Consider the following 72,089-nt stretch of genomic DNA (forward strand, 5'->3'; position numbering starts at 1 on the left):
CAGACCTGACATAGTGTTTGCAGTAGGATTATGTGCTAGATTTCAAACATGTGCAAAAGAATCTCATTTAACTGCAGTTAAAAGGATTTTTAGATATCTAGTAGGTACTACTGATCTTGGCCTTTGGTATAGAAAAGGTTCTAGTTTTGATCTTGTAGCATATTGTGATGCTGACTATGCTGGAGACAAAGTTGAGAGGAAGAGTACAAGTGGCTCCTGTCAATTCTTGGGAGAAGCTTTGATTGGATGGTCTTGCAGAAAGCAAAACACCATTGCACTCTCCACAACTGAAGCTGAGTATGTATCTGCAGCTAGTTGTTGCTCTCAAATGTTATGGGTAAGAAATCAATTGGAAGATTACTCATTAAGGTACACAAATGTTCCTATTTTTTGTGATAATACAAGTGCAATTAATCTGTCTAAAAATCCTATTCAGCATTCTAGGTCTAAGCATATTGAAATTAAGCATCATTTCATTAGAGACCATGTTCAGAAAAAGAATATTGCATTAAGCTTTGTTGATACAGAAAATCAACTAGCTGACATTTTCACAAAACCCCTTGTTGAGGATAGATTTAATTTTCTTAAAGAGAAATTACAAATCATTAAAAATCCCAATAAAGATTGATCATTAAATCACTAAGGGCCTAAAACTTACCCCCTTGATGTTATCTGATTTAAATCAGTAAGATCAATCTTAATCTGAACATTCATCAGAATGTTCAAGAGTTCAGAATGTTCATCAGAATGTTCATCTGATAGTTCAGGTCAGTATGTTCATAAGGTTCAGAATAGTCAGTCTTAGATTCTGGGTAAAAATCCTGTACGCAGGAAATCATGGGATTTAATCCAGTAATCTTCTCAAAATCTCCAGCATTTAATGTTTGATTAAGGGTTGTTGTGCTAAAGCTATGTCCATTAGAAAAAAGCTTAAAAATTATTTCAACCACTCTCCTTCCATCTTGTCAAATGGCTAGTTCTTTCTCTCTCCCACAACTTTTCAGTTTTCATCTTTCCCAATAAAACTGCCAACACTCCTTCATTTCCTCTTTCCACTCTTACATGTTGGTCTATAAATCATTAAACCAACTCCAAACCCTTCATCACATCTTCAAACATTTTTTTCTCTCAAAAATTCTCAACACTCTGTTTTTCAAACAAAAATGGCGAGAACCAAAACCACCTCACGCTCTCACTCCCAATCACCACCACACGCTGCTGATCAACGCTCTGATCATTCTCCACTCAACGAAACTGCTGTTCATACCATTCTTCCTGATGAGATCATTCCTCTATTTGACTCTCCTAAACCTAAATCTTCTAAAAAATCTGCCAAACCAAAACCTAAGGCTACTAGAAGATCAACAAGAATGAAAAGAGGATCTTCATCAACACCAACCACTTCTCACATGGACCTAGTCTCTGATGATGAGAAGAAAGAAAAGGAAACAGCTTCTGAGGAAGGAACACACTCTGAAAAGGACGAGTCTGACAAAACAGAGAAAGTTGAGGAAGAACTTTCTGATAAGGGAAAAGAAATTGCTCAAGAGGAAGCAAATTCTGAAGAAACTGGTGAAACTCTTCTTCAAATGGCTAAAACTGCTAAGAAGGTTTACCAAAGGAGGAAGAAAATTGCTGCTGATGCTCTGCCTCTAAAGAAAACTGCTTCTCCATCTCTGGAAAATGAAGAAGTTGGAAAAGAAGAGAATGTTGAGGAAGAAGCCCCTTCCTTGAGAAGAGGGAAAGGCAAGGACATTGCCATTCTTGCCTCTGCTTTGAAGGTTCAGAACTTGGAGAAAATGGCAGCTAGGCCATTAAGCAGAGCAAAGTTCTTTGATTTTGAAAGTCTCAAAACAAAGGGCTGGAACTTGGAAGTTTTCACAGATCCTCAAGGATGGTCAGGATTTGTCTCTACACAAGAACCAACCTTTGAGGACTTGGTGAAAGAGTTTTATGCATCTATGAGAGTCAAGGAAGAAAAAGGAGAAAAATTCCTAGAGTCCACAATCAAAGGAATAAAGTTCCAAGTCACTCAAGACTCTCTCTCAAACATTCTAAACATTCCCAATCAAGGTAAACAACTCTTTAACACTTGGTTTTCTTGCTCAGATGTGACACGTGAGCAACTCATCCTAGAGTATACCAAACCAAACCTTGATTTCACCTCCACAAACCTCAAAGATGCTCCCAAAATCCTTCATAATATGATTAGGCACACCATCTTACCTAGATGTGGAACCTTTGATGCAATCACAGACCTAGACCTTTGCATCCTTTATCATCTTATGAACAAGACTCCCCTAAATCTCTGCTATATCATGATTCAATACATGATTGACCAATGCTTCTCCTTCAAGCAAAAAGTTGCTGGTTTGCCATATGGGATGCATCTGACACCCATCTTCAAAGCTGTTGGTGTATCTCTGGATGGAGAAGAAAGTCTGGATACTTTCATGAAGTTCACAGCTAAAACCATAAGTCAACTACGTCTCACTTCCTCCAACATGCCCATTCCTCAAAAGACTGAATCAGTAAAAAGAACTGCTGATCAGAATCTTCAAGAAGTCAGGAAGAAACAAAGGTCTGACAAGCATACCAAGAAGGTCATTGGATCAAGTTCTCACAATAATGAGAAAGGAAAACCAACTCCAGCTCAAGAAGTATTTGCTCATATTGCTGAACATGCAAGAGAGCTGGTTGAAGCAAGCACTCAACAGTTTGAAGCCATGCTTGCTAGGAAAGCTGTTGAGAATGTTGGAGAATCTGCTGTTGAGAAGGTCAGCAGAAAGTTGAAGCACCTTCTGGAGATTTAAGAGTTGAAGAAAATACTGAGCAAGATGCTCAGAATGTTGATAATGATACACAGGAAGTTGCTACAATCCTGGCATCAAACACTCTTGGAAGTGAGAATCAACAAATGGAAGTTGATGATGAAGTTCAAGTGAATGTTGGAACACATTCTGACTTTGATCTCAACATTGAAGATACTACAAATGATCTCTATAATGAGATCTTTCAAGATGCTCAAGAAGAAGACATTCAGCCAAATGATCAGAATGTTCAAAACAATACTGATCAGAATGTTCAGGAAGCTGGAGATCAGAATGTTCCCACTGAGCAGCTGTCAGCAGATCCAAATCCACTGGATTCAGGATCTTTGCCCTTTATGGAAGTTCAGCATCTTGTTCAACCTAATCAGAATGTTCAGGTTAATCCGAATGTTCCCTCTGATCAGAACATGGAACATGCTCAGTTTGTGAACTTGTCAACATCAACTATGGGGTCTACTGCTGGGATTAGCCAATATTTGGTGTCCTCTCTACCAACACCAAACACCATTCCATCATCCACACCACCACCTCCTCAATCCAGAACCACTCAAAAGCTTCCAAACATGTCTGCCCTGTTTGACTCTTTGAACACTTTTGTGACAGCCAATAGAGAGAAATCTGAACCTTCTCATGCAGCTGAACCTGCTAAGCCTTCATAGGCTGAGAAGTTAGTTGTTAGGGCTCTCAGGGTTTCAACAAAAACCCACAAGATTGTCTGTGCACTTGCTGATTGGACTAAGAATGTTCATGCTCCTGGTCTGGCCATTGATCCACCAATCTTTGATGATCCATCTATCTTTGAGTCTGAACCATCCTCAGATTCTGGGGATTCAACTCCCTAAATCATTTCTGGTCCTACTCCCTATCCTTTTTGCAGATGACTAAAGGGGGAGAAGCTTTAGGATATTATGTCTTTAGTTTTCTAAGTATTAGGCCCTAAGTAGGCTAAGTGATCAATAGTTATTGAAGTCTTATAAAACTTCATTTTTGCATGATCATATGTACTTTGAATTTCTTTTTTGTTTTTGAACCATGTTCATCATATAATTGTACTTCATGAATGATAAGTAATGAATGAATATTGATGTTGGTTCAAATCTGCATATTTTTATTTATGCTATGGATTATAAAAATGAGGGGGAGCTTTTATAAACTTCTAAAAACTCATAATGGATTATAAAAATGAGGGGGAGCATTAAGATAAATTTTCTTTTAAGCTCTGAAATTCTTCATATATAATCAAAATCCATAATCCTAAATCATAAGTTTATCATCTTCAAAAAGGGGGAGATTGTTGAGGCAAAATCCCTAATTAATTTTAAAGATAATAAACTTTAAATGATTAAAGGATTAAATGGACTTTGATTAATTCCTTGGTATTTAACTTGTGCTCTTGAGTGTTTTACTAAGACAGGAACAGGTTTAAATCATACCAAATCAAAGGACATTTAAACTCATGAACTAAATCTGAGTTCAGAAAGTTAGTTCAGAAGGTTGTTCAGAATGTTGATCAGAAAGCTGAACGTTCTGATGGAAACCCAGAAGGGTGTTCATAAGCAAAGCCAGGTTCATCAAGAACGTGAAGAACATGCTAGTACATTTGACATAAATGAAAGGTCCAGAAAAGTACATTTGCATGGGCTTATCAACAAATAAAGGCATGAACAAGGAATCATGTGAAAAGGATCTTTAATGTTCATCCAAGACTATGAACATTAAAGTACTAGGAATATTCCAATGTGAATTTAATCCTAGATGTTGCATTCACTGCACTTCAGTTATGTCCTTACTATTAGGATTGATTACATTAAAAGCTAGTCTTACAAATCATCCTAAAGTAAGCACAAATGGAACATTCTGATGGTCAGAATGTTCATGTATGCGCATGCTTCAGCCAATGAACAGTGTAGTTGGTTAAAAGTTAGTAAACAAAACAAAAGAGATCTTGCATCAGAGATAACCTGACCTCTGAGCTGTAAACAAGCAGATTTCTTTGAAGCATGAGCCTGAAGTTGCAGATCCACTGCTCTCTCTCTCCTGCACAAAGTCCAAGACAGATTTGGTGTACTTTATCCCACCTTTTCCAGCAAAACTGGATGCATATGGAAAGGCTACTTTTTGGAGGATAAAACTCATACAAATCTCATACCACGTGCTGGGCAAGCCCAGATATTCATCCAACATTCATCCATGATGAACCCAGATGAAGAACATCATGAATTTCCAACATTCTGATGAAGAACACAGCAACATTCTGATGTTCATCCTGGGAACGCAACAACATTCTGATGGTCAGAATGTTCACCCAGATTTTCAAGTAAAAGCTTGTGGGGCCCAGGACACGTGGCATAACACCATTGGTCACCTTACAACGGCTATATGAGCCCAAAAACTCTATAAATAGAGATCAAAGGCTCAGCATTACTTGCACCATTGCAAAGCATACAAGAAAACAACTTAATTTGTTTGAAGCTCTTGCAATTCAATTGATCATCACTGAAGGCTTTCTTCTTACCTTCTTTATAGTGTACATCAATTCTCTTTCTCCCTCTTTGTTATCTTATTCACAGATAACTTCTTCCTTCCTCTCTTCTTCTGTTTGTCTGATTCACATTCAAACTTTCACACAAATTGTAACAAAGTCTCATCTAGCTTTAGGGGTTCTAAAGTGTTAGCTTGAGCAAGAATTGTAAAAGTCTAGGTGGGTAACTTAGCAACAAGGTGCAAGCCTGCTGAGGCTTAGAGAATACAGGTTGTAAGTGTTCAGGTGAACACAGTTTGTAAGGTGCAGGAGTTGAGAAGTTATCTCAAGCATCATAGTGGAAAACTCTCACAAGATTGTGAGGAGAGGACTAGCCCACATTGGGTGAACCTCTATAAATCTCTGTGTGTTCTTTCTTTCTTCCTTATACTCTTTAATTTCAGTATACACAACACACACCAACACATTTACTTCATTAATCAGTTTCTGTGGATGAACTTCAGAATGTTCTGAGTTCAGAAAGTTAACTCAACCATTCCAAGAATTTTCTTGAGAATTATTTTTCAGTTACAGGTTATTTTTAAAGGGTCACAATTCAAACCCCCCATTTCTTGTGACTATTTTATCTACTTCACAAAGGCCTCAACGTAATAGACATTATCCTCAACAATGATAAATCCAACAACGAGGTCTTTTCAAAATATGATACATAAAAGAATGAGAAGACATTCGCAACGATTTCCCCATCCTAATATGTATCAGAGCCCTAGACACTTGAGCCGACCAAACCTACAAGTCATCAGTACCTGCACATTACCCACGGTCGAGGCAACATATTGTTATACCCTAATTTTGGACCTAAAAATACTAACTCAATTCCTCTTTTCTTGTATTTTCATTTGATATGTCTCTGATCAATTACATCTTTCTCTGCATTTTATTTCAATGTTATTTGCAAAATTCACATAGAAGGGTATTTTAGTCATTTCCTGCACTCAACTCATTTTAATCCTTGAAAATTGTTTAAGTCTTTTCAATTGGTCATAATAAGTCCTTATTTCAATTCTATGTCAAAATCCAGTTCAAAAATTGCACTTGAAGTCATTTTGAGTCGGTTGTGCCCCTAGGGGCATTTTAGTCTTTTCACGTGTCAAAACCCTGTTCAAACTCCTAAAATTGTCTCTAAGTCTTTTAATTTGCTTGTATAAATGTTTGCTTTAATTCTCTGTTAAAAAAATCCATTTTAAAATTTGCATCTGAGTCATTTTTAGTCGTTTTAGCCCCAGGGGCATTTTGGTCACTTCACACGAAATTTCGGCAGAGAGAGGTTACTTTAAAGTACCTCATTTAGGCCATTGGTTCGTTTTAGTCCGTTTTGTCAATTTTAATCATTTCACTTTACGTTTATTTCCAAATTACGTTTTTTACCAATTTTATTATTAATTACTTTTAAGTCCTTTTTTGTCATTTTTTGCATTTCAGTCCTTTATTTTTAGTCATTTGCAGTTTAGTCCAAAAAGTTTGTTTAGTCCAGTGCCACGTGTCAATTTTTCATTTGTCCAAGAGTTAGTTACACCACATGGCAGTGGCTTATTGGTCCAGCAGTTACATGTGTCAGCTATATAAGCCACTTCATCAGTCAAAGTCAATTCAATTTTTTCACACTTTCCAAAAAAATCAACACAAACAGATTCCTTTCTCTCTCTCTCTCTCTCTCTCTCTCTCTGCGTTTTCAGATCAAAGCACAAAACTCTTGATGAACTTGATGAATGTTCATCAAGAACATCAAGAACAAACCCTAACAACTTTTCCAGAATCAAAATCATCCACACATAATCATCATCACCGAATCATAAAAAAATTAAAAAAAAAAGCAAGTTAAGCTCTCCGACGCGGTGGCGCCGCCGCCGAAAACCGGCCGGCCGCCGCGTCGGAACTTCTGTCTTCTTCTTCTCCGTCCACTACTACAAAAATGGGCTTATATAGCGCTTTTTTTTGGCTTTAGGTAGCGCTTTTGAAGCGCTATTGTAAATGACGCTGGTAAAGGTAATATAGCGCTTTTTTTCTGTATAAATCGCTAGCTATAGCAGGGTTTATATAGCGCTTTATGTCAAAAAGTGCTAGCAAAGGTTATCCTTAGATAGCGCTTTCAAAAATAAACGTCATCTAAGACAAGTTTAAAAACAGCGTTTTTGTTTTAAAAGCGCTATGTAACAATAGGTTTAGATAACGCTTTATAAAGGAAAAAAAGCGCTAGGAAAAGCATTTATTTTATTTTATTTTTGTCAAAAAAAATTCCTTTCCAGATAGCGTTTTTTTTTATTAATTTAAAGTAATATATATATATATATATATATATATATATATATATATATATATATATATATATATATATATATATATGAGGAATGCTAAGCACCATCGCTTAGACAGTCGCTCTTGGATACTTTCTCTCCTATTGGTCCTAATTATGACTATTAAAATGGTTTGTAACAGGCAACCGGCTAGATTGGTACCAATTTATTATTTTCATTTAATTTAAAATAAGAAGGCCCATTTAATTAGCTTTACGTTTCCAGACTTGGCTTTTCTCAAATCCCTTGTCTTCATCAAGCTCGTCAAAAACTCATGGCAAGAAAAGAATTGAGCCTTTGCACTACAACTCAATCCTTTGAACCATTGATGTGAAGAAAGCACCTGAATCATTGAAAAATTGTTATGGGGTTGATGTTGGGTAACACGTAACATGGATGAAGAAGTCAGATTCAAACAAATTTCATCTGGTTCACCGTGAGATTTTTTTGTTGCAGATGAGATAAAGATGAAGATATAGAGACAATAATTTTTTAGAAAACCAAAGAACCCATTTTTTTTAAATAGACAAAGAACACATTTTTCATTCATAAGAGAGTAATATGTGTTTGGCCTGCTGAGATATGGTAGTTTTTTTTGGCAGATTTGTACTTGATGGTCAGATCTGGTGCGGTAAAGAAGAACACGAGTGATGTTTTTTTTGGTTGAATTTTGAATAAAAAAATAGTGAGCCTAAACCAGCATAACAGGTTAACAGGTATTTGGTCTTAAAAAATTGATGACGTGGACCAATGATTAAGGGAGTGTATGAGAGAGAGTGTTAGAGAGAGTGCAGATAGCATCCCTCTATATATATATATATATATATATATATATATATATATATATATATATATATATATATATATATATATAGTCTGAAATTTAAAGGGAAATGTATATAATTTAGGCACATTATAATTGAGACTATTATTTATCGAATAAAACATAACCATATCATAAAAAATGTATGTATATATAGCATAAAAGTCAGAAATGTATAGCCTCTAATATGGTAACATGGATATCTCTAAGAGTTACAACTAATTAGTTGACATAAAGATCAATATCTTCTATGGTATCATGCAGTCTTCATCTATCTTCTTGGTCTTCTCAACATTTTTATCCAAAACAAGCACGCAAATCATCATTCATTTCCAAATTTCGTTCACTCTCCTCCACCTGAATATATACCAGAAAACGCCATTAAGCAATAACGCTTATTATATTAGAGATAAATTCAAAGTACTACTGATCATGAGTAGAAATTAAAGCAAGATTATAAATTAAAACAACTACGTACCACTTCTAGCAAATATATTTAGAAACATTAAACTCACCTTATTATAAAAAAAATCATATAACTTTCAGGCTGATCATGAACCGACACCATTCTTCTTAGATTTCTATTAGTTTATCTTTTGAGCATGTCACACACTTGAAACCATCAATGTACTGTATATATTATAACATTAAAAATAACCATGTTACTTAATAAACTTAATTATACATAGATATTATACTTTAATATAAAAAAACATACCAACTTTGGAATCTCATTTAGTTTTGAAATGAGAATATCTTTCATAAACCTCATCACAAAGTACCCACAATCTATACCATTTTCTTGGCAAGGACAATACAAAAAATAAAATAATAAGTAATTGTATAAGTTAGTTTATTTGGTATGCCATGTAGAAGTCACGATGGATGATTATGGAATTGATTAGTAGGTTATACAAAAGGCATATGCATAGTGTATATCAGATTATCACATCATTCAATTAGTTTATTAGAAAATAATTCTAGTCACACACAAAAAGTGTTATTGTTTATATATATAAAAAAAATTGAACCAAAAGAAAAATTATTCATCTTACTAGTTGTGTAGAGTTTAATTAAACCCAAAATCTTTAATAAACAATTGTCAAATTTCAGTAATTATTCATCAAACATAAATTTTGAATTTTCGATTGTCAAATTCATCCTAATCACTAACAGTGAAGTCTTAAATTTAGTTTGAACCTTGAAAACCTAAAATATCCAGATGAAAATATGAAAAAAATTAAAGAATATTTGAGTTAAATTGAGGTAAGGAAAGAATGAAGATGGTACCTGAGATGAAGAATTGAGTATTGAAAAAGCTGTAACCGGTCGACGGCAGCGACGATATGATGCACCGCAATTAAGAGTGAGATAGAGGTGGTTGTTCTGGAATGAATCGAAAGAGACGGTTATGGTTTTGGAATAGATCGAAGGAAGCGAGTGATGGTGATGAATGAATTGATAGATATAGGTGGTTGGTGATGAATGAATCAATAGAGGTGGTGGTTCTGGACTGAATTTCCTGCACACGATCTAATGAAAGTTTTGAGTAAAGTAGTTTTGGGTTATGTTATTAATTGCTTTAAAAAATACGTTTAATGAAAATTATGTTATAGTTTTTATTTTATCTTTAGGATGCATTAAAATAGGGATTTCCATTAAAATTGGGATTCTTTGTTACTTTTAAATATATAACAAAAAGAAGTTACGCTTTGTTGTTAGTGTATAAAGCGTTTTTTTTTTCAAATATAAATAAAAAAACAAAAAACGCAACGTGCAAAGTAGGATTTATGGAAAAGTAGGATTTAGTGGGACCAGGACATTTGATTTATTTTTTTAGTTTGGATTTGTTTTTTGGGAAAAAGTTTAGATTTGTTTTTTTTTTTTAAAAGTTTAGATTTAGTTTGTTATATATAATATACATAACAATGGTTTGTTATATATATGATAAAAGAATTAAAAAAGGTTTGTACCAAATTTTTTTTTAAAAAAAAAGGTGTGCTTTGTTACTGCAATCCATTTTTCATTTTTTTTTTGAAAGATGCAATCCATTTTTCATAAAAATTCAAAAAATATTTGAAATATGCTATGCAGGGGATCGAACAGGGGACCTGTTAGTTAATGTACATTAAATCAGTTAATAAAATGGCACTTTTTCTAACCTATAAGCGCTATCTTTCTCAAGCATACAATAGCGCTTTTTTTAACCTATAAGCGCTATTTAAGGTTGATTTATATATAGCGCTTTTCATAAAAAGTGCCATATACGATTAATCATGTTTTTTATTTAAATAACTATTATTTTTATTTAGCCTATACTGACGCTTTCAATACAAAGCGCTATATATACTTAAAATGATAGATAGCGCTTTTTCAAAAAAGCGCTAGCTAAGACCTCCGTGTTTTAATTTATAGCGCTTTAGTGTTAAAAGCGCTATTTATGAGGCGCTATATTTTCCCAATTTTGTAGTAGTGCGTCCAAGCAATTTTAGAGAGAAGGGAGAGTCAATTTGTTTAGAGAGAGAAAATAAACTCTCAAATGATTTTTTGTGAAGAGAAATGTTTATATACTCCTCCTGCTATCCCACGTGCGCACGTACACAATCTTTATCATGCTCCTTCGTCTGAGACGGTTTGATCTAGGGTTGTAATGGCCTGGATCGATCCAACGCCCCTGAGGCCCTTGGACGATCCAGATCCAACCATGTGTGTGGGCTTGGGTTCACAATCTGTTTGGCTGGCATTTTTATTGATTTTTTGCTATTTCCCACGCAAGATTTTGTTGATCACACCCCTGGCAGTTTTTAAATCTTTAGAAAATTCTCTAAAAAAAAATGTGAATATGTCTTGATACATTTGTGATAATTTTGTGTTGTTTTTACGTAATAAAAACTGGTAAAAAATAATGTGATATCTTTCTTGCTTATTTTGTGGTGTGTTGTGTTAAATCTTGTGGAAAATTGCATGATCTTGATTTTCATCTTGGTGCATGATATTGGATTGTGACATGTGAATTTGTGATAAGCATATCCCTGTTTTGTTGTATGCTTTACTTTTTGTGAATGTGTTGTGGTTGATTACTTGTTTTACAAGCCTTGTGAAAATAAAATGCCAAATACGTCTAAAAATGTATCATAACCCTTAACTTGAATATGTTCCTATAATTCTCACATTATGGCTGCAATAAAACCCTTTTGAAAATTGCTATGATGAGAGAAATATAGGTCATATGCATATTAAGATGTTATGATAAATTTTTAGTGTATTTTGACACCTTATTCTTGTCGGTTTTACCACTATTGTAGTATTTTTCTTGCCATATTATATTATGTGTTACTAACAATTTCATTTCATGATTCATTCATCCATAAGCATCCCATATTCACCCCTATTTTTCTTGCAATTTAGTTTGTACCAAGGTTTAGAATGTAAAGACTTAGGAGTTCTTGTAATATTTTACTTTATGCCTTTAAATTCCTTGCAAGACCATAGAATGTATCTAGGCCAATGATGTAAAGGACAATGGACTCTAATAATGTACACCGACACAAGCACCGACACATGCACACACACCACTTTAGGTATATAGTTGGAATATGCATGTTTAGATGTATGTTTAGGATTGTATGTTTAGATGAATGCTTAGGCTTTACACTTAGAAAAATCATTTTCCAAAAAAAAACTTGAACAAACTTCACTCAAACCATTTTCAAAATAAACCTTGGGATCAAAATCCCATTGTATTTTCCCTTTTCATTTTCTTAATCAAATTTCAATGAATTGTAATCATACTCGACTTTTTTCCAAAATAACTAATCAAACCTCACCTTTTCTTAAACTCTCATGCCTTTAAGGCCTCTCTCTTATTCTTCAAATTCCAATTTTCAAACTTAAAATCAACCAACAAAAACAAAAACATTTTTGGAAGAGAACTACGGTGGATTTGATCCCTTAAACGGGTACGTAGGCAAGGAACAAACTTCCTTCAATTCAAATAAAATAAAAATCCAAAAACATTCTTCTCCCTCCAATTCTTTACTTAGTAAACCTCTTAGGTTCAATAAACACTTTCAAAATAGCATTTAAAAACAAAGCGCGCGTAGAAAGTAAAGACGGTTATCAAGGGTTTTGCTTACTTTTTCCCTTCCCAAGAAAAAATAAGATATCACCGGTTAAAAAGGTTCAAACGTAATCAATGTTTGACACCCGAAAACCAAGATAAAACAGCTGGCGACTTCACTGGGGAGATTCGAGAGTTACGCCTAGTCTTTATTTCCACGCCTGCGCTTGTATTTTTACTTGCTTCTTTTACTTGCTTTCCTATGTGAATAAATGTTTAATTTCTTGCAAACGTGTGGGGTGTGAATATCAAAAGTCCTGCACCCGGGCTGAGTGAACTTAGGATTTAGGAGGGATATAATCGAAAATTCATTCCGGGGGTTGCCTCGTGTTTTGGATTATGCGATCAATCCCACATAGCTGAGGCATTTTGGGGGTGATGTTGTCGGCGCGTGTTGTCGCGTTTAGGCACTTTACTTCCAATTGTTCTATGACGCTATGAATAGTAGATAACCGAACCCATCCATGGCCATTTTCTAGGATGTAGTGCGGAGGCTAAACCGAGTGTTGTCTCGAGTTTTAGTCGTCACGCGATACTACACTCAAGTTAGACCTTCCACGGATAATCATGGAGCGAGTGTTTGTCTCGTGACACCGTGATATACGTCGGAGAGGTTGCAACTTGGGAACCTTTTTAGAACCCGGTTACTATTATCCTGAAGCCCTAGATTCACCGGACGCCGTGTCCACCCATGACTCCTCGACTTTGAACTTCAAACCCATCATGTTTTCTCCGAACTTGAACATAATCATGCATACATGCATACATGCATAAACTTTTTCCATGCATTGTTATCGAAGGGCTTAGACGAGTTGAATTTGTAAACATTGTAGGAATGAAGAAGAGTAAGTCCTACAAGTTCAAGGAAGTGGATTTGGCTAGTTTGAGAGATTTGGCACTCAAGGTTGAGGATCCGACTGGTTTCCGACATCGTTACGGGGCTTTACTTTCTATTCTCCAGACTAATGTGGATGAGAAGCTTGTGCACACTCTAGTGCAATTCTATGATCAGGAGTATCGGTGCTTTACTTTCCCCGACTTTCAGTTGGTGCCTACTCTAGAGGCTTATTCTCACTTGGTGGGTCTATCTATTGCTAAGGGGGTGCCCTTTGCGGGACTTGAGAATCCTCCTACTCCATTGGTTATTGCTAAGGATCTCTATCTCAAGACCACCGATGTCTCCAAGAATCTTGTCACTAAGGCACGCATCCGAGGGCTCACTTCAGAGTATCTACTTGAGAAGGCCAACCTCAATACCACTTGTCAGGACACTCTTGAGGCTATTCTTGCACTTCTCATCTATGGGCTTATTCTCTTTCCGAATCTTGATGACTTCGTGGGCATGAATGCTATTATGATCTTCCACTCCAAGAATCCGGTTCCTACTTTGCTAGCTGACACATACCATGCTATTCACGATCGTTCCGGCAAAGGTCGTGGATACATTCTTTGTTGTGTGCCTCTCCTCTATAGGTGGTTTATTTCGCACCTTCCGAAGTCTTTCCACGACAATCCGGAGAATTGGTCTATTTCACAGAGGATTATGGCTCTCACTCCTAATGAAGTGGTTTGGCTCACTCCCGCTTCTAGGGTTAAGGAAATCATCTTTGGTGGTGGGAAGTTTCTTAATGTACCTCTTCTCGGTACCCGGGGTGGAATCAACTATAACCCGGAGCTTGCTTTGCGACAATTTGGTTTCCCGATGAAGGAAAAACCCATCAATCTTGCTACAGCTCCTTACTTCTTTCACTACTCCAGTGCTCCCACAGGAATAAAAGAGGATTTCGTGGAAGCTTGGTCCAAGCTTCGGAAGAAAGAGGTGAAGCATATGGGTGTAAGGTCCGGTGTTGCTCATGAGGCCTATACACAGTGGGTGATAAACCAAGCTGAGGAGATTGGTATGCCTTACCCCTCTATGAGATATGTATCTGCATCTATTCCTACCATGCCTTTGCCTCTACTCCCACCTACCCAGGAGATGTATCAGGAGCATCTAGCTATGGAGAATCGGGAGAAGCATCAGTGGAGGGCTAGATACTATGAGGCTGGGAACTTGATCATGACTTTGGATGGGAAGGATGAGCAACAGACTCATGAGGTTTTGACACTGAAGAAAGAGCTAGCTAAGGCTAGGAGAGAGATTGAAGAGAAAGATAGGTTGCTTATGAGGGACTCTAAGAGGGCTAGGGGTGCCCGTGACTTCTATGCACGATACTGCAGCTATGAGTCCGAGTCTGAGGATAATGCTTCCACTTCCTATGCTTGAGGATTTCTTTTCCCTGTTGTTATTTCCAGTTGTTTATGTTGTTTTACATTCCAAAGTCTGCCCCTTGGCTTAGCTTTTCAAAGGGAATAGTCTTATATGTTGGTTGCTTGTTCCCCGTTTATGTTAATTGTTGTTTAGTAATGTTTACAAGTTTCTAGTTTGTCTAAAAACCCTTCGATAACACAAAAAAAGAATCTTTTTGCATATGCATTAGCACATTTCATGCATCATATGCATTCATTGGTCACAAAAAACTTCTCTCGTGCTCATTGCCTCCTGGTTTTGTCCGCCGCAGTCTGAAAAGTGGCTCGTGTTCGCAAAGTTTATCAACCAGATAGAATTCATCAAACAAGATTTCACAAGAGAAGGATGATGGCTAACTTTGAAGAAGAAAATGCTCAGCTCCGTGCCGAATTGGCTGCTATGAAAGAAGACTTGGCTAAGGCTCATGACGCTATGTCCGCTATGATGGCTGCACAAGAACAACCAGCCACATCTATCCCAGTTTCTACTGAAGCAATTCCATCTATCCCACTATCCACTGTGGCTACTGATGCTCGGTTTGTTATGCCCAATGGGCTCTTATGGGCTCTCAGCTTACTACTCTCCTAATACTGCTGCTGGTGTCTCTGGTTTTGCTGGTCAAGGACAGATCCCCGTATCCACCGCTATGCCTCAGGTGACTGTTGTTGTTACCGACCCTATTGTACACACTATGCAGCAGGTGATTGATGTCGATACTCCGCGTGGACAAGATCCCGCAATGGAAGCTATGAAAAGACAGTTAAGGGAATTGGCTGGAGAACTCCGTGAAGTCAAGGCTAGCCGGGGAAACAATGGTGTTCCTGCTAAAGCACGTGATCTATGCTTGGTATCCCGATTTGAGGTTCCTTAGAAATTCAAAGAGCCAGAATTTGACAAATACAATGGAACTTCTTGTCCACACAGCCATGTCATCCGGTACGTCCGAAAGATGGCAAACTACGCAGATAATGACGCACTAATAATCCACTGCTTCCAGAGTAGCTTGGCAGATGATGCAGCAGATTGGTACACTAGTTTGAGCAAAGACAACATCCATACTTTTGAGGATCTGGCTACTGCTTTTGAAAGTCATTATGAGTTCAATACCCGTCTGAAGCCAAATAGGGACTCTCTTAAGTCCTTGTCTCAAAAATCAGATGAAACATTCCGTGAGTATGCCCAGAGATGGAGAGGGGAAGCTGCCCGTGTTTCTCCTCGACTTGATGAGGAAGAATTAACACAGACATTCCTGAAGACTCTGAAGAAGGAATATAAGGAACGAATGATAGTCTCTGCTCCAAACAACTTCTCCGACATGGTTACTATGGGAACTCGTCTAGAGGAGGCTGTCAGAGAGGGTATCATTGTTCTTGAGAAGGGTGAATCCTCAGCTAGCGCACCAAAGAAGTACGGTAATGGCCACCATAAGAGGAAAGAATCTGAAGTAGGGATGGTATCTGGTAACCCATCTGCGGCTGCTACACAATTACCTCTGCCTTACTAATACATGCAATACTCGCAACATCCTTTCTTCCTGCCATTCTATCAGCAATATCCTCTGCCACCGGGTCAACTACCAGTGCCCGTCAATGCCATTGCTCAACAAGTACAACAACAGCCTCTTGCTCAGCAACAACAGGGTCCCCGACCCAGGCCTTCTTTCCCACCAATACCTATGCGGTATGCTGAGCTGCTCCCAACTTTACTTGCTAAGGGACACTGTGTCACTAGACCAGGCAAGCCTCCGCCTAATCCTTTGCCTCCCAGGTTCCGACATGATCTTACATGTGAATTCCATCAGGGCGCTCAAGGCCACGATATTGAAGGTTGCTATGCTCTGAAATATATTGTGAAAGATCTGATAGAAAAAGGAAGGTTGACCTTTGAGAATAGTGTTCCTCATGTTCTTGACAATCCACTTCCAAACCATGCTGCTGTTAACATGATCGAGGCTTTCGAAAGAATCCCCGGTCCTCAAGAGGATCCCATGTTGGATGTCCGCAACATTGTTACTCCCTTAGTACCGCGACATGTCAAGCTATGTCAGGCTTCTTTATTCAATCATGATCATGCTTCTTGTTCAGAATGTCTCCAAAATCCTATGGGCTGTTGTGTGGTGAAAGATGATATCCAGAGTCTGATGGATGACAAACACTTGATCGTCAGTGATGTATGTGTGATTGTTCCAGTGTTTCATGATTCCCCAACCAGAAGTGCATCCCAAACAAGGAATGTTGAACCTTTGGTGATCAGGTTACCTGGTCCGGTATCATATGCCTCTACAAAAGCTGTTCCTTACAAGTACAATGCAACCATGGTCGAGAATGGAGTGAAGGTGCCTCTGGTATCTCCAGCTACAGTTGATAATGTTGCTAGTGAAATTACAGCTCTGAGAAGTGGAAAAGTCCGTCCACCATTGTTCCAAAAGAAGGTGGTTACCGCTATTGCCACAATAACTCCACCAGTTGCTCCTCCTCTTGACAAGAGCCCCGGCCCAACAGGCCAATCTATTGACGAGTCTAATCTGGATGAAATTCTGAGGCTTATAAAAAAGAGTGACTACAAGATTGTTGACCAGTTGCTGCAAACCCCATCAAAGATATCCATCCTGTCACTGCTCATGAGCTCAGAAGCTCACAGGAAAGTGTTGATGAAGATATTGGAGCAAGCTTATGTTGATCATGAAGTCTCTGTGGATCAGTTTGATAGGATAGTGAGTAACATTACCGCTTGCAACAACTTGGGGTTTGGTGATGATGAGCTCCCCGAAGCAGGGAAACACCACAACTTGGCTCTGCATATCTCAGTGCACTGTAAGTCTGACATGATATCTAACGTGCTGGTGGACACGGGATCATCCTTGAATGTAATGCCTGAGTCTACACTGAGACAATTGAGCCATCATGGAATCTCTCTGAGGGGAAGCAGCTACTTGGTTAAGGCTTTTGACGGATCTCGCAAAGATGTCCTTGGGGAAGTAGACTTGCCAATCACCATTGGTCCCGAGACATTTCAGATTACTTTCCAAGTCATGGACATCAATGCTTCTTACAGCTGTCTCCTCGGAAGACCGTGGATTCACGACGCTGGGGTAGTCACTTCTACTTTGCATCAAAAGCTCAAGTTTATGAGGAATGGTAAGATTGTCACTGTGCATGGTGAAGAAGCATATCTGGTTAGCCAATTGTCATCTTTCTCTTGTGTTGAAGCAGGGTCCGCTGAAGGGACGTCATTTCAAGGATTGACCGTTGAAGGTGCAGAACCCCGAAGAGCCGGTGCTAGCATGGCTTCACTGAAAGACGCCCAGAAGGCTGTTCAAAAAGGGCAAGCTGCTGGCTGGGGCAAAGTGATTCAGATTCTGGAAAACAAGCGTAAAGAGGGCCTTGGATTCTCCCCAACTTCTGGTGTTTCAACAGGAACTTTCTACAGTGCCGGGTTCATCAATGCTATTGTTGAAGATGCTGCTGAGAGTAGTCATGTGCCTACATTTGTTGTACCAGGAGGCACTGTGAGAAATTGGGAGGCCATTGATGTTCCTTTAGTCATGCATGCTTCCATGTAATGTGTCTTGTTGCTCATGTTTTTCTTTCGTTTTCAAAATAACAATCCTTTCGCTCTGCCCAAGGCGAAAGTGATATCATTGTAAGGGCGTGTTTGTTTCGGCATTGCCGTTATCAATAAAAGTTGTCGTCTTTCTCACGACTCTTTGTTTTTTACTTTTTTTTTAGTGCCTTTTTCTTGGAAATAATGGTAATGCCAGAAAAAACCAAAACATCTGTATTTTCTTATCAATTTCAAAAATCTGCATAAAAAAAAAACTTTTTCTAAAAATCATCCCAATCATATTATGCAGATTGAACCACAATAAACCCGTTGAACACAATGACCCTATGGTTCCTCCAAATTTTGAATTCCCTGTATATGAAGCTGAAGATGAGGATGATGATGAAGAGATACCGTATGAGATCACTCGACTGCTTGAGCAAGAAAGAAGAGCCATTCAGCCTAACCAGGAAGAAATTGAGCTTATCAACCTGGGTACTGAAGAGAACAAGCGAGAGATCAAGATTGGTGCTGCACTTGAGCCAGAAGTGAAAAAGAAGATTATTCAGCTCCTCCATGATTATCCAGATGTCTTTGCATGGTCTTATGAAGATATGCCGGGTCTAGACCCCAAGATTGTGGAACATCGGATACCGACAAGACCTGAATGTCCTCCTGTCAAGCAGAAATTGAGAAGGACTCGTCCAGACATGGCTCTAAAGATCAAGGCTGAAGTACAAAAGCAGATTGATGCAGGTTTCCTCATGACAGCTGAATATCCTGAGTGGATTGCCAACATCGTACCAGTACCAAAGAAAGATGGGAAAGTTCGAATGTGTGTTGATTACAGAGATCTGAATAAAGCCAGTCCAAAAGATAACTTCCCATTGCCTCATATTGATGTGCTTGTTGACAGTACTGCTCAATCCAAAGTGTTCTCCTTTATGGATGGTTTCTCTGGTTATAATCAGATACGAATGTCACCTGAAGATAGAGAAAAGACGTCCTTCATCACTCCGTGGGGAACATTCTGTTATAAAGTGATGCCGTTTGGCTTGATAAATGCTGGTGCTACCTATCAAAGGGGTATGACCACTCTGTTTCATGATATGATTCACAAAGAGATTGAAGTATATGTTGATGACATGATTGTGAAGTCAAGTGATGAAGAGCAGCACGTTGTGTATTTGAAAAAAATGTTTGAAAGACTGAGAAAGTACAAGCTGCGGTTGAATCCTAACAAGTGCACCTTTGGTGTAAGATCTGGAAAGTTGCTAGGCTTCATTGTCAGTTAGAGAGGCATTGAAGTTGATCCTGACAAAGTCCGAGCCATCAGAGAGATGCCGGCCCCTCAAACTGAGAAGCAAGTCAGAGGTTTCCTCGGACGTCTGAATTATATTTCAAGATTCATATCTCACATGACTACTACCTGTGGAACAATTTTCAAATTGCTCAGAAAGAACCAGCCTGTTGTATGGAATGATGAATGTCAGGAAGCTTTTGATAGCATTAAAGAATACCTGTTGGAACCACCTATCCTTGTCCCACCAGTGGAAGGAAGGCCTTTGATTATGTATCTGTCAGTGTTAGATGATTCAATGGGTTGTGTTCTCGGTCAGCAAGACGAGACTGGTGAGAAAGAACATGCCATCTACTATCTGAGCAAGAAGTTCACCGACTGTGAGACTCGGTATACAATGCTTGAAAAGACTTGCTGTGCTTTAGCTTGGGCTGCCAAACGCCTGCGTCATTACATGGTGAATCATACAACTTGGTTGATATCCCGAATGGATCCAATCAAGTACATCTTTGAGAAGCCTGCTGTTACTGGAAAGATTGCACGTTGGCAAATGTTGTTGTCTGAATATGATATTGTGTACAAAGCTCAAAAAGCAATCAAAGGAAGTGTCCTTGCTGAGCATCTTGCTTTTCAACCTCTTGATGATTACCAGCCAATTAAGTTTGATTTCCCTGATGAAGAGATCATGTATCTGAAAGCAAAAGACTGTGAAGAACCACTGATCAATGAAGGTCCGGATCCCAATAGCAAGTGGGGATTGGTGTTTGATGGCGCTGTTAATGCTTATGGTAAAGGAATTGGGGCCATCATTGTAACACCGCAAGGGCACCACATTCCTTTCACCGCTCGAATAACTTTCGAATGCACAAACAACATAGCCGAATACGTAGCATGCATCTTGGGCATTGAAGAAGCCCTTGATCTGAGAATTAAGCACCTTGATATCTATGGAGATTCTGCACTTGTTATTAATCAGATAAGGGGTGAATGGGAGACTCATCATGAGAAGCTGATCCCATACCGTGACTATGCAAGACGTCTGTTGACATACTTTACCAAGGTCGAACTGCACCATATCCCGCGGGATGAAAATCAGATGGCTGATGCTCTCGCTACTTTATCCTCCATGTTTCGTGTGAACCATTGGAATGACGTGCCTGTAATCAAAGTACAGCGTCTTGATAGACCCGCTCATGTGTTTACCATTGAAAATATGCCAGATCAAGCGGATAAGGGTGTGAATAATGAAAAGCCTTGGTATTACAACATCAAACAATTCTTGCAGAATCATGAATATCCACCTGGTGCTTCCAACAGGGATAAAAAGACATTGAGACGATGGGCTAGTAAATTCCTTCTGGACGGAGAAATGCTATACAAGAGGAACTATGACATGGTCTTGTTGAGATGTGTTGATAAACAAGAAGCTGAGAAGTTGATGCATGATGTACATGATGGTACTTTTGGGACCCATGCTTCGGGCCACACCATGTCAAGGAAACTATTAAGAGCTGGCTATTACTGGATGACTATGGAGCGTGACTGCCACAAACATGCTAAGAGATGTCACAAGTGTCAAATTTATGCTGACAAGATTCATGTGCCTCCACATGCCCTCAATGTTATATCTTCCCCATGGCCTTTCTCTATGTGGGGCATTGACATGATCGGAAGAATTGAACCGAAGGCTTCCAATGGACATCGTTTCATTCTAGTGGCAATTGACTATTTCACCAAGTGGGTTGAAGCTGCTTCCTATGCTAATGTGACCAAGCAAGTGGTTGTCAAGTTTATCAAGAATAACATCATCTGTCGATACGGTGTTCCCAACAAGATCATTACTGACAATGGTTCTAATCTGAACAATAGCATGATGCAAGCTTTATGTGAAGAATTCAAAATTGAACATCACAACTCTTCTCCTTATAGACCTCAGATGAACGGTGCAGTTGAGGCCGCTAACAAGAACATCAAGAAGATTGTTCAGAAGATGGTCACTACTTACAAAGACTGGCTCAAAATGCTACCTTTTGCCTTGCATGGTTACCGTACTACAGTACGCATTTCAACCGGGGCAACTCCTTTCTCTCTTGTGTATGGTATGGAAGCAGTTCTCCCTCTGGAAGTGGAGATTCCATCTCTTTGAGTGATCATGGAAGCAAAGTTAACTGAGGCTGAATGGTGTCAAAGTCGGTATGATCAATTGAATCTGATTGAAGAGAAACGTATGGATGCTATGGCTCATGGACAGTTGTATCAAGTGCAAATGAAGAATGCTTTTGACAAGAAAGTCCGACCTCGAGAATTCAAGGAAGGTGAACTTGTATTGAAAAGAAGGATAAGCCAGCAACCCGACCCAAGGGGCAAGTGGACACCTAACTATGAAGGTCCTTATGTTGTCAAGAAGGCTTTCTCTGGTGGTGCTTTAATTCTTACACACATGGATGGTGTTGAACTCCCAAATCCTGTTAATGCCGATATAGTCAAGAAATACTTTGTCTAGAAAGAAAAGAACAGCGTGGTAGGTCGAAAACCCGAAAGGGCGGCCTAGGCAAAAATGCGCTTCCCGGTGGATCGAAAACCCGAAAGGGCGATCCAGGCAAAAGTAAGGGACAAAAAAAAAATGAATATGAAAGAGCTCGCTGAGATTGTACGCAACTCAGGCAAGAATGAGCGCCTCGATGAGCCGAAAACCCGAAAGGGCGGTTCATGCAAAAATGAGGTTGATAAAAGACAAGTAACTATATCTGGCAAATCACCATCACCCCTTGGGGTATCCGCAACTGTCAATGATCGTCTTCATCAGAGGCTTCTGTATTTGTGAATTCAAAATTTTTATGAAATGTAGCGGTCATCGTGTTCAATGTATCACCAACCAATAAAATTACCATTTTCCAAGCTTTGTAAATCCGTGAAGTCACGCCTTTGGCGGACTCTCACTCTTCTACATCAATTTGAGCCTGTGCTATTGTTTGAAACTCTATTTTTCTTTCTACTTTCAGTGCTATATACAAAATATATTCTTTCTATTTGATAACGTCAATGTCTGAAACAAACATTTTTGAAAATTGAAACGTCTTTTCCTGTCTATTTTGAAAACAAACCTGAGCAATAGGGTACATTTCAATGAAGCATGCATGAATAAATGAATGTCAATGTCTATTTCAATACATGTTACAAGCAGGTTACTCCCCAGGATGATCTGTGGTCAATGGCAAGAATGAAAAAACAGAATGAAAATGAAAAATTGAAAAATGAAAATGAAAAGCTCGCTAAGTTGAAAACCCGAAAGGGCGGCTTAGGCAAAAATGAGCACCCCGCTGATTGACAACCTATGAAGGCAATTCAGGCAAAAATGGGGCAATGAAAAGAATCTTATTCCCCGGTGAATCGAAAACCCGAAAGGGCGGTTCAGGCAAAAATAGGGATTGAAAAATGAAAGAATGAAATAATGAAAAACATTGACCACAGATGCGAACATCCAATGTTTACCCAGCACTGACACGCCTAACAACGGCAACCTGTATCCAAGGGCTCCAAGGGCCCCCCTCTACAAGTTTTATTGCCCACAGCCATGGTTTCGATGCGTCTTTCAACGACGATCTCTACAAAGAGGTTTTCCCCTGTGAATATGCTGCAGCACGAGCCACTACGTGCCCAATCTTCCAATGTTTTGTCTGCCTTTGTAAAACTTCTCTGTCAAATTACAAACCAATCATGCATTTCAAGCATTCATACATGCATAATCATGCATTTTATGTGCTCATACATTCAATAATCTTGTTATGCCATACATACATGGTGCATTTCCAATTTCAATTTCCAATCTAAATCAGTTTCCACTTCCAATTCCAATTTCAAATCAATTCCAATCTCAATTCCAATCCAAATTGCAACTGTCAAACTCAATTTCAATTTCAATCTCGATTCCAACTGTCAAATTCAAGTCAATTTCAACTGTCAAATTCGATGCAATCTCCAATCTTAATTTCAAATCATTTCAACTGTCAAATTCGATGCAATCTCCAATCTCAATTTCAAATCATTTCAACTGTCAAATTCGATGCAATCTCAACTCTCAAATTCCAATTTCAATTCAATTCAATCTCAATTCGAAGCAATCTCAATTTCAATTTCAACTTGATCTCCAATTTCAATCCAATCTCAATGTCAATGTCAATTTCAATTTTCAATTCAATTCCAATCCAATCTCAATACCAATTTCAACTCTCCAATCCAATGTCTATGTCTATGTCTCTGCTCAATCTCAAATCTCAATCTCTCTTTCAACGTCAATTTTCAATTCAATTCAAATCAATGTCAATTCACTCTCAATTTGCTCTTGGGCCAACAAAAATGGTCATGTCTATCTTCGAATCAAGTCAATGACAATTTACCCTCAATAGGTATCTTGTCAACTCAGACTCCCAACATGTCTTGCTATCGGTCAAGTGACTAGTTCGATCCAAAAGAACAACTTGTACCTGCATATATACCTATACTTCCGGACAAATGACAAGTTCGATCCAAAAGAACAGTTTGTACCCAGTTTATGCTTTGTTATCGGTCAAACGACAAGTTCGATCTAAAGAACAGTTTGCACCTGCCCACATGATGTGGTGATGATCCAACGGCAAGTTCGATCCAAAGAACAGTTTGTATCTACCCTTTTGTCTATATCTCCAGCCAAACAGCCAGTTCGATCCAAATAACAGTTTGCGTCTGCTTATCTGTCTGTATCTTCAATCAAGTGTCAAGTTCGATCCAAAGAACAACTTGTATCTGCCTATATGTCTATGTTTCCGGTCAAGTGCCAAGTTCGATCCCAAGAACAACTTGTACCTATCTCTTGTTTTGTATTCCTTGGTCAAGTGACTAGTTCGATCCAAAGAACAGCTTGTACCTTATTTTCTATCCCCTGGTTTGTCTACCTTGTCAATGTCCACCTGAATCCCCAGTGACATGACATGTTCCATAGACTCCAGTTGTTTGTCTTGCATTCATAATCAAAGTATTGCATGGCATTCATATTTTTGAAAATCTGAAAGCGTATTTTTATGTCCAAAAACAGTGCAAATGTTAATATTTAAGCATCTTCGTCCCGTCAACTCAAAGACTTTGTCTCTTGACTCTCCGGACAAAGAAACTTAAATAGGGGCAGCTGTTATACCCTAATTTTGGACCTAAAAATACTAACTCAATTCCTCTTTTCTTGTATTTTCATTTGATATGTCTCTGATCAATTACATCTTTCTCTGCATTTTATTTCGATGTTATTTGCAAAATTCACATAGAAGGGTATTTTAGTCATTTCCTGCACTCAACTCATTTTAATCCTTGAAAATTGTTTAAGTCTTTTCAATTGGTCAGAATAAGTCCTTATTTCAATTCTATGTCAAAATCCAGTTCAAAAATTGCACTTGAAGTCATTTTGAGTCGGTTGTGCCCCTAGGGGCATTTTAGTCTTTTCACGTGTCAAAACCCTGTTCAAACTCCTAAAATTGTCTCTAAGTCTTTTAATTTGCTTGTATAAATGTTTGCTTTAACTCTCTGTTAAAAAAATCCATTTTAAAATTTGCATCTGAGTCATTTTTAGTCGTTTTAGCCCCAGGGGCATTTTGGTCACTTCACACGAAATTTCGGCAGAGAGAGGTTACTTTAAAGTACCTCATTTAGGCCATTGGTTCGTTTTAGTCCGTTTTGTCAATTTTAATCGTTTCACTTTACGTTTATTTCCAAATTACGTTTTTTACCAATTTTATTATTAATTACTTTTAAGTCCTTTTTTGTCATTTTTTGCATTTCAGTCCTTTATTTTTAGTCATTTGCAGTTTAGTCCAAAAAGTTTGTTTAGTCCAGTGCCACGTGTCAGTTTTTCATTTGTCCAAGAGTTAGTTACGCCACATGGCAGTGGCTTATTGGTCCAGCAGTTACATGTGTCAGCTATATAAGCCACTTCATCAGTCAAAGTCAATTCAATTTTTTCACACTTTCCAAAAAAATCAACACAAACAGATTCCTTTCTCTCTCTCTCTGCGTTTTCAGATCAAAGCACAAAACTCTTGATGAACTTGATGAATGTTCATCAAGAACATCAAGAACAAACCCTAACAACTTTTCCAGAATCAAAATCATCCACACATAATCATCATCACCGAATCATCCATACATAATCATCATCACCAGAATCGAATCAAAGATTCCAGTATCCAATCCATAACAACACAAATTCGAAAGCAAGAGTCACGAATTCACAAACAACACGAGTTTGTCACAACCGAACCACAACCTCACGAATCCGAACCACAGTGAGCAAGAATCCGTGAAGGAGGTTCATCACAAGCCTCAACAATACCGCAATAAGAAGTCCAGATCGTGAAAAGAAGAGGAATCCGAGAACAAATCGAAGGAAAGGAAGGAGCAAAACGTGAATCCAGTAAAGATTAGCGTTCTGGAACCTTTCAATATTCAGAAACGAGGTAACAAACATCGTCTCACTCTACTTCTGCTTCTTTGAATGTCTTTTTTTCGAAACTTAGAATGTAGATCTAGGCTGTTTCGAGTTGGATTTGGTGGTTATATGTATGGATTCGTTTAGAGAAGAAGAAGAGGATTCGATTTCCATAAAAAATTTATAAAAAAAAGCAAGTTAAGCTCTCCGACGCGGTAGTGCCGCCGCCGGAAACCGGCCGGCCGCCGCGTCGGAACTTCTGTCTTCTTCTTCTCCGTCCAAGCAATTTTAGAGAGAAGGGAGAGTCAATTTGTTTAGAGAGAGAAAAGAAACTCTCAAATGATTTTTTTGTGAAGAGAAATGTTTATATACTCCTCCTGCTATCCCACGCGCGCACGTACACAATCTTTATCATGCTCCTTCGTCTGAGCCGGTTTGATCTAGGGTTGTAATGGCCTGGATCGATCCAACGCCTCTGAGGCCCTTGGACGATCCAGATCCAACCATGTGTGTGGGCTTGGGTTCACAATCTGTTTGGCTGGCATTTTTATTGATTTTTAGCTATTTCCCACGCAAGATTTTGTTGATCACACCCCTGGCAGTTTTTAAATCTTTAGAAAACTCTCTAAAAAAAATGTGAATATGTCTTGATACATTTGTGATAATTTTGTGTTGTTTTTACGTAATAAAAACTGGTAAAAAATAATGTGATATCTTTCTTGCTTATTTTGTGGTGTGTTGTGTTAAATCTTGTGGAAAATTGCATGATCTTGATTTTCATCTTGGTGCATGATATTGGATTGTGACATGTGAATTTGTGATAAGCATATCCCTGTTTTGTTGTATGCTTTACTTTTTGTGAATGTGTTGTGGTTGATTACTTGTTTTACAAGCCTTGTGAAAATAAAATGCCAAATACGTCTAAAAATGTATCATAACCCTTAACTTGAATATGTTCCTATAATTCTCACATTATGGCTGCAATAAAACCCTTTTGAAAATTGCTATCATGAGAGAAATATAGGTCATATGCATATTAAGATGTTATGATAAATTTTTAGTGTATTTTGACACCTTATTCTTGTCGGTTTTACCACTATTGTAGTATTTTTCTTGCCATATTATATTTTGTGTTACTAACAATTTCATTTCATGATTCATTCATCCATAAGCATCCCATATTCACCCCTATTTTTCTTGCAATTTAGTTTGTACCAAGGTTTAGAATGTAAAGACTTAGGAGTTCTTGTAATATTTTACTTTATGCCTTTAAATTCCTTGCAAGACCATAGAATGTATCTAGGCCAACGATGTAAAGGACAATTGACTCTAATAATGTACACCGACACAAGCACCGACACATGCACACACACCACTTTAGGTATATAGTTGGAATATGCATGTTTAGATGTATGTTTAGGATTGTATGTTTAGATGAATGCTTAGGCTTTACACTTAGAAAAATCATTTTCCAAAAAAAAACTTGAACAAACTTCACTCAAACCATTTTCAAAATAAACCTTGGGATCAAAATCCCATTGTATTTTCCCTTTTCATTTTCTTAATCAAACATACTCGACTTTTTTCCAAAATAACTAATCAAACCTCACCTTTTCTTAAACTCTCATGCCTTTAAGGCCTCTCTCTTATTCTTCAAATTCCAATTTTCAAACTTAAAATCAACCAACAAAAACAAAAACATTTTTGGAAGAGAACTACGGTGGATTTGATCCCTTAAACGGGTACGTAGGCAAGGAACAAACTTCCTTCAATTCAAATAAAATAAAAATCCAAAAACATTCTTCTCCCTCCAATTCTTTACTTAGTAAACCTCTTAGGTTCAATAAAAACTTTCAAAATAGCATTTAAAAACAAAGCGCGCGCGTAGAAAGTAAAGACGGTTCCTATAGGATACTATAGTCGTTATGGGTGCCTAACACCTTCCCGTAGCGAAAACAACTCCCGGACCTCGATTCTCAAGGGTTTTGCTTACTTTTTCCCTTCCCAAGAAAAAATAAGATATCACCGGTTAAAAAGGTTCAAACGTAATCAATGTTTGACACCCGAAAACCAAGATAAAACACATATACGCAGAAGGGGTGAGAAACTTATCCAATAATAATAATATATAATTCATCAAATTAATGAAAACAACAAAGCATATCACAACAGGCATCATTAATAATGTATTTAAATAAACACATAAACAACGACATAATTATTTTCAGCAACAAGGTACAACAACAACAACAACAACAATGTTATCCACAACGACACCGACAATTCGACAATGCGACAACGACAACAACTCGACAATGCTACAACGACAACAACAACCCAACAATGCTACGACAACAACAACTAATGCATCATGCAGGTGGTACCAATCTACGCGCGTTGAATGCTAAGCATTCCAGGGCATAAGCCCCCAACGATTTGGATGGTTAAAGCATCCCAGGGCATAAGCCCCCAACCGGTGAATGATAAACATTCCAGGGCATAAGCCCCCAACGGGTTGAATGATGAACATTCCAGGGCATAAGCCCCCAACAGATGTGAGTATGCAAATGGACTCAACTTGTGTATATCAACATACAACTTCAACAGCGACTACAACAACAACATATGTGCCTAAAACAATTATGACACACTCCCCAATTCCGACATCAGATGATACAACGACATCAACAACGGAAATCAACAACATAGCATATATATAAATCAATTACATTCATCTCAAAGTCTAAAACATGCCCCAAAAGCAATTAAGTTTTGATCAATAGAACATAAGTCAAATATCCATAAAACACCTCAACTAAATCCCTAACACTTAAGTTTGAAGTTGGGAAACCAACCATAAGTTTTTGGACTAACTAGAGATTAGTTATGCTAAGTTTTCTTAAAATTTTCTGAAGACCCACCTGAACTATTTTTATCATAACTCAAAATCTACAAATCTTTTCCACTCCAAACCAAGGCCATTATAAAGCTAACTTAATTATCTACAACTTTCATGTTTACACCGAAAGCTAATTCAACACAGAAGCAGGTGAAAATCAGTGAACAATCGAGGAAAGAGTTTGCAGAAAACGTGTCACGATTTTGGAAAACGTGCCACGTTTTTACTACCAGAAAAACCCAACTTTCGACATTTTAAAATCGTGCCACGATTCCCAAAACGTGCCACGTTTTTGACAGTAACAGGTCAAAAAAAACAGCTTTTCAACAATGCGATTTTTACCATTCTAAGCCCTTTTGAGGTTCATAATTGACCCTAAATTGACTGAAACAATGTACTATGGTTACCCTATGATATGTAAACGTTTTTCTACATCAATTCTATGGTTTCCCACCATCTAGTCATCAATTCACCACTTTTAACCTAATTCTCAATTTTCATCAACATAGCAGTCAAAACAACATAGAAAACATGATCCTCAACATAATTCATTTCATTATAGCAGTCTAGCATAACTTTCTAACCCTAAAATCAAGAATACAACAATTCATCAAATTTCAGAATTATACATATTATTAGTGAAAGGAATCCCACCCTTACCTTAATTCAGCAAATTCTACAGCAAAAACGGTTGGATTCTCTCTTCCTAGCTCTTATCCTAGCTTTCTCTTGGTTCTTCTCCTCTTTCTCTCCCAAAAACCAGTTTTTCTCAATTGTACGTGAAAATGTTTCTGTTCTGACTTTTTCTTTCTTTTACTCCCAAAAATATAACTCCTTTATTTTCATTTAACTCCCACTAAACTCTCATAATTATTTACTTAATTCCCATTAACTAAAATAAATAATAATTTTGCCTATTTCTATTTCTCCTATTATTTCTATCAAATAATAACAACATTCATTTAAATATTATACAACTTCCTAAATTATATAGTAAAATAGCATCACACCATATATCACATAAAATCACCAAAAACATATATTTCACATAAAATCATATATTTAACAGATAAAGTCATATAAAAATATTCACACATCTATTAAAAGTAATAGAATAAAAATGGGCGTTACAACTCTCCCCAACTTATAGAATTTCGTCCTCGAAATATTACCTCAAGCAAACAACTCAGGATATGACTCCTGCATCTTACTCTCCAACTCCCAAGTAAGACTTTCACCAGTTGCTCCTCCCCAAACAACCCTCACTAGAGGTATATCTTTGCCTCTCAACGTCTTCACCTTACGATCATCAATTCTCAAAGGTAAAGTTTCCACCGTAAGATTGTCCCTAACTTGCACATCATCTTTAGGAATAACATGTGAAGGGTCCGCTACATAATTCCGAAGTTTCGACACATGAAACACATCATGCAAGTTCGAAAGATGTGGTGGCAAACCAACTCTATAAGCCACCGTGCCAATTCTCTCAGATATTTGATAAGGACCAATAAACTTTGGAGTCAACTTCTTGGACTTCAAAGCACGACCCACACCGGTCATAGGAGTGACTCTCAAGAACACATGGTCACCCTCTTGGAACTCAAGGTCCTTCCTACGCTTGTCATGATAGCTCTTCTGTCGACTCTGCGACGCTTTCATATGCTCTCTTATCATCTTGACCTTCTCCGTAGTCTGCTGAACTATTTCAGGTCCCAACACAATACTTTCACCCGACTCAAACCAACATAAAGGAGTCCTACACCTTCGACCATATAAAGCTTCGAAAGGTGCCATACCAATACTCGAATGGTAACTATTGTTGTACGTGAACTCTATCAATGGTAGGTGACTGTCCCAAGCTCCACCTTGCTCAAGTACACACACCCTCAACAAGTCTTCTAATGATTGAATCGTTCTTTCTGATTGACCATCCGTTTGCGGATGATACGCTGAACTCAACTTCAACTGAGAGCCCAAAGCTTCTTGCAAGCTTTTCCAAAATCTAGAAGTGAACCTCGGATCTCTATCCGACACAATACTCGACGGGACACCATGCAACTTCACAATATTATGAATATAAATCTCCGCCAACTGAGCTACCGAATAAGTGATATTAATTGGAATAAAATGTGCCGACTTCGTCAATCTATCGACAACAACCCAAATGGAATCATGCCCTCTTTGAGTGTTTGGTAAACTCGTCACAAAGTCCATGGAGATGCTATCCCATTTCCATTCCGGCACATCTAAAGGCGTCAACAAACCAGCAGGCTTCTGATGTTCAACTTTCGATTTCTGACAAGTCAAACACGCATAAACAAATTGTGCGACATCACGCTTCAACCCAGACCACCAAAACAGTTTCTTCAAGTCATGGTACATTTTTGTAGCTCCCGGATGGATACTCAAGCTACTTCTGTGACTTTCTTCTAAAATTAACTTTTTCAATTCATTATTATCAGGGATACAAATCCTGCCTCGGAATCTCAACACTCCTTGATCATCAACCTGAAAATCACCATCTGCATTCTGATTACTAGCAGCCATCAAGTCTACAAATTTCACATCAGCTTCCTGGGCTTCTTTGATACTCTTCAAGAAATCGTTATTAATCTTCAACATACCCAACTGCACACTCTGAGGTGCCAATTCACAAACAAGACTCAAGTCTCTAAACTGCTCTAGCAATTCAAATTCTTTCACCATCATAGCCGACATGTGCAATGTTTTCCTACTCAAGGCATCTGCAACCACATTGGCTTTACCCGGATGATAATTCAAACCAAAATCATAATCCTTCAACAACTCTAGCCACCTTCTCTGCCTCATATTCAACTCCTTTTGATCAAATAAATATTTCAAACTTTTATGATCACTAAACACTTTAAATCTGGAACCATATAAATAATGTCTCCAAATTTTCAACACAAAAACCACAGCAGCCAACTCTAAATCATGTGTAGGATAATTTTTCTCATGAATTCTCAACTGTCTAGAAGCATAAGCCACTACCTTACCATCTTGCATCAGCACACCACCCAAGCCCAACTTGGACGCATCACAATAAACAACTAAAGGTTTATCTGGCTCTGGCAAAATTAAAATTGGAGCCGTCGTCAATCTTCGCTTCAACTCATTGAAATTACTCTCACACTGAGCATCCCACACAAAAGCTTTACCTTTACAGGTCAACTGAGTCAATGGAAGTGCCAACTTCGAAAATCCTTCGATAAATCTACGGTAATAACCAGCCAAGCCAAGGAAACTTCTAATCTCCGTAACTGACTTAGGAGTCTCCCATTGCGATACCGCTTCAACTTTCGACGGGTCAACTGCAATACCACTTCCAGAAATAATATGGCCAAGGAAACGTACTTCACTTAACCAGAACTCGCACTTTGACAGTTTTGCATACAGCTTCTTTTCTTTCAGCACCTGTAAAACAATCTTCAAATGTTCTGCATGTTCTTCTTCATTCTTAGAATAAATCAAAATATCATCAATAAATACAACCACAAATTTATCTAGAAAAGCATGAAAAATTCTGTTCATATACTCCATGAACACACCAGGCGCATTAGTAACACCGAAAGGCATCACTTTATATTCATAGTGCCCATACCGTGTCCTAAAGGCCGTCTTTTGTATATCTTCATCCTTCACCTTAATCTGATGGTAACCTGACCTCAAATCGATTTTACTGAACACACGTGCACCCACTAATTGATCCATCAAGTCATCAATCCTCGGAAGTGGATACCTATTCTTTATCGTCACTTTATTAAGCTGACGGTAATCTATGCACAATCTCATGCTACCATCCTTCTTCTTCACCAACAATACCGGCGCTCCCCAGGGTGAGACACTCGGTCTTACAAACTTCTTATCAAGCAATTCTTCCAACTGCTTCTTCAATTCTGCCAACTCGGGGGCTGACATACGGTAAGGAGCCATCGACACAGGCTTCGTACCCGGTACAAGATCAATCGAAAATTCAACCTCCCTCTCTGGTGGCACATCTGGAATCTCATCAGGAAAAACTTCAGGAAATTCATTTACAACCGGCAACCTATCAATCACAGCCTGATTCTCCACAGACAAATACGCCATTAAAGAGAACATCAAGTTTCCATCATGCTCTAACTGCTTCAGCTGCTTAGTAGATAACAATTCTGCTCCACTCTCTTCTTCGGCAGAAGAAAAACACACCGACTTACTAAAACAATTAATATGGACATGGTTGTACTCCAACCAGTCCATACAAAGGGTTACACAACAAACAACAAACAGGACAACAAGGACAATACAAAATTGTCACACAACACTACTAGGCTCGACACGACTCTACTAATTGGTCGGACGGACCGACCTGCTCTGATACCAATTGTAACACCCCGTTCTCCCAACAACGTAATATTAATTATTATAATCAGAGTAATCACACAACGGAGTGTCACACTACTTTTCAAAAATTCATAAATAGGAAATATCTATTTACTTAAAATCAATGTTTAGAATATCTTAATAAACTGCAGCGGAATAATTCTTTAAAAATATAGTTTCAACCAAATTCAACATCAATGAAAATCTTGGCACAAAGGCCTCAACGTAATAGACATTATCCTCAACAATGATAAATCCAACAACGAGGTCTTTTCAAAATATGATACATAAAAGAATGAGAAGACATTCGCAACGATTTCCCCATCCTAATATGTATCAGAGCCCTAGACACTTGAGCCGACCAAACCTACAAGTCATCAGTACCTGCACATTACCCACGGTCGAGGCAACATATACGCAGAAGGGGTGAGAAACTTATCCAATAATAATAATATATAATTCATCAAATTAATGAAAACAACAAAGCATATCACAACAGGCATCATTAATAATGTATTTAAATAAACACATAAACAACGACATAATTATTTTCAGCAACAAGGTACAACAACAACAACAACAATGTTATCCACAACGACACCGACAATTCAACAATGCGACAACGACAACAACTCGACAATGCTACAACGACAACAACAACCCAACAATGCTACGACAACAACAACCAATGCATCATGCAGGTGGTACCAATCTACGCGCGTTGAATGCTAAGCATTCCAGGGCATAAGCCCCCAACGATTTGGATGGTTAAAGCATCCCAGGGCATAAGCCCCCAACAGGTGAATGATAAACATTCCAGGGCATAAGCCCCCAACGGGTTGAATGATGAACATTCCAGGGCATAAGCCCCCAACAGATGTGAGTATGCAAATGGACTCAACTTGTGTATATCAACATACAACTTCAACAACGACTATAACAACAACATATGTGCCTAAAACAATTATGACACACTCCCCAACTTCGACATCAAATGATACAACGACATCAACAACGGAAATCAACAACATAGCATATATATAAATCAATTACATTCATTTCAAAGTCTAAAACATGCCCCAAAAGCAATTAAGTTTTGATCAATAGAACATAAGTCAAATATCCATAAAACACCTCAACTAAATCCCTAACACTTAAGTTTGAAGTTGGGAAACCAACCATAAGTTTTTGGACTAACTAGAGATTAGTTATGCTAAGTTTTCTTAAAATTTTCTGAAGACCCACCTGAACTATTTTTATCATAACTCAAAATCTACAAATCTTTTCCACTCCAAACCAAGGCCATTATAAAGCTAACTTAATTATCTACAACTTTCATGTTTACACCGAAAGCTAATTCAACACAGAAGCAGGTGAAAATCAGTGAACAATCGAGGAAAGAGTTTGCAGAAAACGTGTCACGATTTTGGAAAACGTGCCACGTTTTTACTACCAGAAAAACCCAACTTTCGACATTTTAAAATCGTGCCACGATTCCCAAAACGTGCCACGTTTTTGACAGTAACAGGTCAAAAAAAACAGCTTTTCAACAATGCGATTTTTACCATTCTAAGCCCTTTTGAGGTTCATAATTGACCCTAAATTGACTGAAACAATGTACTATGGTTACCCTATGATATGTAAACGTTTTTCTACATCAATTCTATGGTTTCCCACCATCTAGTCATCAATTCACCACTTTTAACCTAATTCTCAATTTTCATCAACATAGCAGTCAAAACAACATAGAAAACATGATCCTCAACATAATTCATTTCATTATAGCAGTCTAGCATAACTTTCTAACCCTAAAATCAAGAATACAACAATTCATCAAATTTCAGAATTATACATATTATTAGTGAAAGGAATCCCACCCTTACCTTAATTCAGCAAATTCTACAGCAAAAACGGTTGGATTCTCTCTTCCTAGCTCTTCTCCTAGCTTTCTCTTGGTTCTTCTCCTCTTTCTCTCCCAAAAACCAGTTTTTCTCAATTGTACGTGAAAATGTTTCTGTTCTGACTTTTTCTTTCTTTTACTCCCAAAAATATAACTCCTTTATTTTCATTTAACTCCCACTAAACTCTCATAATTATTTACTTAATTCCCATTAACTAAAATAAATAATAATTTTGCCTATTTCTATTTCTCCTATTATTTCTATCAAATAATAACAACATTCATTTAAATATTATACAACTTCCTAAATTATATAGTAAAATAGCATCACACCATATATCACATAAAATCACCAAAAACACATATTTCACATAAAATCATATATTTAACAGATAAAGTCATATAAAAATATTCACACATCTATTAAAAGTAATAGAATAAAAATGGGCGTTACAACTCTCCCCAACTTATAGAATTTCGTCCTCGAAATATTACCTCAAGCAAACAACTCAGGATATGACTCCTGCATCTTACTCTCCAACTCCCAAGTAAGACTTTCACCAGTTGCTCCTCCCCAAACAACCCTCACTAGAGGTATATCTTTGCCTCTCAACGTCTTCACCTTACGATCATCAATTCTCAAAGGTAAAGTTTCCACCGTAAGATTGTCCCTAACTTGCACATCATCTTTAGGAATAACATGTGAAGGGTCCGCTACATAATTCCGAAGTTTCGACACATGAAACACATCATGCAAGTTCGAAAGATGTGGTGGCAAACCAACTCTATAAGCCACCGTGCCAATTCTCTCAGATATTTGATAAGGACCAATAAACTTTGGAGTCAACTTCTTGGACTTCAAAGCACGACCCACACCGGTCATAGGAGTGACTCTCAAGAACACATGGTCACCCTCTTGGAACTCAAGGTCCTTCCTACGCTTGTCATGATAGCTCTTCTGTCGACTCTGCGACGCTTTCATATGCTCTCTTATCATCTTGACCTTCTCCGTAGTCTGCTGAACTATTTCAGGTCCCAACACAATACTTTCACCCGACTCAAACCAACATAAAGGAGTCCTACACCTTCGACCATATAAAGCTTCGAAAGGTGCCATACCAATACTCGAATGGTAACTATTGTTGTACGTGAACTCTATCAATGGTAGGTGACTGTCCCAAGCTCCACCTTGCTCAAGTACACACACCCTCAACAAGTCTTCTAATGATTGAATCGTTCTTTCTGATTGACCATCCGTTTGCGGATGATACGCTGAACTCAACTTCAACTGAGAGCCCAAAGCTTCTTGCAAGCTTTTCCAAAATCTAGAAGTGAACCTCGGATCTCTATCCGACACAATACTCGACGGGACACCATGCAACTTCACAATATTATGAATATAAATCTCCGCCAACTGAGCTACCGAATAAGTGATATTAATTGGAATAAAATGTGCCGACTTCGTCAATCTATCGACAACAACCCAAATGGAATCATGCCCTCTTTGAGTGTTTGGTAAACTCGTCACAAAGTCCATGGAGATGCTATCCCATTTCCATTCCGGCACATCTAAAGGCGTCAACAAACCAGCAGGCTTCTGATGTTCAACTTTCGATTTCTGACAAGTCAAACACGCATAAACAAATTGTGCGACATCACGCTTCAACCCAGACCACCAAAACAGTTTCTTCAAGTCATGGTACATTTTTGTAGCTCCCGGATGGATACTCAAGCTACTTCTGTGACTTTCTTCTAAAATTAACTTTTTCAATTCATTATTATCAGGGATACAAATCCTGCCTCGGAATCTCAACACTCCTTGATCATCAACCTGAAAATCACCATCTGCATTCTGATTACTAGCAGCCATCAAGTCTACAAATTTCACATCAGCTTCCTGGGCTTCTTTGATACTCTTCAAGAAATCGTTATTAATCTTCAACATACCCAACTGCACACTCTGAGGTGCCAATTCACAAACAAGACTCAAGTCTCTAAACTGCTCTAGCAATTCAAATTCTTTCACCATCATAGCCGACATGTGCAATGTTTTCCTACTCAAGGCATCTGCAACCACATTGGCTTTACCCGGATGATAATTCAAACCAAAATCATAATCCTTCAACAACTCTAGCCACCTTCTCTGCCTCATATTCAACTCCTTTTGATCAAATAAATATTTCAAACTTTTATGATCACTAAACACTTCAAATCTGGAACCATATAAATAATGTCTCCAAATTTTCAACACAAAAACCACAGCAGCCAACTCTAAATCATGTGTAGGATAATTTTTCTCATGAATTCTCAACTGTCTAGAAGCATAAGCCACTACCTTACCATCTTGCATCAGCACACCACCCAAGCCCAACTTGGACGCATCACAATAAACAACTAAAGGTTTATCTGGCTCTGGCAAAATTAAAATTGGAGCCGTCGTCAATCTTCGCTTCAACTCATTGAAATTACTCTCACACTGAGCATCCCACACAAAAGCTTTACCTTTACAGGTCAACTGAGTCAATGGAAGTGCCAACTTCGAAAATCCTTCGATAAATCTACGGTAATAACCAGCCAAGCCAAGGAAACTTCTAATCTCCGTAACTGACTTAGGAGTCTCCCATTGCGATACCGCTTCAACTTTCGACGGGTCAACTGCAATACCACTTCCAGAAATAATATGGCCAAGGAAACGTACTTCACTTAACCAGAACTCGCACTTTGACAGTTTTGCATACAGCTTCTTTTCTTTCAGCACCTGTAAAACAATCTTCAAATGTTCTGCATGTTCTTCTTCATTCTTAGAATAAATCAAAATATCATCAATAAATACAACCACAAATTTATCTAGAAAAGCATGAAAAATTCTGTTCATATACTCCATGAACACACCAGGCGCATTAGTAACACCGAAAGGCATCACTTTATATTCATAGTGCCCATACCGTGTCCTAAAGCCCGTCTTTTGTATATCTTCATCCTTCACCTTAATCTGATGGTAACCTGACCTCAAATCGATTTTACTGAACACACGTGCACCCACTAATTGATCCATCAAGTCATCAATCCTCGGAAGTGGATACCTATTCTTTATCGTCACTTTATTAAGCTGACGGTAATCTATGCACAATCTCATGCTACCATCCTTCTTCTTCACCAACAATACCGGCGCTCCCCAGGGTGAGACACTCGATCTTACAAACTTCTTATCAAGCAATTCTTCCAACTGCTTCTTCAATTCTGCCAACTCGGGGGCTGACATACGGTAAGGAGCCATCGACACAGGCTTCGTACCCGGTACAAGATCAATCGAAAATTCAACCTCCCTCTCTGGTGGCACATCTGGAATCTCATCAGGAAAAACTTCAGGAAATTCATTTACAACCGGCAACCTATCAATCACAGCCTGATTCTCCACAGACAAATACGCCATTAAAGAGAACATCAAGTTTCCATCATGCTCTAACTGCTTCAGCTGCTTAGTAGATAACAATTCTGCTCCACTCTCTTCTTCGGCAGAAGAAAAACACACCGACTTACTAAAACAATTAATATGGACATGGTTGTACTCCAACCAGTCCATACAAAGGGTTACACAACAAACAACAAACAGGACAACAAGGACAATACAAAATTGTCACACAACACTACTAGGCTCGACACGACTCTACTAATTGGTCGGACGGACCGACCTGCTCTGATACCAATTGTAACACCCCGTTCTCCCAACAACGTAATATTAATTATTATAATCAGAGTAATCACACAACGGAGTGTCACACTACTTTTCAAAAATTCATAAATAGGAAATATCTATTTACTTAAAATCAATGTTTAGAATATCTTAATAAACTGCAGCGGAATAATTCTTTAAAAATATAGTTTCAACCAAATTCAACATCAATGAAAATCTTGGCACAAAGGCCTCAACGTAATAGACATTATCCTCAACAATGATAAATCCAACAACGAGGTCTTTTCAAAATATGATACATAAAAGAATGAGAAGACATTCGCAACGATTTCCCCATCCTAATATGTATCAGAGCCCTAGACACTTGAGCCGACCAAACCTACAAGTCATCAGTACCTGCACATTACCCACGGTCGAGGCAACATATACGCAGAAGGGGTGAGAAACTTATCCAATAATAATAATATATAATTCATCAAATTAATGAAAACAACAAAGCATATCACAACAGGCATCATTAATAATGTATTTAAATAAACACATAAACAACGACATAATTATTTTCAGCAACAAGGTACAACAACAACAACAACAATGTTATCCACAACGACACCGACAATTCAACAATGCGACAACGACAACAACTCGACAATGCTACAACGACAACAACAACCCAACAATGCTACGACAACAACAACCAATGCATCATGCAGGTGGTACCAATCTACGCGCGTTGAATGCTAAGCATTCCAGGGCATAAGCCCCCAACGATTTGGATGGTTAAAGCATCCCAGGGCATAAGCCCCCAACAGGTGAATGATAAACATTCCAGGGCATAAGCCCCCAACGGGTTGAATGATGAACATTCCAGGGCATAAGCCCCCAACAGATGTGAGTATGCAAATGGACTCAACTTGTGTATATCAACATACAACTTCAACAACGACTATAACAACAACATATGTGCCTAAAACAATTATGACACACTCCCCAACTTCGACATCAAATGATACAACGACATCAACAACGGAAATCAACAACATAGCATATATATAAATCAATTACATTCATTTCAAAGTCTAAAACATGCCCCAAAAGCAATTAAGTTTTGATCAATAGAACATAAGTCAAATATCCATAAAACACCTCAACTAAATCCCTAACACTTAAGTTTGAAGTTGGGAAACCAACCATAAGTTTTTGGACTAACTAGAGATTAGTTATGCTAAGTTTTCTTAAAATTTTCTGAAGACCCACCTGAACTATTTTTATCATAACTCAAAATCTACAAATCTTTTCCACTCCAAACCAAGGCCATTATAAAGCTAACTTAATTATCTACAACTTTCATGTTTACACCGAAAGCTAATTCAACACAGAAGCAGGTGAAAATCAGTGAACAATCGAGGAAAGAGTTTGCAGAAAACGTGTCACGATTTTGGAAAACGTGCCACGTTTTTACTACCAGAAAAACCCAACTTTCGACATTTTAAAATCGTGCCACGATTCCCAAAACGTGCCACGTTTTTGACAGTAACAGGTCAAAAAAAACAGCTTTTCAACAATGCGATTTTTACCATTCTAAGCCCTTTTGAGGTTCATAATTGACCCTAAATTGACTGAAACAATGTACTATGGTTACCCTATGATATGTAAACGTTTTTCTACATCAATTCTATGGTTTCCCACCATCTAGTCATCAATTCACCACTTTTAACCTAATTCTCAATTTTCATCAACATAGCAGTCAAAACAACATAGAAAACATGATCCTCAACATAATTCATTTCATTATAGCAGTCTAGCATAACTTTCTAACCCTAAAATCAAGAATACAACAATTCATCAAATTTCAGAATTATACATATTATTAGTGAAAGGAATCCCACCCTTACCTTAATTCAGCAAATTCTACAGCAAAAACGGTTGGATTCTCTCTTCCTAGCTCTTCTCCTAGCTTTCTCTTGGTTCTTCTCCTCTTTCTCTCCCAAAAACCAGTTTTTCTCAATTGTACGTGAAAATGTTTCTGTTCTGACTTTTTCTTTCTTTTACTCCCAAAAATATAACTCCTTTATTTTCATTTAACTCCCACTAAACTCTCATAATTATTTACTTAATTCCCATTAACTAAAATAAATAATAATTTTGCCTATTTCTATTTCTCCTATTATTTCTATCAAATAATAACAACATTCATTTAAATATTATACAACTTCCTAAATTATATAGTAAAATAGCATCACACCATATATCACATAAAATCACCAAAAACACATATTTCACATAAAATCATATATTTAACAGATAAAGTCATATAAAAATATTCACACATCTATTAAAAGTAATAGAATAAAAATGGGCGTTACAACTCTCCCCAACTTATAGAATTTCGTCCTCGAAATATTACCTCAAGCAAACAACTCAGGATATGACTCCTGCATCTTACTCTCCAACTCCCAAGTAAGACTTTCACCAGTTGCTCCTCCCCAAACAACCCTCACTAGAGGTATATCTTTGCCTCTCAACGTCTTCACCTTACGATCATCAATTCTCAAAGGTAAAGTTTCCACCGTAAGATTGTCCCTAACTTGCACATCATCTTTAGGAATAACATGTGAAGGGTCCGCTACATAATTCCGAAGTTTCGACACATGAAACACATCATGCAAGTTCGAAAGATGTGGTGGCAAACCAACTCTATAAGCCACCGTGCCAATTCTCTCAGATATTTGATAAGGACCAATAAACTTTGGAGTCAACTTCTTGGACTTCAAAGCACGACCCACACCGGTCATAGGAGTGACTCTCAAGAACACATGGTCACCCTCTTGGAACTCAAGGTCCTTCCTACGCTTGTCATGATAGCTCTTCTGTCGACTCTGCGACGCTTTCATATGCTCTCTTATCATCTTGACCTTCTCCGTAGTCTGCTGAACTATTTCAGGTCCCAACACAATACTTTCACCCGACTCAAACCAACATAAAGGAGTCCTACACCTTCGACCATATAAAGCTTCGAAAGGTGCCATACCAATACTCGAATGGTAACTATTGTTGTACGTGAACTCTATCAATGGTAGGTGACTGTCCCAAGCTCCACCTTGCTCAAGTACACACACCCTCAACAAGTCTTCTAATGATTGAATCGTTCTTTCTGATTGACCATCCGTTTGCGGATGATACGCTGAACTCAACTTCAACTGAGAGCCCAAAGCTTCTTGCAAGCTTTTCCAAAATCTAGAAGTGAACCTCGGATCTCTATCCGACACAATACTCGACGGGACACCATGCAACTTCACAATATTATGAATATAAATCTCCGCCAACTGAGCTACCGAATAAGTGATATTAATTGGAATAAAATGTGCCGACTTCGTCAATCTATCGACAACAACCCAAATGGAATCATGCCCTCTTTGAGTGTTTGGTAAACTCGTCACAAAGTCCATGGAGATGCTATCCCATTTCCATTCCGGCACATCTAAAGGCGTCAACAAACCAGCAGGCTTCTGATGTTCAACTTTCGATTTCTGACAAGTCAAACACGCATAAACAAATTGTGCGACATCACGCTTCAACCCAGACCACCAAAACAGTTTCTTCAAGTCATGGTACATTTTTGTAGCTCCCGGATGGATACTCAAGCTACTTCTGTGACTTTCTTCTAAAATTAACTTTTTCAATTCATTATTATCAGGGATACAAATCCTGCCTCGGAATCTCAACACTCCTTGATCATCAACCTGAAAATCACCATCTGCATTCTGATTACTAGCAGCCATCAAGTCTACAAATTTCACATCAGCTTCCTGGGCTTCTTTGATACTCTTCAAGAAATCGTTATTAATCTTCAACATACCCAACTGCACACTCTGAGGTGCCAATTCACAAACAAGACTCAAGTCTCTAAACTGCTCTAGCAATTCAAATTCTTTCACCATCATAGCCGACATGTGCAATGTTTTCCTACTCAAGGCATCTGCAACCACATTGGCTTTACCCGGATGATAATTCAAACCAAAATCATAATCCTTCAACAACTCTAGCCACCTTCTCTGCCTCATATTCAACTCCTTTTGATCAAATAAATATTTCAAACTTTTATGATCACTAAACACTTCAAATCTGGAACCATATAAATAATGTCTCCAAATTTTCAACACAAAAACCACAGCAGCCAACTCTAAATCATGTGTAGGATAATTTTTCTCATGAATTCTCAACTGTCTAGAAGCATAAGCCACTACCTTACCATCTTGCATCAGCACACCACCCAAGCCCAACTTGGACGCATCACAATAAACAACTAAAGGTTTATCTGGCTCTGGCAAAATTAAAATTGGAGCCGTCGTCAATCTTCGCTTCAACTCATTGAAATTACTCTCACACTGAGCATCCCACACAAAAGCTTTACCTTTACAGGTCAACTGAGTCAATGGAAGTGCCAACTTCGAAAATCCTTCGATAAATCTACGGTAATAACCAGCCAAGCCAAGGAAACTTCTAATCTCCGTAACTGACTTAGGAGTCTCCCATTGCGATACCGCTTCAACTTTCGACGGGTCAACTGCAATACCACTTCCAGAAATAATATGGCCAAGGAAACTTACTTCACTTAACCAGAACTCGCACTTTGACAGTTTTGCATACAGCTTCTTTTCTTTCAGCACCTGTAAAACAATCTTCAAATGTTCTGCATGTTCTTCTTCATTCTTAGAATAAATCAAAATATCATCAATAAATACAACCACAAATTTATCTAGAAAAGCATGAAAAATTCTGTTCATATACTCCATGAACACACCAGGCGCATTAGTAACACCGAAAGGCATCACTTTATATTCATAGTGCCCATACCGTGTCCTAAAGGCCGTCTTTTGTATATCTTCATCCTTCACCTTAATCTGATGGTAACCTGACCTCAAATCGATTTTACTGAACACACGTGCACCCACTAATTGATCCATCAAGTCATCAATCCTCGGAAGTGGATACCTATTCTTTATCGTCACTTTATTAAGCTGACGGTAATCTATGCACAATCTCATGCTACCATCCTTCTTCTTCACCAACAATACCGGCGCTCCCCAGGGTGAGACACTCGGTCTTACAAACTTCTTATCAAGCAATTCTTCCAACTGCTTCTTCAATTCTGCCAACTCGGGGGCTGACATACGGTAAGGAGCCATCGACACAGGCTTCGTACCCGGTACAAGATCAATCGAAAATTCAACCTCCCTCTCTGGTGGCACATCTGGAATCTCATCAGGAAAAACTTCAGGAAATTCATTTACAACCGGCAACCTATCAATCACAGCCTGATTCTCCACAGACAAATACGCCATTAAAGAGAACATCAAGTTTCCATCATGCTCTAACTGCTTCAGCTGCTTAGTAGATAACAATTCTGCTCCACTCTCTTCTTCGGCAGAAGAAAAACACACCGACTTACTAAAACAATTAATATGGACATGGTTGTACTCCAACCAGTCCATACAAAGGGTTACACAACAAACAACAAACAGGACAACAAGGACAATACAAAATTGTCACACAACACTACTAGGCTCGACACGACTCTACTAATTGGTCGGACGGACCGACCTGCTCTGATACCAATTGTAACACCCCGTTCTCCCAACAACGTAATATTAATTATTATAATCAGAGTAATCACACAACGGAGTGTCACACTACTTTTCAAAAATTCATAAATAGGAAATATCTATTTACTTAAAATCAATGTTTAGAATATCTTAATAAACTGCAGCGGAATAATTCTTTAAAAATATAGTTTCAACCAAATTCAACATCAATGAAAATCTTGGCACAAAGGCCTCAACGTAATAGACATTATCCTCAACAATGATAAATCCAACAACGAGGTCTTTTCAAAATATGATACATAAAAGAATGAGAAGACATTCGCAACGATTTCCCCATCCTAATATGTATCAGAGCCCTAGACACTTGAGCCGACCAAACCTACAAGTCATCAGTACCTGCACATTACCCACGGTCGAGGCAACATATACGCAGAAGGGGTGAGAAACTTATCCAATAATAATAATATATAATTCATCAAATTAATGAAAACAACAAAGCATATCACAACAGGCATCATTAATAATGTATTTAAATAAACACATAAACAACGACATAATTATTTTCAGCAACAAGGTACAACAACAACAACAACAATGTTATCCACAACGACACCGACAATTCAACAATGCGACAACGACAACAACTCGACAATGCTACAACGACAACAACAACCCAACAATGCTACGACAACAACAACCAATGCATCATGCAGGTGGTACCAATCTACGCGCGTTGAATGCTAAGCATTCCAGGGCATAAGCCCCCAACGATTTGGATGGTTAAAGCATCCCAGGGCATAAGCCCCCAACAGGTGAATGATAAACATTCCAGGGCATAAGCCCCCAACGGGTTGAATGATGAACATTCCAGGGCATAAGCCCCCAACAGATGTGAGTATGCAAATGGACTCAACTTGTGTATATCAACATACAACTTCAACAACGACTATAACAACAACATATGTGCCTAAAACAATTATGACACACTCCCCAACTTCGACATCAAATGATACAACGACATCAACAACGGAAATCAACAACATAGCATATATATAAATCAATTACATTCATTTCAAAGTCTAAAACATGCCCCAAAAGCAATTAAGTTTTGATCAATAGAACATAAGTCAAATATCCATAAAACACCTCAACTAAATCCCTAACACTTAAGTTTGAAGTTGGGAAACCAACCATAAGTTTTTGGACTAACTAGAGATTAGTTATGCTAAGTTTTCTTAAAATTTTCTGAAGACCCACCTGAACTATTTTTATCATAACTCAAAATCTACAAATCTTTTCCACTCCAAACCAAGGCCATTATAAAGCTAACTTAATTATCTACAACTTTCATGTTTACACCGAAAGATAATTCAACACAGAAGCAGGTGAAAATCAGTGAACAATCGAGGAAAGAGTTTGCAGAAAACGTGTCACGATTTTGGAAAACGTGCCACGTTTTTACTACCAGAAAAACCCAACTTTCGACATTTTAAAATCGTGCCACGATTCCCAAAACGTGCCACGTTTTTGACAGTAACAGGTCAAAAAAAACAGCTTTTCAACAATGCGATTTTTACCATTCTAAGCCCTTTTGAGGTTCATAATTGACCCTAAATTGACTGAAACAATGTACTATGGTTACCCTATGATATGTAAACGTTTTTCTACATCAATTCTATGGTTTCCCACCATCTAGTCATCAATTCACCACTTTTAACCTAATTCTCAATTTTCATCAACATAGCAGTCAAAACAACATAGAAAACATGATCCTCAACATAATTCATTTCATTATAGCAGTCTAGCATAACTTTCTAACCCTAAAATCAAGAATACAACAATTCATCAAATTTCAGAATTATACATATTATTAGTGAAAGGAATCCCACCCTTACCTTAATTCAGCAAATTCTACAGCAAAAACGGTTGGATTCTCTCTTCCTAGCTCTTCTCCTAGCTTTCTCTTGGTTCTTCTCCTCTTTCTCTCCCAAAAACCAGTTTTTCTCAATTGTACGTGAAAATGTTTCTGTTCTGACTTTTTCTTTCTTTTACTCCCAAAAATATAACTCCTTTATTTTCATTTAACTCCCACTAAACTCTCATAATTATTTACTTAATTCCCATTAACTAAAATAAATAATAATTTTGCCTATTTCTATTTCTCCTATTATTTCTATCAAATAATAACAACATTCATTTAAATATTATACAACTTCCTAAATTATATAGTAAAATAGCATCACACCATATATCACATAAAATCACCAAAAACACATATTTCACATAAAATCATATATTTAACAGATAAAGTCATATAAAAATATTCACACATCTATTAAAAGTAATAGAATAAAAATGGGCGTTACATTTAAGCTCGATCTACGCCGATTCGTTGAAGTTCTTGTGTTTTAAGCTTTGGATTTGTGTTTTTTGTGAAAAGAGGAGTGAAATAAGTCTTAGATCGGAGAGTCTAGGTATTACAAAGGTAGAAGACAACGTAATCTTCGCCGGCGGCGGTGAAACCCGCCGGAGATGTAGAGAGGGGAGAGCATCTCGCTCTAAAACAAACCCTAGAGAGAGAAACGAAGAGTGGAAATAAGGTTGGACCGGTCTCTTGTGTTTATAAGGGAGCATGAACCGGACCAGTTCGTTTGAACCAGTCTGGTTCACCCCTGGACCAAGCATTCCACCGTTAGATCTAGGGTTAGCCTATTTGGATCAATCATACGGTTCTGGTGATTCCCTGATGGGTTTGGTTCATTTCGCTTTGGGCTTGGGCTTGTTGCCTTGCTTTTCTTGCCATACACACCTCCGTTAGTTCTATTTGGACTCCCTGTGTACATGTTTTATGTAAAAAATATCATGAAAATCTCCATGAATTTTTTCTATGTTTTTTTGTGAATATTCCTGATCTTTTACTTGTTGTTTTACCTCTGGAAAAATATAAAAGAATATATTTGGTAGTGTTTTTTTTTTTGTTTCTTGGATATTTGTTCTTAATTGTTGATTAAAAAATGTAGAGATGAATATGATAAGTATGCTCATGTGAATTATCACGAGTATTGTGATATATTGATTCTTTTGATCCTTGCATCATGACTTAGGAAATTTGTTATGATATTAGGACCATTGGATCAATATTTTACAATATTCATGATAATTTATTTTAAGCATATTGTCATGTCAACTTTTTGCATTTTTATCTTTCCTTGATTCTTGATAATTTCTTGTGTTCAAAATGCGTCAAAATGCATGTTCATGATTTTTTGATTACTTGTATGCCTTTGTATTTTGTTTCTATGGTTTTATCCTTCCAAAATGTCTAAAAAGGTCAAGGTTCAATGTGTTTTGCTTGTTATGTTGCACTTGTTATATTTGGTTGATACTTGGTTTTTTTCTATATTGTGGTACTAACCCTTGCATGCATTTCCATCCTTTGTCCCATTAGCATTTCATCTCTTATTTTCTAGCATTTATCTTTCTTGCAATTTAAGTTTCTTTGCAATATTAGAATGTAAATTAGGGACTTGTAATTTTACTTTCATGTCATTTACTTTTCTTGCAAGACCGTAGAATGTAAACTAGGGCAAATGATGTAAAGGACAATGGACTCTGATGATGTACACCGACACAAGCACCGACACATGCACACACATCACATGGATACTTTAGATGTATGATTAGGGAATGTATGCTTTAGATGTATGCTTAGGAATCACGATACTTAGAAAAATTCTCTTTTTCAAAAAACATGAACAACATCACTCAAATGATTTTCCAAATAAACCTTGGGATCAAAATCCCATTGAATTTTCCCTTTGTTTTCTTAAACAAAATCTTAATGAACTTTAATCGTACTTAGACTTCTTTTGCAAAATAACTAATTCCACCTCACATTTTTCCAAACCTTATGCTCTTGAGGCCTCTCTCTCTTATTCTTCAAAATTCCATTTTCAAAATTAAAATCAACCAACAAAAACGAAAACATTTTTTGGAAGAGAACTACATGGAGTTTGATCCCTTAAAAGGGTATGTAGGCAAGAAGTCAAAAACTTCTCCAAGTCCAATAAAACAAAAATTCAAACACCTCCTTCTCCCTCCAATTCTTGACTTAGTAAACTCTTAGGTGTAAATATCATTTTTCAAATAGCATTTAAAAATAAAGCGCGTGCGTAGAAAGTAAAGACGGTTCCTATAGGATACTATAGTCGTTATGGGTGCCTAACACCTTCCTATGACGAAAACAACTCCCGGACCTCGATTCTCAAGGGTTTTTCTTATTTTTCCCTTCCCAAGAAAAAATGAGATATCAAAGGTTAAAGAGGTTCAAACTTAACCAATGTTTGACACCCGAAAAACCAAGATAAAACAGTTGGCGACTTCACTGGGGATTTTCGAGAGTTACGCCTAGTCTTTATTTCCACGCTTGCGCATTTGTTTTTACTTGCTTTTTTTTGCTTTCTTATGTGAGTAAATGTTTAAATTCTTGCTAACGTGTGGGGGTGAGAATATCAAAATCCTACACCCGGGCTAAGTAAACTTAGGATTTAGGTGGGATATAATCGACAATTCATTCCGAGGGTTGCCTCGTGTACTGGATTATGCGATCAATCCCACATAGCTGAGGCATTTTGGGGGTGATGTTGTCGGCGCGTGTTGTCGCGTTTAGGCACTTTACTTCTAATTGTTCTATGACGCTATGAACCGTAGATAACCAAACCCATCCATGGCCATTTTTTAGGATGTAGTGCGGAGGCTAAACCGAGTGTTGTCTCGAGCTTTAGTCGTCACGCGATACTACACTCAAGTTAGACCTTCTTACGGATAATCACGGAGCGAGTGTTTGTCTCGTGGCACCATGATATACGTCGGAGAGGTTGCAACTTGGGAACTTTTTAGAACCCGGTTACTATCATCCAAAGCCCTAGATTCACCGGCACCGTGTCCACCCATGACTCCTTGACTTTGAATTTCAACCCACCATGTTTTCTCCGTACTTGAACAGGATCATGCATACATGCATACATGCGTAAACTTTTTCCATACATTTATCGAAGGGCTTAGACGAATTGAATTTGTAAACATTGTAGGAATGGGGAAAACTAAATCCTACAAGTTCAAGGAAGTGGATTTGGCTAGTTTGAGAGATTTGGCACTCAAGATCAAGGATCCGACCGATTTACGACATCGTTACGGGGCCTTACTTACTCTTCTCCAGACTAATATGGATGAGAAGCTTGTACACACTCTAGTGCATTTTTATGATCGGGACTATTGGTGCTTCACTTTTCCCGACTTTCAGTTGGTACCCACACTCGAGGATTATTCTTGCTTGATAGATCTATCTATTGCTAAGGGGGTACCTTTCACGGGTCTTGAGCATCCCCCTACTCCTTTGGTTATTGCCCGTGATCTCTACCTCAAGACTTCCGATGTTTCCAAGAATCTTGTCACTAAGGCTCACATCCGAGGATTCACTTTGGAGTATTTACTTGAGAAAGCCAACCTCAAAACTACTTGTCAGGACACTCTTGAGGCTATTCTTGCACTACTCATCTATGGACTTATTCTCTTTCCGAATCTTGATGACTTCGTGGACATGAATGCTATTATGATCTTCCACTCCAAGAATCTGGTTCCTACTTTGCTAGCTGATACATACCATGCTATTCATGATCGATCCGGCAAAGGTCGTGGATGCATTCTTTGCTGTGTACCTCTCCTCTATAGGTGGTTTATTTCGCACCTTTCGAAGTCTTTCCATGATAATCCAGAGAATTGGACTATTTCACAGAGGATCATGGCTCTCACCCCTAATGAAGTGGTTTGGCTCACTCCCGCTGCTAGAGTCAAAGAAATTATCTTCGGTGGTGGAAAGTTTCTTAATGTACCTCTTCTTGGTACCCGAGGTGGAATCAACTATAACCCGGAGCTCGCCTTGCGACAATTTGGTTTCCCGATGAAAGAGAAGCCTATCTATCTTGCTACATCTCCTTACTTCTTCCATTACTCTAATGCTCCCACAGGAATAAGAGAAGATTTCATAGAGGCTTGGTCCAAGCTTCGGAAGAAAGAGGTGAAGCATATGGGTGTAAGGTCCGGTATTGCTCATGAGGCCTATACTCAGTGGGTGATAAATTAGGCCGAGAAGATTGGCATGCCTTACCCCGCCATGAGATATGTGTCCGCATCTACTCCATCCATGCCTCTGCCTTTACTTGTGCCTACTCAAGAGATGTATCAGGAGCATCTAGCTATGGAGAGCCGAGAGAAGCATCAGTGGAAGGCTAGATACTACGAGGCCGAGAATTTGATCATGACTTTGGATGGAAAAGATGAACAGAAGACTTATGAAGTTTTGACATTGAAGAAGGAGTTGGCTAAAGCTAGGAGAGAAATTGAAGAAAAGGATAAGTTACTTATGAGGGACTCCAAGAGGGCTAGGGGGGCCCGTGACTTCTATGCCCGATATTGCAGCTACGAGTCTGAGTCTGAGTCTGAGGATGATACTTCCACTTCCTATGTTTGAGGATTTCTGTAGTTATTTCCAGTTGTTATTGATGTTATACATTTCAAAGTCTATCCCTTGGCTTAGTATTTCAAAGGGAGTTATCTTGTAAGACCTTGTGATGTTTAAATGTTTCAGTTTGTTTAGTAATGTTTACAAATTTCTAATTTGTCTAAAACCCTCTGTTAACACAAAAAAAGTCTTTTTTTCGCATATGCATCTCATGCATCATATGCATTCATTGGTCACAAAAGACTTCCCTCGTGCTCATTGCCTCCTGGTTTTTCCGCCGCAGTCTGAAAAGTGGCTCGTGCACGCAAGATTCACCAACCAGATAGAGTTCATCAAACAAGATTATACAAGAGAAGAAACATGGCTAACTTTGAAGAAGAGAATGCTCAGCTCCGTGCTGAATTGGCTGCTATGAAAGAAGACTTAGCTAAGGCCCATGAAGCTATGTCTACTATGATGGCTGCACAAGAACAACTGGCCACATCTGTTCCAGCTTCTACTGAAATGATTCCATCCATCCCATTATCCACTGTGGCTTCTGATGCTCGGTTTGTTATGCCCAATGGCCGCCCTTATGGACTCTCAGCTTTCTATGCTCCTAATACTGCAACCGGTGTTTCTGGTATTGCCCATCAAGGACAGATTCCTGTGACAACTTTTGCTTCTACATCTACCTCTATGCCTCAAGTGACTACTGTTGTTACCGATCCTGTTGTACACACTGTGCATCAGGTAATCGATGTTGACACTCCGCGTGGACAAGACCCTATAATGGAGGCTATGAGAAAACAGTTAAGAGAGCTGGCCGGAGAGCTCCGTGAGGTCAAAGCTAGCCGTGGGAATGGTGTTTCTGCTAAGGCTCGTGATCTATGCCTGGTATCCCGATTTGAGGTTCCTAGGAAGTTCAAAGTGCCAGATTTTGACAAATATAATCGATCTTCTTGTCCACATAGCCATGTCATTCGGTACGTCCGAAAGATGACCAACTACGCAGATAATGATGCATTGATTATCCACTGCTTCCAGGATAGCTTGATGGAAGATACGGCAGACTGGTACACTGGTTTAAGCAAAGACAATATCCATACTTTTGAGGAACTCGCTGCTGCTTTTGAAAATCATTATGAGTTTAACACCCGCTTGAAGCCAAATAGGGATTCTCTTAAGTCTTTGTCTCAGAAGTCAGATGAAACCTTCCGTGAATATGCTCAGAGATGGAGAGGGGAAGCTGCCCGTGTTTCTCCTCGGCTTGATGAGGAAGAACTGACACAAACATTCCTGAAAACTTTGAAGAAGGAATATGTTGAAAGAATGATAGTCTCTGCTCCAAATAATTTCTCCGATATGGTTACTATGGGAACTCGTCTAGAGGAGGCTGTCAGAGAAGGTATCATTGTTCTCGAAAAAGGTAAGTCATCAGCTAGCGTGCCAAAGAAGTATGGTAATGGCCACCATAAGAAGAAAGAATCCAAAGTAAGGATGGTATCTGGTAACCAGGCTACAGCTGCTGCTCAGTTACCTCTGCCCTACCAATATATGCAGTACTCTCAACATCCTTACTTCCCACCATTCTACCAGCAATATCCTCTGCCACCGGGTCAACCACCAGTGCCCGTTAATGCCATTGCTCAACAGGTACAACAGCAGCCTCCTGCTCAACAGCAACAGCAGCAACAACAGGGTCCTCGGCCCAAGACTTATTTTCCACCAATACCAATGCGGTATGTGGATCTGCTCCCAACTCTACTCGCTAAAGGCCATTGCATCACCAGACCAGGCAAGCCTCCGCCTACGCCATTGCCTCCTAGGTTCCGACAAGATCTCACATGTGAATTCCATCAGGGCGCTCAAGGCCACGATGTGGAAGGTTGCTATGCTCTGAAGTACGTTGTAAAGGACCTGATAGACAGAGGACGGTTGATTTTTGAAAATAGTGTTCCTCATGTCCTTGACAATCCACTTCCAAACCATGCCGCTGTTAACATGATCGAGGCTTTCGAAGGAGTTCGTGTTCCTCAAAAGGCTCCCGCTTTAGATGTCCATAATGTTGCTACTCCTTTGGTGCCGCTACATGTCAAACTTTGCCAAGCTTCTTTGTTTAATCACGATCATGCTTCTTGTTCAGAATGTCTTCAAAATCCTATGGGTTGTTGTGTGGTGCGAGGTGATATACAAAGCCTAATGGATAGCAAACACTTGATTGCCGGTGATGTTTGTGTGATTGTGCCAGTGTTTCATGATTCTCCTGCTAGGGGTGTGCCACAGGCAGGGAATGTTGAACCCTTAGTAATCAGGTTACCTGGCCCGGTATCTTATGCTTCTACTAAGGCAATCCCCTACAAGTATGATGCAACTATGATTGAGAACGGGGTAGAAGTACCTCTGGTATCCCCAGTTACGGTTGATAACGTTGCTGGAGAAATTACAACTCTAAGAAGCTGAAAGGTCCGTCCACCCTTGTTCCAAAAGAAGGTGGTTACACCTGTTGCCACAATAACTCAACCAGTTGCTCCTACTGTTGACAAGAACACCGGCCCATCAGGCCAGTCTATTGAAGAGTCTAATCTGGACGAAATTCTAAGGCTTATTAAAAAGAGCGATTATAAGATTTTAGACCAACTGCTGCAAACTCCGTCAAAAATATCCATCTTGTCTCTGCTCCTGAGCTCAGAAGCCCACAAGAAAGTGTTGATGAAGGTACTGGAACAGGCCTATGTTGATCATGAAGTTTCCGTGGATCAGTTCGATGGAATAGTGGGTAACATTACCGAAGCAGGGAGATACCACAACTTAGCTTTGCATATCTCAGTGCACTGTAAGTCTGACATGATATCCAATGTGTTGGTGGACACTGGATCATCCTTAAATGTAATTCCTGAGTCTACACTGACACAGTTGAATCATCATGGACTTTCTCTAAGGGGAAGCAGCTACTTGGTTAAGGCGTTTGACGGATCTCGTAAGGATGTTCTTAGAGAGGTAGATCTGCCAATTACCATTGGTCCTGAGACGTTCCAAATCACTTTCCAGGTCATGGACATCAATGCTTCTTACAGTTGCCTCCTCGGAAGGCCGTGGATTCACGATGCTGGGGCAGTAACTTCCACTCTGCATCAAAAGCTCAAGTTTGTAAGGAATGGTAAGCTTGTCACTGTACATGGTGAAGAAGCGTATCTGGTTAGCCAATTGTCATCCTTCTCTTGTGTTGAAGCAGGGTCTGCTGAAGGGACATCATTTCAAGGCTTGACTGTTGAAGGTGCAGAGCCCCGGAGGGCTAATGCTAGTATGGCTTCATTGAAAGACGCCCAGAAGGCTGTTCAAGAAGGGCAAGCTGCTGGCTGGGGCAAAGTGATACAGATTTTGGAGAACAAGAGTAAAGAGGGCCTTGGGTTCTCCCCGACCTCAGGCGTTTCAACAGGAACTTTCTATAGTGCTGGGTTTATTAATGCTATTACTGAAGATGCTGCTGAAAGTAGTTATGTGCCTACGTTTGTTGTACCAGGAGGCACCGTGAGAAATTGGGAGGCCATTGATGTTCCTTTAGTCATGCATGCTTCCATGTACTGTGTCTTGTTGCTCATGCTTTTCTTTCAAAATAACAATCCTTTCGCTCTGCCCGAGGCGAAAGTGATGACCTTGTAAGGGCATGTTTGTTTCGGCATTGCCGTTATCAATAAAAGTTGTCGTCTTTTCTGCGACTCTTTGTTTTTTTTACTTTTTAGTGCCTTTTTCTTGGAAATAATGGTAATGCCAGAAAAAACCAAAACATCTGTATTTTCTTATTAATTCCAAAAATCTGCATGAAAAACATTTTTCTAAAATCATCCCAATCATATTATGCAGATTGAACCATAATAAACTCGTTGAACACAGTGACCCTATGTTTCCTCCAAATTTTGAATTCCCTGTATATGAAGCTGAAGATGAGGAAGATGATGAATAGATACCGTATGAGATCACTCGACTACTTGAGCAAGAAAGAAGAGCCATTCAGCTTCACCAGGAAGAGATTGAGCTTATTAATCTGGGTACTGAAGAGAACAAGCGAGAGATCAAGATTGGTGTTGCACTTGAGCCAGAAGTGAAAAAGAAGATTACTCAGCTTCTCCATTATTATCCAGATGTCTTTGCATGGTCCTATGAAGATATGCCGGGCCTAGATCCCAAGATTGTGGAGCATCGGATACCGACAAGACCTGAATGTCCTCCTGTCAAACAGAAATTGAGAAGGTCCCGTCCAGACATGGCTCTTAAGATCAAGGCTGAGGTGTAAAAGCAAATTGATGCGGGCTTCCTCATGACAGTTGAATATCCTGAGTGGATTGCCAACATTGTACCAGTACCAAAGAAAGATGGGAAAGTTCGAATGTGTGTTGATTACAAAGATCTGAATAAAGCCAGTCCGAAAGATAACTTCCCATTGCCTCATATTGACGTGCTCGTTGACAGTACTGCTCAGTCCAAAGTGTTCTCCTTTATGGATGGTTTCAATCAAACCTCCAATGTCAGTCTACCCTCAATTTGTATCTTGTTAAATCAAACCTCCAATGTATCTTGCTATATGTCTTGTTATTGGTCAAGTGGCTAGTTCGATCCAAAGAACAGCTTGTACCTGCTTATATGCCTGTGTTTCCGATCAAACGACAAGTTCGATCCAAAGAACAGTTTGTACCCGGCTTATGTTTTGTTATCGGTCAAACGACAAGTTCGATCCAAAGAACAGTTTGCACCTGCCTATATGTTGTGATAGTGATCAAGCAACAAGTTCGATCCAAAGAACAGCTTGTATCAGCTTTTTGTCTATGTCTCCAGGCCAAACAGCAAGTTCGATCCAAAGAATAGTTTGTACCTGCCTATCTATTTGTATTTTCAATCAAGTAGCAAGTTCGATCCAAAGAACAGCTTGTATCTACCTATGTGTCTATGTTTCCGGGCAAGTGACAAGTTCGATCCAAAGAACAGCTTGTACCTTCCCTGTATTTCTATTCCCAGTCAAGCAGCGAGTTCGATCCAAAGAACAGCTTGTACTCACCTTCTGTTTGCATTACATGGTCAAGTGGCTAGTTCGATCCAAAGAGCAGCTTGTACCTACCTTTTGTCCCCTGGTTTGTCTACCCTGTCAATGTCTACCAAGATCCCCAGTGATATGACATGCTCTGTAGAATCCAGTTGATTGTCTTGCATTCATAATCAAAATGCTGCATGGCATTCATGTTTTGAAAATGTGAGAGCGTATTTTTATGTCCAAAAATAGTGCAAATGTTAATATTTAAGTATCTTCGTCCCGTCAAGTCAAAGACTTCGTCTCTTGACCCTCGGGACAAAGAAACTTAAATAGGGGCAGCTGTTATACCCTAATTTTGGACCTAAAAATACTGGCTCAATTTTTTTTGCTTGCATTTTAAACCATCCAAAGGGTCTTTCTTGCATTCCAAGTTATTTGAAATTGTCTCTGATCAATTGCATCTTTCTCTGCGTTTTATTTCAATGTTATTTGCAAAATTCATAAAAAGGGTATTTTAGTCATTTCATGCATCGAAATTCATTTTAAGTCCTTGAAAATTGTCTCTGAGCCTTTTCAATTTGTTTGTATAAATCTTTGTTTCATTTCTATGTTAAAATCCATTCCAAGATTGCATCTGAGCCATTTTGGGCCAGTTTGGTCCCTAAGGGCATTTTAGTCATTTTCTGTGTTAAAACTCTTTTAACCCCTAAAAATTGTCTCTGAGTCTTTTAATTTGCTTGTATAAACTCTTGCTTTAATTCCCTGTTAGAAAACCATTTTAAAATTGCATTTGAGTCATTTTGAGTCATTTTAGTCCCCAGGGGCATTTTGGTCATTTCACACAAAATTTTGACAGAGAGAGGTTACTTTGAAGTACCTCATTTATGTAGTTGGTTCATTTTAGTCCATTTTGTGTTTTTTATTGGTTTCACTTTACGTTTTTTCCAATTTACCAATTTTATTCCAATTTTATTATTATTTTCATTTTAGTCCTTCAAAGTTTTGAAAATTGCATTTAAGTCCTTTTAGTTTTGAATTTGTTTTTAGTCCTTTTTCTAAAATTGCAGTGCAGTCCCTTATTGTTTTAAAGTCTGTTTTTTAGTCCTTTTACTAAAATTGCAGATTGGTCCCAAAGTTCCAAAATTTGCAGGGAGGTCCTTAAGTCCCAAATTTTGTCCAAGTTCGAATCAAACAAGTCCAGTACAGGTGTCAGCAGGCTATTGGTCCAGATATCACACATGTCAGCTATAAATACAGGCCAACTCATCAATACACAGCAACAATACCACTCATCACGCGCCAACTCACACAAACAGATTCCACTTTCCACAAGGCCACACCAAATTCGATCAGAATCATATCAGTTCTCAGTAATTCCCTGCGAGAATCTTCATCACCGAACTGTTTTTTTTCTTCATATTCTTGCAATTCAAGCGCAAGCGCGATCACAAGAAGAGTTTTGAGGAAAAGAAGAAGAGGATCGAAGTGAAAACGAAGAAGAATTGAACTGGAGAAGAAGAAGTGGAATTTCACCGATTTATTTTCGGTTTCAACAACAACAAATCACTTACCAGAGGAATCAGAAGCTTTCGCGAAGTTTTCCGAAGTATTTCTTCTCGTTTTTCTCCGATCTAACCACAGGTAAGCGCTTCATCTTATCTCTTTTCTTCCAAAATCTCAACGAAGGTGTATGTATGATGTATGTTCATAAATCGGTGTAGATCAAAGGATTTCGAACCGTTTTCATCAAAAAAGGATTTAAAACCTGAAGATGTTTCGAAACCGTAAGAGTTTAAGCTCGATCTACGCCGATTCGTTGAAGTTCTTGTGTTTTAAGCTTTGGATTTGTGTTTATTGTGAAAAGAGGAGTGAAATAAGTCTTAGATCGGAGAGTCTAGGTATTACAAAGGTAGAAGACGACGGAATCTTCGCCGGCGGCGGTGAAACCCGCCGGAGATGTAGAGAGAGGGGAGAGCATCTCGCTCTAAAACAAACCCTAGAGAGAGAAACGAAGAGTGGAAATAAGGTTGGACCGGTCTCTTATGTTTATAAGGGAGCGTGAACCAGACCGGTTCGTTTGAACCAGTCTGGTTCACCCCTGGACCAAGCATTCAACCGTTAGATCTAGGGTTAGCTTATTTGGATCAATCATACGGTTCTGGTGATTCCCTGATGGGTTTGGTTCATTTCGCTTTGGGCCTGGGCTTGTTGCCTTGCTTTTCTTGCCATATACACCTCCGTTAGTGCTATTTGGACTCCCTGTGTACATGTTTTATGTAAAAAATATCCTGAAAATCTCCTTGAATTTTATCTATGTTTTTTTGTGAATATTCATGATCTTTTACTTGTTATTTTACCTCTGGAAAAATATAAAAGAATATATTTGGTAGTGTTTTTTTTTGTTTCTTGGATATTTGTTCTTAATTGTTGATTAAAAAATGTAGAGATGAATATGATAAGTATGCTCATGTGAATTATCACGAGTATTGTGATATATTGATTCTTTTGATCCTTGCATCATGACTTAGGAAATTTGTTATGATATTAGGACCATTGGATCAATATTTTACAATATTCATGATAATTTATTTTAAGCATATTGTTATGTCAACTTTTTGCATTTTAATCTTTCCTTGATTCTTGATAATTTCTTGTGTTCAAAATGCGTCAAAATGCATGTTCATGATTTTTTGATTACTTGTATGCCTTTGTCTTTTGTTTCTATGGTTTTATCCTTCCAAAATGTCTAAAAAGGTCAAGGTTCAATGTGTTTTGCTTGTTATATTGCACTTGTTATATTTGGTTGATACTTGGTTTTTTTCTATATTGTGGTACTAACCCTTGCATACATTTCCATCCTTTGTCCCATTAGCATTTCATCTCTTATTTTCTAGCATTTATCTTTCTTGCAATTTAAGTTTCTTTGCAATATTAGAATGTAAATTAGGGACTTGTAATTTTACTTTCATGTCATTTACTTTTCTTGCAAGACCGTAGAATGTAAACTAGGGCAAATGATTTAAAAGACAATGGACTCTGATGATGTACACCGACACAAGCACCGACACATGCACACACATCACATGGATACTTTAGATGTATGATTAGGGAATGTATGCTTTAGATGTATACTTAGGAATCACGATACTTAGAAAAATTCTCTTTTCCAAAAAACATGAACAACATCACTCAAATGATTTTCCAAATAAACCTTGGGATCAAAATCCCATTGAATTTTCCCTTTGTTTTCTTAAACAAAATCTTAATGAACTTTAATCGTACTTAGACTTCTTTTGCAAAATAACTAATTCCACCTCACATTTTTCCAAACCTTATGCTCTTGAGGCCTCTCTCTCTTATTCTTCAAAATTCTATTTTCAAAATTAAAATCAATTAACAAAAACGAAAACATTTTTTGGAAGAGAACTACATGGAGTTTGATCCCTTAAAAGGGTATGTAGGCAAGAAGTCAAAAACTTCTCCAAGTCCAATAAAACAAAAATTCAAACACCTCCTTCTCCCTCCAATTCTTGACTTAGTAAACTCTTAGGTGTAAATATCATTTTTCAAATAGCATTTAAAAATAAAGCGCGCGCGTAGAAAGTAAAGACGGTTCCTATAGGATACTATAGTCGTTATGGGTGCCTAACACCTTCTTATGACGAAAACAACTCCCGGACCTCGGTTCTCAAGGGTTTTTCTTATTTTTCCCTTCCCAAGAAAAAATGAGATATCAAAGGTTAAAGAGGTTCAAACTTAACCAATGTTTGACACCCGAAAAACCAAGATAAAACATTTGGTACAGCAGGTCCAACAACATTCACCTTGGCAGGAGCCTTCTCCTTCTTTTCCTTTTTGGCTTTCTTAAAAGGTAGCTCAGGAGCATCTTCTAAATACTCATCCTTAGTGATTGCTTTCCTTTTGGACATCTTGCTTCTTGCTACAGGCAAATCACCACCATACATCTCCTCAGGAACATCTTCAAGTCTGATGACTTTACCAGATGTTGCAAAATGGTCTTTGATAAAGTTCATCTGGACTTCAAAAGGGTCCTTCTTGCAAATGGGAGGAAAGTCTTTCATCAGATTTGACTGAGCATTTGATTCACTCAAGTCAGTGCTGAAGTTAGTGAAGGTCTCAATCAGCTTCATATGTTTAAGTGTTTTCCCATTGATGACCTTTCCAGTTTCAGTACCCAATTGCTCGTCTGTGAAGATGTTGACACTGCTGAGAGCTTTCAGAATCCCTCTTTGATAAAGGATTTCTAAGATGAGTCTTCCATAAGGAACCCAACACCTCTTGCTCTACTGGCTTTCCCTAAGCTCCTTTATCATGTGCTTGAAGATATATTTAGGCACATTAGCTTTTTCCTTCCTGATAAAGTAATGAAGGAAAATCCTGTGCTCCAAAGATGGTTGATCACTGCCACCACCTTCTGGTAGCAGATTTTCATTCTGAATCTTCAGGAGCATCTTCTTCTCCATGCTCAAATCAGCATAAGTTCCTTTCTTGTCGATGTTGAACATGGATTGATTAACAATCTCGTTCCATGGGCTTGTCTTGGGATTAGTTATCCCACCTGTGTGTTTTCCTGATGCATCTTTTCTGATAACAAATGTTATAGCCTCTTCTGAGATGAATACAGGGATGCCCATGATGTTAGATCTTATCTCTGTGCATCTGAATGGTTCCAAACCCATTTCTTCTATGGTCTTCCCTTTCAAAGTGGGGTCAATCAGCACTTTCTTTGTTTCTTCCAACTTAGAAGCATTTTTGTCATAAACAGAAGCTCTCACCTAGAAGTGCCTTATCAAGGTCTTGTATGTTGGACCATTCAACATGTTGAAGTAATCCATCAGCCCGTGAGTTTCATAGTAGCTTCTGATGTTACACCCATGATGTTCCAGTGGAGTGAAATCAACTGGATTCTCCGTTTGAATCCTCATTTCCCATTCTTTCAAGGACATAGTCCTTCCTTTGATTTCGTACGCAGAAGCATCTTGAGTAGATGATTCTGGAACTACTTCTTGCATGCTTGATTCTAGAACGGAGCTTGATGATGCCATTGATGTTGAAGAAGACTTTTTAGGGTTCTAGGTTTGATTTCAGAGATTGCATTTACTTCTTAGAGAACAGTTGAGAATAGAAAGTGTAGGTTGTGAAGTGAGTAGTGGGTGAATTGTCTAAGTGTTTTGAGTAAAACGTTTGCAATTCAATAGGGGACAAACAAACACATCATTAATGACAAAGGGGGCACGTGATAGTATATTCAAAGCTTAAAATCATCATTGCCCTCTTACGTTATACACCAGTACACATAAGCCACGTCAGAAGTTCTCAAAGTAACTGCCAAGTTAGTGGGACAGGTGTTACTAAAAAGTAACTTCTAGCGTTTCCACTAACTCTGCTATTCAGGAGCACAAAACCCGGCTTCTGGACTTCAGATGCTGATGTCATCTTCAGAAGCACATTTTCCTCAGAAACTCAATAAAGAGCTTCTGATGGACCATAGCTTCTGGACAGACTTCAGGTCCTAAATTCCTATTCATGAGCAAGCATATTCTAATCAGACGCAAAGTGCATGTTCAATTTTTTCTTTCTAAAATCAAATCTTTCCACAGTTAAAGGCTTAGCAAATATATCAGCCCATTGATGCCCAGTATCAATGAACTGTATGTCTAAAATCTCTTTTTGAACATAGTCTCTAATAATGTGGTGTTTGATTTCAATATGCTTGGCTCTTGAATGTGGAATTGGATTCTTTGACAAACAAATATCAGAAGTATTATTACAATAAATGGGAATACTGTTAGCATTAATCTGATAGTCTTCCAACTGATGTTTCATCCAAAGTAGTTGTGTACAACAACTTGCAACTGAGATGTATTCTGCTTCTGCTGTAGACATAGCAATAGTTGCTTGGCTTTTGCTAGCCCAGGATATCAGATTACAATAAATGGGAATACTGTTAGCATTAATCTGATAGTCTTCCAACTGATGTTTCATCCAAAGTAGTTGTGTACAACAACTTGCAACTGAGATGTATTCTGCTTCTGCAGTAGACATATCAATAGTTGCTTGGCTTTTGCTAGCCCAGGATATCAGATTATCACCTAGAAACTGGCAGTTGCCACTAGTTGACTTTCTTTCAATCCTATCACCATCATAGTCAACATCACAAAATCCAACCAACTGATAATCTGAGTATTTCCTATAAAGGAGTACAAGATTAGTTGTTCTTTTCAAGTACCTGAAGATTCTCTTAACAGCAGTTAAATGAGATTCTCTAGGATTTGATTGGAATCTTGCACACAAACATACACTGAATAAAATATCTGGCCTAGATGCAGTGAGGTATAACAAAGAACCAATCATACCTCTATACATCTTATAGTCTACTTTTGTTCCAGTATCTTCTTTGCTTAAGGTGCAGCTTGGATGCATTGGAGTGTTCATCACTTCACAATCTTCCAGCTTGAACTTCTTCACAAGCTCCTTAGTATACTTTGTTTGATGAACATATATTCCATCTTTGCTTTGATTGATTTGAATTCTGTAACAGCCCGATTTTCGCTAGTTTTATTTTAGGGGAATTAGTCACTTTAGTCCTTGAATGGGGAACGATTCGTCAATTTAGTCCCTGAATGCAGATAATATGCAAAACGGTCCCTGCATGGTCAATTTAAGGGACTAAAGTGACTAACGAAGTCTACATTCAGGGACTAAATTGACTAACGGAGTCTGCATTCAGGGACTAAATTGACTAACAAAGTCTACATTCAGGGACTATTTTGCAATTTATCTGCATTCAGGGACTAAATTGACGAATCGTTCCCCATTCAGGGACTAAAGTGACTAATTCCCCTTTATTTTATTATTGATTTATGTGTGTTATATGTGCTCTTATGTGATTATTTGCCTCTGAGTGTATTTTTGGTTGGGAATCGTAGAATTCGGTGTTAGAAGGGTATTTTAGTCATTTTGGACTTAGGGGCATTTTGGTCATTTTGAGGGCAGTGGCAATTTTGTAATTTTGCAGAAAGTTATTTTTTTTAGTGTTTAGTGGAAGTTATTATTTTACCAAGTTACTAGAGAGGGTGTAGTAATTATTTTAATTACCGTTAAGTGACCGTTAGTGTTATATTTTACCGGTAAGTGAGTAGTAACATTTTTGAGGTTGAATTAGAAATGGGTTAGGCCCATTAAGGTTTGTGAGATAAGCCCATTAAGTGAGCCTTTATAAACTAATGTTAGTGAGAAGAGATAGGGTTACAACATTTTCATTTCATTTTTCATGTGAGAAGATAAGAGATAGAGGCTAGAGAGAAGAACAAGTGCAAGGGTTAGAGGCAAGAGAGATTCATCATCTAGGAGCTAAATTGAAGCTTGGGTTAGAGAATCTTGGTGCTAGAGGTAAGAGGGTTAGGTTTCAACCATAATTCATCTCTTTTTCTTTTTACCCATTTTATGAAATTGATGAATTGAACCTAATTGATTGTAAATTCGTGTTCATGTTTTGATGCAATGTTTGAGTATGTAATTTGAATGTTAATTGAGTTGTTAGTGATGAAATTACATGCTTAAGTGGTGGTTATATGTATACTTTGCATTTTTGTCCAAAAATGGTGATATGAGATGTTGTTGTGATGAATTGTTGGTAAATTCATGAGATATAGCTACTGTTGTTGATGATATATGTTGTTGTTGATGATTAAAACATTGGGTAATCATAATTGGAGAGTTTGATATGACTTTGTGTTGTTTTTGAATGTTTGTTGAAAAATGGGTCAAATGATGATTTTTGTTAAGAGAATGTTTTGGGGCAAATTTTATATGGAATTGAGTGTCTTTTCATGTTTAGAAATGTTTAGACAAACTTTGGGATCAAATTTGAGCTTTGGGAAGTCAAAATTGGGATTTTGGGGTGAAAAAGTGAGTTTTTCTCGTAACAGGACTGTCCCAACTCGCCACAGCGAGTGGGAGGCGAGTTGGAGGCGAGCAGGAGGTGCTTTCGGTGAGCTTACTCGCCACGGCGAGCTGCACAGTGGCAGCATCCCCTGTTTCGCGTTCTTGCGTCTTTTTCCCTCGTTTTTGTTTTGAATTGGCTTTCGGTGTAAACATGAAAGTTGTAGATAATTTTGTTAGCTTTCCAATGGCTTTGGTTTGACTTGAAAATGGTTCTTGGTTTTTGAGTTATGAGGAAAATACTCCAAGGTGGTCTTGGTGAAATTTTACAAAAATTCCGCATAACTACTCTTAAGTCTACCCAAACCTTATGGATTGGTTCCAAACTTCAAACTTATGTTTTATGAGTTCAATTAAGGTGTTTAGTAGTATTTAAACTATGAGGTGAGGGATTTAACTTGTTTTGCTTAGAAAATGGAAAATTTCTTGAAAAATGTTTCGGTGAGACGAACTTTGTGATTTTTATGAATTCATCGTATTTGGCCGATGAAATGCTTATGTAACCTCTACTGCACATATGTGTGACTTGTGAGGATACATGGCATAGGCAATTGAGCTCGTTTACTTGGTTTTGTCATAGGTGCTCAATTATTTTCAACGTTGTGTTTTTTTGGAGACGAACTTGGTATAAAATGATTTTTGAGAGTCAATTGCTTATGAACCCTTTATGAATAGATTAATATGATTATGAGAGGATGTATGAATGGTTGTTGAGTAAGGAATATGATGTTTATGATCATATGTTGTATTTGTTCCTTTATTTGATTTGTGAGGAATTATGTGGAAATGTGGCAACTATATGTTGATTTATGTGAAGATGATTGGTGGTGCAATTATGTGACAACTTCATGTTGTGTAATTTTGATGTTGTTGGTGATTGTATATATGTTAAATTGGTGGTGAATTGTTGATGATTGCATATATACAAGTATTGGTGATGGTGAGGTGATTATTGTTTGTGTGAACATATGCATTTGTAGTTGAGTCATATGTTCATGCATTCATGACTGATGGTGGTGGATTTTATATCCAAGACTGATGGTGGCGGATTTTATATCCAATTGAGGTGAGTACAATGTTTTTGTTGCATCGAAGGTGACGACCTTGAGATGTTTTGGTACCACATGCATCTAGAGAAGAGTCTAGAACATTGCATGCATTTGAATAATTGATGAGTTGTGTCATAATTGAATATATGACTTGGTGAATTTGTGTATTGGTGAAATTTGGTGAATGTTGTGATTGTGTGGATGGATGTATATCTACATTGGTGAATTTTGTGGATGGTTGTGAATAATTGTATTATGCTCTAATTGCATGTCTTAATTGTTTGTGCTTATACACTTGGTGAATCAATTGATGTTGGTTATTTTAATAATAATGATGAGGTGATATTTGTATATGTATATACATAAGATGTGGTGATTTCTTTGATGATGATGATTGATTGCTTGTAACTTGAAATGATGAATTGTACTTGTTGAATTAAGCACGCTGAATTGAGTAATGAGGTAAGTGATGTGATCATTGATTGATGTTGATAAATGATGAGCTTTTATTGATGACTTGATTAGAGGTTGAATATGCATGCTATGCTATGATAATAATGTGATAGCTTGAAATGTAAGTGATGGGGATAATAATAATCATGTGATGCTAGTATTCTAGGAGGGAGGGTTATGTATATGTGATACGTGTATGATACACTTGTGGAGATGAACTTGGAATGATAATATGCATGTGTTGTGATTACTTATGAATATATGTATGGATTGTTATTCTTGAATATATTCTTTCATTTCCAATGTTCATGATAAATGTTTTTCGTGGATTATGATGATGTAATGCTAACCCTCAGTGGTCTGTGGTGGACCGCCTACCTCTCTGTATGGATGGGTAGACGGCGTGCAGGATGCTTAGTTGTTTGCTTATTGATGCCGAGGAGTGGAGTTCCTCTTTTTCATGCAAGTGTCTAGATTAGGGCTCTGATCTAGGGTAGTCCTTGCATGTTGTTTCATTTTGACTATGTATCTTGGAGTTGTTGATATATTCTGTTATTTGGGATTTGGAGAATACAATTGTATTTTGTTAAGATCTGGAGATGTTTTATGATTTTTAAGTATGTCCGCTGCTATGTTGTGTAACATGATCTTTATGCATGTATGTATTGTGGTTTATTCAGAGACGTAGCATCTATTTCTAGAATATGTCTGATGTATTCGCGCGTTTTACCGCTTATTAGAAATAGGGTGTTACAAATTCCAAGGAATAATTTCAATTCTCCTATCATGCTCATTTCAAATTCATCCTGCATTAACTTAGAAAATTCCTTGCAAAGATATGCATTAGTAGAACCAAATATTATATCATCAACATATATCTGTACAACAAGAATGTCTTTCTCAAGAGTCCTTCTGAAGAGTGTTGTGTCAACTTGAACTCTTTTAAAATCATTTTTGATCAAGAAATTACTTAGTCTATCATACCAAGCTATGGGAGCTTGTTTCAAGCCATATAGTGATTTCTTAAGTTTGTAAACATGGTCAGGATGCTTAAGATCCTCAAAACCAGATGGTTGCTTGACAAACACTTCTTCTTCAATGACTCCATTAAGAAATGCACTCTTGACATCCATTTGATATAATATTATGCCATGATTTATTGCATAGGATAGAAGTAACCTAATTGCTTCCAATCTTGCAACTGGAGCAAATGTTTCAGTATAATCAATGCCTTCTTGTTGACTGTAACCTTGTGCAACAATTCTTGCTTTGTTTCTGACTACTTCACCTTGTTCATTCAGCTTGTTTATGAATACCCATTTTGTTCCAATAATGTTCTTATGCTGAGGTTTGGGTATCAGATCCCACACATCATTTCTTTGAAGCTGATTAAGCTCTTCCTGCATAGCTAGTATCCATCCATCATCTGAAAGTGCTTCATCAACTGTAGCAGGTTCAATCACTGATAACATTCCTATCATTGACTCTTCTTATCTGAAGTATGATCTTGTTCTTCTAGGACTCTCTTTGTTTCCAATGATTTGATCCTCAGGATGTGAAGACTTGTACTTGAATGTGTTCTTGGATTGAGTGGCTTGCTGAGAGCCATCTTGAGCTTCATCAGAAGCAACTTCATCTTGTGCTTCTGAGGTAGGTTCAGCTTATGGACTTATGGACTGTCTTCAGATTCAGCTATCTGATCAGGTCCTAGAGTATCTTCAGGAACCTGTATCACTGTGTATGCCTTTGACTTTTCAGAGTAACCTAAAAAGATTTCTCTTTGGGCCTTGGCATCAAATTTCTTTAGGTAGAGCTTGTTATTTAGAATGTAACAGGTACATCCAAATTGATGAAAGTAAGAGATATTGGATCTTCTTCCCTTAAAGAGTTCATATACTGTTTTCTCCAAGATAGGTCTGATATATATTCTATTTTGGACATAACATGTTGTATTCACTGCTTCTGCCCAGAAATGTTTAGCCTAATTGTTTTCATGAATCATGTTTCTAGCCATTTCTTGTAAAGTTTTATTCTTTCTCTCTACAACCCCATTTTGTTGTTGAGTTCTAGGAGAAGAGAATTCATGGACAATTCCAAGTTTTTCACAAAAATTGTCAAATTGTTCATTTTCAAATTCTCCACCATGACCACTTCTTACTTTTAAAATCTTCATTTCTTTTTCAGACTGTATTTGAGTGCAGAAGTTGTTGAATACAACGTAAGCATTATCCTTACTTTTCAGCAATTTTACCCAAGTCCATCTGCTGTAATCATCAACAATAATTAATCCATATTTACTTCCATGTAAGGATGCAATGCTAACTGGTCCAAATAAATCAATATGAAGTAATTCTAAGGGTCTGGAGGTTGGGACAATGTCTTTTGTTTTAAAAGATGATTTTACAATCTTTCCCTTCTGGCATGCACCACAAAGTGCATCTGAATGATAGTCAATGTCTGGTAGGCCTTTGTTAAGTTGTAACCTACTAAGCTTGGAGATTAATCTCCAGTTAGCATGTCCCAACCTTTTATGCCACATCCATTTCTTATCATTCACTGACAGAAGACAAATTACCTTCTGGTCAACCAGTTCAGAGAAGTTAATTTTATAGACATTCTCCATCCTCTTTCCCTTGAATACTATGGACTTATTTTCTTTGTTGATTACTATGCAGTTGGTATTTTCAAACATCACATCATAACCATTTTCACAAAACTGACTGATACTCAAAAGGTTATCTTCAAGACCATCTACCAACCACACATTATTAATTGAGATAGAGGAGTTACCAATAGTTCCTGTACCAATGATCTTGCCAAACTGGTTGCCTCAAAAATTCACATTTCCTCCTTCTTTCATTGTGAGGGTGAGGAACATAGACTTCTCTCATATCATATGCCTTGAGCAACCGCTGTCTAGAACTATGATTTTTGCTTTTCCTTTACTCTTAGACATATCTGCAGTATTGACAGTTTCAGATTTCGGTACCCATTATTTTATGGGTCCTTTCAGGATAGTACTATAAGCTTTACTCTTCACTTCTTGTACCTTGTGTTGTAAGTTTGGTAGCTTCTGGTTAATCATTACCTTAGGTTTAATAACCTTTGGTTTTGATTCCCCAAGAGCAGTAACTGCTTTGTTCTTCTGAAACTTAGACTTAGGACCTCAGATTCAGGTTTCAACAGACTCTGACGAACAATTTATGATCTCTTCAGAATCCTAATCTTTGAAGTTTTAGAATCAGAGTTTATCATAGCCTTTGGCTTAGAGTTCTCTGGCTTTGAAGTAATCTTAGCCTTACAGCTGGAAGCTTCAGGTTGTGATTGAACCACAGTTTCAAACTTAGCACCTTCAGGTACAAAGAAGGTTTTCAATCCTTCCTTGATGCATTCACAACATGCTTTGAGACTGATTTCATTAGGTTTCCCTCCTGAAAATCCAATCCCTTTGCCATTGTTTCTGTAAATGCTATAAATCATTGATGCAACTTTTCTTCTGTCAATACCAGATATAATAAAATCCTCAAGAGCAATTTCATGTTTGCTTAAAGACTTTCCATTACACCTTTCCTGTAGCTTCTGACAAAGATACTCGAGCTTCTCTTCATAAGTTTTACAAATGAAGTCAAAGCCTCTAAGTCCTTCTTCAGAAGCTTTCAGATCCAATAGAGTTGATTCTTGTTGTTTCATTAAATCAACATATTTTTCTTTTAAATCTTTCAACTCATTGGTTCTCAGTTCAAAATATGTAAGATGTTCTTTAAGAGACTCAATAAGTTCTTCTCTGGGAATTTTAGAATATACCTCATTTTCATCTTCAAAGTCTGAGTCAGGATCTGCTTCTGAAGTCTCAGTAGCTACTAAGCCAATAGCTACATTTGCTTCATCTTCAGCTTCTTCCTTTTTAGACCCAGATTCACTGTCTAAATCTTCCCAGGTTGCCATTAAACTCTTCTTAATATGCTTTCTGAATTTCCTTGTGTTGAAACTTGATTTCTTTGACTTCTCCTTTGATTTCTCCTTTTGAAGATCAGGGCAATCAGCAATGAAATGTCAAGGCTTCTTACAATTGAAGCATCCCTTCTGATATTGTTTCTTGGAGCTCTTGTAGCCACCTCTCTTACTCAGAAACTTCTTGTTCTTCCTTGCCAGATACTCAAGCTTGTTGGAAAGCATAGCCATCTTCTCAGTAGGATCTTCATTAGAGTCTCCATCAGGTGACTCTTCTTCAGATTCAATAACTTTAACAACTTTTGATGACTTCCCTTTAGATGGTAGAGCAATAGATTTACTCTTCTTAGCAGACTCATGTTCATTTAGACTTATCTCATGAACCTTGAGAGAGCTGACAAGATCTTCAACACTTAAAGTATTTAAATCTTTAGCTTCCTCAATAGCAGTAACCTTAGGTCTCCATCTAGCAGGCAAGCTTCTTAGTATCTTGCTAACATGATCAGAAGCAACATAACTCTTCTTCAGTATTTGTAGTCCAGAGACTAGGGTTTGAAACCTTGAGTACATCTCCTCAATAGTTTCATCATCCTTCATCTTGAACAACTCATATTGATGAACCAGCATAAGAGCTTTTGCTTCTCTGACCTTCTTGTTTCCTTCAAAGTTTGCACAAAGAAAAGTAACCATTGCCTTAGTAGTGGATTTGTCACACATCTTCATATACTTTACTTTAGGTATAGCAGTGACAAGTGCTCCTCTGATAATATGATGCTTTCTGTAAACTTTCTTCTGAGTAAGAGTATGTTTATTTCTATCAACAACAGCTCCTTCTTCTTCAAGGACCAAGTCACCAACACCATCTTCAAGTATGTCCCATAGCTCTTCATCTAAACCCATGACATAGCTGTAGAAGTTGGTTTTCCACCAAAAAAATTCTTCAGGATCTCCATTGAACTTAGGAACTTTTCCAGATTTAGATTTCTTATTGTCACCATAATCATATGGAACAACATTGTTGTTCGAACTGGAGGAATCACCAGACATGTTTTTCTCAAATCTTTTTCTGTTACACTGTTAAGTGTTAAGAGAACAGACAAAGACTCTAGATACCAATTGAAGGTGAGAAAAACACAAGAAGGGGGTTGAATTTTGTTAGCTTTTTCTTCGTTTTCTCCTAAGCTGAAAACACTGATCAGAAGCAAATAGAGTTCGGCTTCTGAAGTGATGTTCAGGAGTAACTTGCAGCGGATAAAAACAGAGAGTGAAAGAAGAAAGACACAAAGCAATTATACATGTTCCTTCCACAAACCGGAAGTAGTCATGTCCCCCTTGCACTTCCAAGGAGAGTTCCCTATAATGTAATATCTGATTACAACTGCTCACTGCTAAACTTAGCAAGAGACTTCAAACTGCTTAAGCACAACTGCAAAAGACTTCCTATGCTCCTGAACACAATCAAGAGACTTCTAATGCTCAAGCACAACTGCAAGAGACTTCTATTCAAACTGAATTACAAAGAAAAGTGTTTGAGGTTGAATACTTGATATACAATCAGTGGTGTTCACAATACAAATCAGATGCAGACTCTTAAGACTCAAGAATTTCTAAGATATGAACTTTGAAACAGAAATTCTAAGTGAATTTTGAATGCAGAACAATTTCAGCAGAGTTTTGGCACTTGTAAATTGTTGTTGAGTCCTTTTTAATCTCTAAGTCTTCTCTCCGTTATATAGAGGTGTGAAAGAGACGCTGTGAATTGCCAGCACATCAAAAAGAGTAGTTTGAAGCTTTGATCAATCACCAATGATCTTTTGCCTGATATGGTTATTGTCCTATGAAGGATCAATTTCAAATCCATTCTCATTGTGAAGAAACATCGTTGCATGCAGAGATGTTTTTCTTGTCTTGTAGGAGACACAAAAACAGAGTAGTGGAGACAGTGGTTGTACACTTCGTACAAGTGTACTTTGTCAACGCTCTTTAAAGAACAAGCATCCAATGCCTTCAAATCCTTTCAAAATGACTGTTGCTTTACACATCCAGTCTTCTGCAATGCTTTGACGATTTTAAATCCATTGAACAGCCTTTGAAGCTTTAAGTCTTGCATCTCCTGATGAACTTCAGCTTTTGGTGATGAACTTGCTTCTAATGAGATGGTTCTGATGAACTTGCTTCTGATGACGTCATCACTTCAGGAGCACTTTAACTTCAGGAGCACTTCTCTTCAGAAGCTTTAAGCTTCCTTTTTCTTGAGTCTTTAGCTCTCTTTTGTTCATCCAAAACCTATTTAAGATATCAATTTTTTTTCTATCGTCCTGTACACTTGAACAAATATTCGCTTATCCAATTGACAATTTTTAATACCTTGTTATCATCAAAACTCTCAAAGGCTTATTGTTAAACATATTTTGTTCCAACACACGTATATCATATTGTAGTATGTACTCATTTATAGAATTCATTCTAA

General features: G+C 38.0%; 1 protein-coding gene and 4 long non-coding RNA genes across 5 annotated transcripts; 1 reads left to right on the forward strand and 4 right to left on the reverse strand.

The window, feature by feature from the left end:
* The first annotated feature begins 1,163 nt into the window (after window positions 1–1,163).
* Window positions 1,164–3,490, forward strand: LOC146915642 (uncharacterized). Its single transcript, XM_085721405.1, has 2 exons — window positions 1,164–2,777; window positions 2,867–3,490. The coding sequence occupies exons 1-2, from the start codon at window positions 1,164–1,166 to the stop codon at window positions 3,488–3,490; spliced, it is 2,238 nt and encodes a 745-aa protein (XP_085577531.1).
* Window positions 3,491–8,585: 5,095 nt separating this feature from the next.
* Window positions 8,586–9,274, reverse strand: LOC146915643 (uncharacterized). The gene is made up of 2 exons (XR_015014705.1): window positions 9,209–9,274; window positions 8,586–8,847 (listed from the first exon to the last, which is right to left on the reverse strand). It is a non-coding gene; the product is annotated as an uncharacterized LOC146915643 (long non-coding RNA).
* Window positions 9,275–33,623: 24,349 nt separating this feature from the next.
* Window positions 33,624–35,536, reverse strand: LOC146915644 (uncharacterized). Its single transcript, XR_015014708.1, has 2 exons — window positions 35,360–35,536; window positions 33,624–33,860 (listed from the first exon to the last, which is right to left on the reverse strand). It is a non-coding gene; the product is annotated as an uncharacterized LOC146915644 (long non-coding RNA).
* Window positions 35,537–39,229: 3,693 nt separating this feature from the next.
* On the reverse strand, window positions 39,230–41,142 carry LOC146915645 (uncharacterized). The gene is made up of 2 exons (XR_015014706.1): window positions 40,966–41,142; window positions 39,230–39,466 (listed from the first exon to the last, which is right to left on the reverse strand). It is a non-coding gene; the product is annotated as an uncharacterized LOC146915645 (long non-coding RNA).
* Window positions 41,143–44,835: 3,693 nt separating this feature from the next.
* LOC146915646 (uncharacterized) lies at window positions 44,836–46,748 on the reverse strand. Its single transcript, XR_015014707.1, has 2 exons — window positions 46,572–46,748; window positions 44,836–45,072 (listed from the first exon to the last, which is right to left on the reverse strand). It is a non-coding gene; the product is annotated as an uncharacterized LOC146915646 (long non-coding RNA).
* Window positions 46,749–72,089: the final 25,341 nt, after the last annotated feature.

This window comes from Medicago sativa, chromosome 6, assembly GCF_051527215.1.
Source record: "Medicago sativa cultivar Bolivia chromosome 6, Bolivia_mono, whole genome shotgun sequence".
Taxonomy (NCBI): domain Eukaryota; kingdom Viridiplantae; phylum Streptophyta; class Magnoliopsida; order Fabales; family Fabaceae; genus Medicago; species Medicago sativa.

What these genes read in the sequence shown, in the direction of transcription:
- LOC146915642 (XM_085721405.1), top strand. Translation starts at nt 1,164, where the DNA reads ATGGCGAGAACCAAAACCACCTCACGCTCTCACTCCCAATCACCACCA. An exon ending in GAGAATCTGCTGTTGAGAAG is followed by an intron (nt 2,778 to 2,866) that starts GTCAGCAGAAAG and finishes AATGATACACAG; the next exon opens with GAAGTTGCTACAATCCTGGC.